The 72,089-nt window shown below is 36.0% G+C and overlaps 4 protein-coding genes and 2 non-coding genes across 9 annotated transcripts in view; 2 read left to right on the forward strand and 4 right to left on the reverse strand.

The window, feature by feature from the left end:
- Positions 1-8,406: 8,406 nt before the first annotated feature.
- On the reverse strand, positions 8,407-8,513 carry LOC131183597 (small nucleolar RNA R71). The gene has a single exon (XR_009151640.1). It is a non-coding gene; the product is annotated as a small nucleolar RNA R71 (small nucleolar RNA).
- Positions 8,514-18,268: 9,755 nt separating this feature from the next.
- On the reverse strand, positions 18,269-21,481 carry LOC110654751 (cucumisin-like). Its single transcript, XM_021810856.2, has 10 exons — positions 21,398-21,481; positions 21,206-21,294; positions 21,013-21,110; positions 20,794-20,934; positions 20,596-20,698; positions 20,001-20,514; positions 19,583-19,905; positions 19,374-19,485; positions 19,041-19,254; positions 18,269-18,953 (listed from the first exon to the last, which is right to left on the reverse strand). Exons 1-10 carry the CDS (start codon positions 21,479-21,481, stop codon positions 18,316-18,318), a joined length of 2,316 nt encoding a protein of 771 aa, XP_021666548.1. The 3' UTR covers positions 18,269-18,315.
- Positions 21,482-29,331: 7,850 nt separating this feature from the next.
- LOC131183740 (small nucleolar RNA R71) lies at positions 29,332-29,438 on the reverse strand. The gene has a single exon (XR_009151765.1). It is a non-coding gene; the product is annotated as a small nucleolar RNA R71 (small nucleolar RNA).
- A 914-nt stretch (positions 29,439-30,352) lies between these two features.
- On the forward strand, positions 30,353-31,236 carry LOC110646289 (uncharacterized). The gene is made up of 2 exons (XM_058152201.1): positions 30,353-30,394; positions 30,694-31,236. The coding sequence occupies exons 1-2, from the start codon at positions 30,353-30,355 to the stop codon at positions 31,234-31,236; spliced, it is 585 nt and encodes a 194-aa protein (XP_058008184.1).
- Positions 31,237-32,570: 1,334 nt separating this feature from the next.
- On the forward strand, positions 32,571-33,473 carry LOC131182857 (vegetative cell wall protein gp1-like). The gene is made up of 2 exons (XM_058152202.1): positions 32,571-33,032; positions 33,378-33,473. The coding sequence occupies exons 1-2, from the start codon at positions 32,571-32,573 to the stop codon at positions 33,471-33,473; spliced, it is 558 nt and encodes a 185-aa protein (XP_058008185.1).
- A 37,155-nt stretch (positions 33,474-70,628) lies between these two features.
- The window catches only part of LOC110654799 (transcription factor TCP9), a 3,003-nt gene continuing 1,542 nt past the window's right edge, over positions 70,629-72,089 (reverse strand). The window contains exons 1-2 of one of the 4 annotated variants that reach the window (XM_021810905.2): positions 71,163-72,089; positions 70,629-70,947 (exon numbers count right to left, since the gene is read on the reverse strand). The exon at positions 71,163-72,089 is cut by the window's right edge and continues 1,542 nt beyond it. In XM_021810905.2, coding sequence (XP_021666597.2) covers positions 70,883-70,947; positions 71,163-72,089 — 992 coding nt within the window. In that variant the 3' untranslated portion in view covers positions 70,629-70,882. Of the gene's footprint in view, positions 70,951-71,138 lie in introns of all 4 variants that reach the window. The other 3 variants (XM_021810904.2, XM_021810903.2, XM_058153640.1) reach the window with 3 other exon arrangements.

Consider the following 72,089-nt stretch of genomic DNA (forward strand, 5'->3'; position numbering starts at 1 on the left):
TCAAAAATCCTTACAAAAACACCGTGAAAAACAATACAAATACATCCACATAGGTTTAGTCCAAGTTGGAATTAAACCGCTTACAAAAGAAGGACTGAACACCTCAATCCTAGCAGTTCTTAGAGATAATAGGTTCATAAACTTACAGGACTCCTTGCTTAGTTTAGCCGAGTCTAGTTTGTTCAGTGGACCAATATCTTTTGATTACTATCCAAATCTTACTGTTTTGTTAAACGACAGTAATATTACAAAATCCCTTGTTTTACAAATCAAAACTCACAATTACAAAATGCTAGAAGGATCTATTCCTCTTGCACTGATTTACAAAATCTATTACAAAGCTATGGTTTCTGCTTTTGCTACAAAACATAAGTTTCAAAGTAAAAGAGGAGAAACTTTGCTTTTACAAACTGATCTTACAAAATCCAACACTGTAATCCCTAGATCTATCCAATGGAAGAACATAACCCTACGAGAAGAATAGATCTTAGAAGGTGCAGTAAAATCAGAATCTTCAAAAATAGTTGAGCCAAACGTTCAACTGAGGCAAATAACCCAGTATGACGATGGAAGAGTCAGCCTTAGCTTTAACAGAAGCCTTAGGTTTTCAGATGATTCCTTAACATCCAGTACTGTTGACATAGGAAGAGTGTATTGTATACCTTCTATCATTAGTTTGCCTGTTACAAAACCAATTGGAATACAAAATACTCAGCCTAGGTATTCTACCTCAGACTTACCTAGCTCTTCTAGGTTTTCTACTTCAGAAATACCTAGATCCACTTTGCAAAATGTAGATTCCTCTACAAATGTTCCACATCCAGTTTATACAAATGTACAAAACGAGTCTGTTCAGGTTGAAACCCAAACAGAGTCAAAACCTACTTCTCCTACCTTTTCAGCCATTACAGAAAATGTAAACCATGAACTTAATGTGCTTGAAAAAGAATTTGAAGTAGACAAACAATATTTGCATGATGATTTTTATTCTCCTAAAAATCATAAAAAGTAAATGTGGTTTTTTAAAAATTTCAATGATCAAAGGAAAGAAATTCAAAAGGAATATTATGACTTTATATACCACACAAAGTTCATATTCTTTTCTTTGATTAGTTTGAGATGTATGCTAAACAGCATAATATTTTGTGTCCGTTTTCCAAAACTCCAAAAACTTTCAAAAAATCATATTCAGTCTCAAAACCTTCTCAAATTTCATAACCTAAACAACAAGAGGTAGAAGATAATCAATCAAAGTTCATTGCAGCACTAAAAGCTCTTCAAAAGAAAATAGAGGAAAAACTGTTTGTTAATCCTGTTACTGTTAGAAATAAAGTTCCTGAATGGGAAATTTCAAATGGTAGAAAAATACAATCTAAACATTCTCCTCTTAGGAAGGTAAAAATTCCCCACTTAGAACAAACAGTAGAAGCAGCCCGTTACAAAATTCCAAATGAAAATGATTCTATGAATATAAAAAATATTGTTCTACAGAATAATTTTTTAAATGCCCATTTGCATACCATAGGTGAGCAATTACAAAAAATAGAACAAAACCAACAGGTTACAGTTTCCCAAATTGAAACTAAACCGGATACAAAATTGAAAAACCCAATCTTCAAACCATTCTAAGTTTCCAAAAACAGTCAAAAAGATTTACAAAACAACAGCAATTCTGAATTTATCCAAGCTTTGAGAGACATGAAAACTAGGCTAGAAGCTTCAACTTCTACTCCAGTAGCACCTGAAACACTTCAAACTTCCCAAAGGAATGTCAATATAATTGAGAAAGATTCAGATTCAGATGTCCAAAGCCAAGAAAACTGGCCCATCCAAGCTTAAGAAATTCAGTCTTCAAAACCTTTACAAATCAATAGACTTTATTAGCTGCGGGTAGCAACACCCCTCCCAATAATAGCTCCAGACTTAGGCATAGAAAATAGATTTGAAATTCTGACCCAGTCTAAATTCAATGCCTCTACTGTCTATGAATGAAACATAGATGGTATGTCTGAATGCAACATCATGAATTTGCTCCAGCAAATGACCATGGCAGCAAATGCTTACAAAACCCAAACTGGAACCCTAGACAGAGCTATTATTGAACTCCTCATTGCAGGATTCTCAGGACATCTCAAAGGATGGTGGGATTATCATCTCACGAAGCTACAAAAATCTAAGATTCTAGAATCCATACAAACTCAAGAAGATGGCGTGCCAATCCTTGATGAGTTGGGCCAACCAATCCCAGATGCAGTAGCCACCTTGATAGTAACAATCTCCTTACATTTCGTAGGTGACCCATCTCATCTTAAGGATAAGAATGCCGAACTCCTTTCAAACCTTAGATGCAAAAAACTGAGTGATTTTCAATAATACAAAAACACTTTTCTTACTAGAGTAATGCTTAGAGAAGATTCTAATCAGTCCTTTTGGAAAGAAAAATTCCTTGCTGGACTTCCTACCCTTTTAGGAGAAAAATTTAGGAATAAAATCAAGAAAGCATTTGAAAATCAAATCCCGTATGATAAATTAACCTATGGTGAACTAGTCAGTCTCACTCAAAAAGAAGGTTTAAAAATTTGTCAGGATTTGAAATTACAAAAACATCTGAAATGGGAAATGAGAAAAACTCGCCATGAGTTAGAATCTTTCTGCAAACAATTTGAAATAGGAACCAAGAATCCTACTCCAGATTGTGGAGGAAGTTGTAGCAAAAAACCTTACAAAAAAATCATCCCAAAAATACAAAAACTCTTCAAAATCAGAAAAAGATTCCTATTACAAAAAACTTTCAAAAAAGACTAGTAAACCTAGTCCTCAATCCAAAACAAAAATAAAAAATTTAACTTGCTACAAATGTGTTAACAAAGGCCACATTACAAATTTTTGTAAGTTAAACAAAAAACTTCATGAGTTGCAATTACAAGAAGAAGTTATTGATAAGATAACTGCTCTTTTAGTTGAAAATGAAGGTGAGTCCAGTGATTAAATCGATGAATTAATCACAAGTTCATCATCCGGTTTTGATTCTAAAAAGAAAATGAACTGTTTATAAAACCAAAATTGAAAATCAATGTTCTTTCAAAAGACCAGAAGTTACTCTTAGAAATCCTTACACATGTTGAAGATTCTCAACCATAAAAGGAATTTTTAGGAAAACTTTTAAAAACCTTTGAAGAACAACCAATACAAAGCCTTCTATTCTGCCCTCTATTGCAAAAAACACATATGACCTTATGGCCATATTGGGCAAAAAGAAGACTTCAAAACAATCAACTGTTTCAGTCCAAAACCTCCAGGAAGAAATAAAAGCTATTAACATTGAGCTAAATGAGCTCAAAGAAAAACAAGCACAGGACTCAGAAACAATTCAAAAATTACTTTCAAAATAAATCAATGAAGAACTCGAAGAAGAAGACGAAGAAAATACTTTAGAAATTTAAAATCTTGAAAAACCAACAAAGGATTTTCTCTTCATTCTTAATGAGATTTCTTCCAGAAAATATTTGATTAGAATTTCGATAGTTTTTTCAAAAGATTTCAAGATCGATACAATTGCCTTATTTGTTATAGGTGCAGATTTAAATTGTATTAAAGAAGGCATTGTTCCATAAAAATTTCAAGAAAAAACTACTGAAAAACTTTCAGCTGCAAACAATTCCAAAATCAAAGTTAATTACAAAACAGAGGCTTCAATAGCCAATTCAAATCTTCTTCTAAAAACTTCATTTATTTTAATAAAAGATATCAGTCATAGTGTCATTTTAGGGACGTCGTTCATTAATTTAATTACTCCCTACAGAGTCAACTATGATAGTATTTCTTTTAAAACAAAAAATCAAAACCTTGTTTTTCCTTTTGTTGAAAAACCCAAAACAAAGAATTTGAATATCATAAAGGCTTATTCTATTTTTGATAATCAAATAAATGTTTTGGAACAGGAAACAAAGACAACATTTACAAAAAGAAATTTCTTTAAATGAGCTTGTTTTCAAAAATAAATTTTTTTATTACTGCTTATTACAAACTAACCCTTGTGAGTTTTTACAGATGGCAGAATCATCCAACGATGGTGATTTAGTCCACTTTGGACCAATAGTCCTCTCCAAAACTCTTGCTCAAAAATTCAGAATTAATGTAGCCAGAACTGCATATGTTCCCACAGAAAGGCACCAATGTTTATTAGACAATCATTGGACTTTAACACAAAATAAAAGGTTGGAAGTAACAGCTCTTAATCCACTTTGTATTGAGTTTGAGGAAACTAATAAATATGTGGCTGACCTCCTTAGTAGAATTAAATATCATGAGGATCATATCATGGTAGCTCAATCATTCATTGAGTTTTTACAAAACCAAATTTTATACAAATCCATTACATCCAGAATTATTCCATCAGATCCATCTACTTCTAACCAAAATGATCACCTTGAATTACAAAAACAGGAATTTGAAGGCCTAGGATCCCCACTGGATTCTAGTGTAAAATCACCATTGGCCCTACTAGTCAATATGAAAAATTATCACCATAGTGAAGTCCTTTTTGCTTCACTTGGTGCCAATAGGTCCCTAGAACATTTCCAAACCCGTTGTCTTTCGAAGAAATTCAGGCAACAAGTTCTCAACGGTCTTCCTTAAGAGATTCGCGAGCAAATTCTACAAAACATCATCCAGTCCAAAACCAAAGAACAGCTGGATGTTCTCCAAAAATGTCTCAATTTTACAAAAAGTAATCAGTAAGGTCACAATGGATGGTCATGGGAATGGGAGTACCATTCAAAACCCCGTTTTCATTGCACTCAGGAACATCCTAACCGATATCCTCTGTGCTATCCAGACTGTGAACACAGCTTAGATTTCAGCATCCCCCGCTTAAAAACCACTCAGATGTCTGGAACTCGATATCTAAATGCCAGAGAACTATTCAAATGGAGTATGTTAGCTGGAGTCCGAGTCACAAGATCTGATTATGAAATGACAAGGTTTTTGGGAAATAGAGTCCTTCAAGAAGTCAAAAGACTATTATTCTGCCAAAAACCAGTCAACATACAAATCATTTCAACACCTCCAGAAGTATTAGCAAATGGAGAGCTACAACAAGCGATCCATTACTTCTACCTGGATACAAAACTTCCTCCTCTCTATCATCTTCCGGATTGGCCATGCAATCATGAAGACCATTTCGTCCAACTCAACAAATGGATAGCAAAGACAGTCGTCGAAAACTGGCAAAAACACTGATATCCAGAATATGCGCTAGTCCATACGGGTACATATTCTCGGATATATGTCCACTATGAACATTTGCCAAGTCCAAAACTCTTTCATATTGAAATGCAGTATGAAAATTACATGGTTCAATATGAAAGTCACTACGAGTTATCTTCTGTCTCGTCGGATGACGAAACGACTAACGATGAGGAGACATGGCACAACTTACAAAACATGATGGAAGGATAAAAGAATGGTCCCAGCTCCACTCCATTAAAAAAAAAAGAAAGAAAGAAAGAAAAAGAAAAGAAAAAGAAAAAAGAAAAAATTTAAGACCGCAAAAGAAATTTATGGCAGCAAAATTATCCATTTTGCTTTTCATTCTCTTTATTTTCCATTTTGCTTTTATTTTTACTCTTGTAATTTTACACTTTTACTTTTCTTTCTTACAAAAAATCTGACAGGATACTGCTCACCTATCACTATTCGCATGTGAAGACAACAGGAAGAACTGTTCAAGCACTGTTTGAGCACTGTTCACCCTACAGGAAGAACTGTTCAGGAACTGTTTAAGTACTGTTCACACGTGAAAAAGTAAGTGGCAGATACTGTTCAAGATTCTAAAAAATTACAAAACTGCCCCTGGTCACTTCTATATAAGGAGGCACCTATCCAAGGCATTTCAAGCTACTTCAAACCATTCTTCAAGCTTCTTTAGTCCAAGCTTCTCCCTTTCAAGCTTCTTAAGCCGAGAGAAACAAAAGAAGGTAGGTGAAGAAAGGAGCAAGAAGGTTACTTCCCATCCTGTCCTACCTCTACCTCACATACAAACCCTGTAACTTCCTTGTAGTAGATTTTAGGAAGCTCATGTGTTGAGCAACTGATGCATGCATTTTAGATCATCATTTAGGAGTAATTTTTGCACATAATTTACCCTTATTCATAGCTATATTAGTATATATTTAGTCAATTTTACAATTTTCACATTTCTTAGTTTAATTTTTGGAATTTATTTGTTTTGTAGGATAAATTTGGAGAAATTTGATGAATTTTGATTAGAGTAGCCATTTGGAGGAGATTAAAGTCGAATTGCAAAAATTTTGAAGTTGAGTAAAAAAATGGCCGAGAGCGACACAACCTGCAGCACAACCAAATTAGCTTATGTCGCAGGTTGTGTCGATCGTCAGATATTCACGCCGAGAGCGACACAACCCGCGACACAACTGACTCGGCTTATGTCGTTTTTACTGGAAAATAATTGACGTGGCATTTCCGTTACTCCAGCTTTTTACCTCACTTTCTCTGGATCCTTCCCCCTTTTACCCATTCTAGAACAGTCCCTTAGCCTATATAAAGCCTCATTTTATCATTATCTTGATATAGAGAGCAAGGGAGGCATTTTTGGCAAGATTAGAAAGAGAGAAGGGAGCACTTTCTGCATTTCTTTTTCCAGCAGCTGCAGATCACGTTTTCTGCACTTTTGTGCAGCAGAATCTGCTGCAAATTTGCTGGGTTTTTCTACCCCTTTTAGCTTACATTTCCATTATTTCTTCATTTCTTCATTTGGGTTTGTCTTTAAACAATGATTTGTGAGTAGTTGATTGAGATTCTAGAGATGGGTTTGTAAATATTGATTTGTTTTGTGGTTTTGAACTGATTTAGCCATTTAAATGGGATTTGTTATATTTTGATTTATTGCTTGTGTGCTTATTGCCTTGCTTGATGAATGGGCCCTCATTAAGTTAAGTTTTAATCCTTAATAGATGGACTGAAAAGTGAATATTGGGGATGGATAATCTTGCAATAAACTTTATTTTCTTGGTGTTAGAAATAAGCTAAGAAGATTAAGGGGAATTTTCCAAAAATCAATTTTATGCATTAGTTGGGTTTTTGTTAGATTTGAAATATCGTGAAAAACAGGTTTGATTTAATGAAAACCAATTTTGAGATGCTTGAAAAAGGTTTCAAAAATTTAAGAATTGATTTCCCTCAAAATTGCAATTCTCATGTGTTTGGCTAAATTAATGATAAACCACATGCAAACAATATTGAAAATCCAATCTCTAGAATCAATTTAATTTTCATTGAATTTAGATTTAAATCCTCCAAATCTCATAAATAGCAATTTCAATTTAAATCCAATATCTAGAATTACTTTATTTTTTTTTAGATTTAATTCTTCTTAATTTCATAAATAGAAATTTCAAATTAATTTTTGGTAATCTAGTCTAATTAATTTTAGTTAATTGTTTGATTTAGCATTAATTCCTTAAATACCAATTTTAATTCCAAATTTCATTTTATATCTTTAATTTTTGTCTTAATTTTAATTTTTAGATTTTATTTTTAATATCTTTTAATTTTTGTCATTCTAATTAGCTTATACTTTTATTTCCAATTTAAGCACAATTCCCTGTGGGATCGATATCAATTTTTAAAACTATACTACTGTGACCCGTGCACTTGCGGACACACCGTATCAAGTTTTTGGCGCCGTTGCCGGGGAATTGTTTGTTTTTAAATTGGATTTTAATTGTTTTAAGCTAATTAGAATTTTTATTTTCTTTTATTTTCACTATTGTTCCTTGTGTTTTTCAGGTACTTTTCTTGTTTATGAGACGATCGAAAAGCACAAGTGACACTGAATTGTTGTTCAATTCTGAAATTGAAAAATTCTGTCGAGCCAACAAAAAGGAATACAAAAGAAGAAAAGAAGCAGAAAAAGAAGAACAACAAATATTTGAGCAAGAGGAGACAATAGAAAATATGGAGAATCAAAATAGAGCTATTGGTGGAGATAATGGAGGAAACGAGCAAAACGGGCAAAATGCTAATCAAAATGATCCTCAAAGAAGATCCATGTTAGATTATGCTTTTCCTAGATGTACTGATGTGAGAGATAACAGACCTATTATTGGAGCTAATCAATTTGAATTAAAAACTGGTCTTATTCAAATGGTTCAGAATTCATAATTTGGAGGTAGTCCACTTGAAAATCCTCATTCTCATTTGAAGAAATTTTTGATGATATGTGGTACACAAAGACAACCTGGAGTTTCAGATGAAGTTATTCGGCTCACTTTATTTCCATTCTCTCTTCGGGATTCAGCATTGGAGTGGTATGACTCACTCCCACAAGCTATTATAGCTACTTGGGAGCAGCTATCTCAATTTTTCCCACCTGGGAAAACCACTCATTTGAGGAATTTGATGGTAGCTTTTAAACCAAGAGATGATGAAACTTTGTATGAATCTTGGATGAGATTTAAGGAGCTTGAAAGGCAATGTCCTCATCATGAAATACCGAAATGGATGATTGTTCAGAATTTCTACACTGAGTTACTCGACCATAAGAAACACAATTGATTCACAAGCAGGAGGAGATTTCATGAGAATGACAAGTGAAGAATGCTATGATCTATTAGAGAAGATTGCTCATAATACCCATTTATGGGGAAATCCTAGAGCACTTGAGCCAAAGAAAGCTGGGATCTATGAACTAGACTCAGTTAGCTACATGAATGCAAGATTTGACCAGTTAACTCAGCTTCTTAGTGATTTTTGCACAAAGGCAACAACCTCAACTCCTACAACTATGCAACAAGTTGCCTTCACAGATGGAACTCAAAGTTGTGGAGTTGATTACTCTTCTTATGGTGATGATTATTTGCAAGAACAAGCTGCTTATGCAGGAGGTTATCAACAGAAACCTATGGGAAATGCTTATTCTAATGTGAACAACTCAACATGGAGACCACAAGCAACTTTTGCTCAACAAGGCCAAAGCTCAAATCATGCTCATAACCAGCAGTTTATGCAGCAGAACAAGCCTCAATTTCAGCCTCAATTTCAGCCCACAAGGCAGCCACAACCAGGATATCAAGCAAGAGCACAACAATCCCTTCCATCCCATGAACCGAAGCCAACCTTGGAGAGCATGATGGAGAAATTTTTTGCTGAACAAAGCAAGATGAATAGCAAATTGGAGGAAGAAATGCAACACATGAGACAAACCATGGATCAATTACAAGTCCACAACCGCATGTTGGAGACTCAATTGGCGCAACAAGCAAGCTCATCAGGAAGCAATTCCTATGGGAAACTACCTAGCCAACCACAAAACCCTCATGAACAATGTAAGGCTGTAACCTTGAGAAGTGGTAAAAAAGTTGGTCAAGAGAGTGAAAACAAGAGAGAAGAAAAAGAGAGCACAAAAGAAGAAAATTCAGTCGAGAGCAAGAAAAATGAAAAAGAAGAAGAAAGCAAAAGTGAGCAAGATGAAGGAGAGAAACCATACATCCCACAGACCTTACAAACCCACCCTTCCCTACCCTCAAAGATTCATCAAGCATAAACTAGACAAACAATTTGGCAAATTCCTTGAAGTGCTAAAGAAGTTGTATATCAATGTGCCATTCACTGAGGCACTATCCCAAATGCCAAGTTATGCCAAATTTTTAAAGGAGATTCTTTCCAACAAGAGAAGGCTAGAAGATTATGACACCATCAACTTGGGAGAGCAATGCAGCGCTATAATTCAGAAGAAGTTACCTCCCAAACTCAAAGATCCGGGTGTGTTTTCCATTCCTTGTCATATTGGTGATAATTGTGTGGCAAATGCCTTATGTGACCTTGGAGCTAGCGTCAGCCTAATGCCTCTTTCAATATATGAGAAGTTGAATATGGGAGAATTGAAGCCCACAAACATGTATCTATCATTGGCTGACCGTTCAATTAAGTATCCGGAAGGCATTCTTGAAAATGTGCCTATCAAGGTTGGGAAATTTTACATTCCGGTGGACTTTGTCATTTTGGATATGGAAGAAGACACGAAAGTTCCTATCTTATTGGGAAGACCCTTTTTGGCAACAGCTGGTGCATTAATTGATGTGAAGGGTGAGAAATTGACACTTAGAGTGGGAGATGATCAAATGATATTCAACATCAATCCTGCCATGAAAAGGAAACATGAAGAAGTTGAGTCTTGTTTGCGGGTAGACATTATTGATGAGATTGTTCAAGAGCATTTCAGACAAAGCTATCCACAAGACCCTCTTGAAAATTGCTTAGTCCATGGTGGGAGCATTGATGATGACAATCACAACATAGCTGCTTTTGCACAACACTTGGAGAGCTCTCCACCACATCCTGAAGCCACAATTTTTCAACTTGAAGGAGTGCAAACTTTGGAGATCAAACCACCATCATTAGAGGTAGAGGATGCCCCAAAGGTAGATCTTAAACCTCTTCCTTCCAACCTCAGGTATGCTTTTCTTGGACCCAATGAAACATATCCTGTTATAATTAATGCATGTTTGACTGATATTGAGATTGACAAATTGTTGAGAGTTTTGAGAAAATATAGGAGAGTTTTGGGTTATGCAATTGATGATATAAAGGGAATTAGTCCAACAGTTTGTATGCATAGGATTTTCCTTGAGCCAAATAGTAAACCTTCCATTGAACACCAAAGAAGATTGAATCCTACAATGAAGGATGTTGTGAAAAAGGAAATCCTAAAATTACTATTTGTTGGAATTATTTACCCCATTTACGATAAAGTGGGTTAGTCCTGTGCATGTTGTACCAAAAAAAGGTGGGGTGACAGTTGTTAAAAATGAGAATAATGAATTAATACCCACTAGAACTGTTACAGGTTGGAGAATGTGCATAGACTATAGGACGTTGAACAATGCCACAAGAAAAGACCACTTTCCCCTTCCTTTTATGGATCAAATGTTAGAGAGATTAGCCAAGCATTCATTCTTTTGTTACTTAGATGGATATTCTGGTTTCTTTCAAATTCCAATACATCCTGATGACCAAGAAAAAACTACCTTTACCTGTCCCTATGGCACTTTTGCATATCGAAGGATGCCATTCGGATTGTGTAATGCGCCTGGCACATTTCAAAGGTGCATGATGGCCATTTTTTCTGATTTTATTGAAGAAATTATGGAGGTCTTCATGGATGACTTTTCAGTATATGGCACTAATTTTGATTCATGCTTGACTAATTTGTCTAAAATTTTGCAGAGATGTGCTGATAATGATCAGTGTTGAATCGAGAAATGCCACTTTATGGTCCAAGAGGGGATCGTTTTAGGGCATTTGATCTCCAATAGGGGAATTGAAGTGGATAGAGCTAAAATAGAAAATATTGAAAAAATGCCCCCTCCAACCACTGTCAAAGGAGTGAGGAGTTTTCTTGGACATGCCGGGTTTTACTGGCGATTTATTCAGGATTTTTCTAAACTTGCTAAACCCTTAACAAATCTTTTGAATCATGATGTTAAATTTGATTTTAATCAAGATTGTATGGTTGCTTTTTGCAGGTTAAAGACAGCATTAACAACGACTCTATCATGCAACCCCAGTTGGACTTTGCCATTCGAAATCATGTGTGATGCAAGCGAGTTTCTTTGTTGGAGTATCCTTGGCCAATAAAAGATAGAAAACCTTATGCCATTTACTATGCAAGCCGAACTCTTGATGAAGCCCAAGTCAATTACGCTACAACTGAAAAGGAGTTCCTTGCGGTAGTATTTGCACTCAATAAATTTCGTTCTTATTTGGTCAACTCAAAGGTAATTGTTTTCACTGATCATGCAGCAATAAAGTACTTAATGAGCAAGAAAGAAGCTAAATCTAGGTTGATTAGATGGATTTTATTACTTCAAGAATTTGATTTGGAAATAAGAGATAAAAAAGGCGTTGAGAATGTGGTGGCTGATCACCTTTCTAGGATAAAAACTGAAAATAAAGATGATGAAATTGTGCCAATTGATGAGTTTTTCATGAATGAGCAGTTGTATGTGTTGAAATCTGCACTTCCATGGTTTGCTGATATTGTGAATTTCTTGTCTTGTGGTGTCTTGCCACCTGATTTATCTTGGCAGCAAAAGAAGAGATTCTTGCATGATGTTAAATTTTATTCTTGGGAAGAACCTCTTTTGTTTAGGAGATGCAATGATGGAATAATTAGAAGATGTATACCGGAGGAAGAAATGCATGATGTTATTTACCATTGTCATTCCTCTGAATATGGTGGTCATTTTAGTGTCTCAAAAACTGTTGAAAAGATCTTAACATCATGTTTCTATTGGCCTAATATGTTTAAACATGTGAGAGACTTTGTAAGCAGGTGTGATAGGTGTCAAAGAGTAGGCAACATTTCCAAGAGAGATGAGATGCCCCAACAGTCCATATTAGAAGTTGAACTATTTGATGTGTGGGGAATTGATTTCATGGGGCCATTTCCATCTTCTTATGGGAATAAATATATCTTGGTAGGGGTGGACTATGTATCTAAATGGGTAGAAGCTATTGCTACACCTACCAATGATGCAAAAGTTGTGGTGAAATTTCTGAAAAAATTTGTTTTGACCAGGTTTGGTGCCCCACGTGCCATAATTAGTGATGGTGGTAGCCATTTTTGCAACCACCAATTTGAAAAATTGATGAGAAAATATGGGGTAAAACATAGGATTGCCACACCATATCACCCTCAAACAAATGGCCAAGTAGAAATCACAAATAGAGAAATCAAGCAAATCTTGGAGAAAACTGTCAATAAGTCCAGAAAAGATTGGTCCCTTAAATTAGATGACACTCTTTGGGCATATAGAACAGCATTTAAAACCCCCATAGGAACTACACCTTATAGGTTAGTTTTTGGGAAATCATGCCATTTGCCCGTAGAATTAGAACATAAAGCTTATTGTGCCATTAGAGCAATCAATTTTGATTTACAAGCTGCTGGACATAAAAGACTTTTGCAACTTGATGAATTAGAAGAATTGAGACTTGATGCTTATGAAAATGCTAGGATCTATAAAGAAAGAACAAAAAAATGGCATGATAAGCATATCAAGAAAAAGGACTTTAAAGAAGGAGATTTGGTTCTCTTATTCAATTCAAGGTTAAAATTTTTTCCAGGAAAATTAAAATCAAGGTGGTCAGGCCCATTTAAAATTGTGAAAGTTCTCCCCCATGGTGCTGTTGAAATTTTTGGTGAAAAATCGGGTAATTTCAAGGTAAATGGGCAAAGGTTGAGGCACTATTCAGTTGGTGAGCCAATTGAGAAGATAGCAACTTGCTATCTTTCTCATTCTCCATGAAATTTTGAGTAAGTATGGTCAAGCTAAAGACCTAAACTTAGCATTTTTGTGCATAATTCCCAATTTTTCTTTCATTTGTTTTAAGTTTTTTATATATACTCCTTATTCAGAGTTTAACATTGTTCTAACTTCCTTGTGCAGATGGGATGCAATGCATTGCAAGCAAATGAGCATAAAAAAAAAAATCATGTCTTTAATTTCGTTGCTTAATTAATTAGTATTTTGAACTTGTTTAGTTAATATTTTGCTTGTGTTGTTTTTATTTTACTTGAACCATTTACTTATTCAGTTTTTTTTAGTTCCTCATACAATACATTTTTCTTTTATGTTGCTCACTTGCTTTTATGTGCTACTTCGAATTTCCACTTGATGGTTACATTTTTGAGCTTAACTTCCTATTTTAACTTTTTGAGTTTAATTGATTTAATGGATTCCATTGCACTATTTCTTTTGCAATGAGTGCAGCAGCTGTCCAAATTTTATCTAATTAAATTGGCTGCACTTCAATGAGGTAACAATTCTCCTCTCAGCTTGTGTCACTGTCAACACAAGTTGTGCTATCGCTTATGCAACAGGGTAATAATTCTTTATGCACATATGATCTACCCATTTTTTTTGCACATTATCCCATTCCATGCACTCTTCTAACATTGAGGACAATGTTCATTCTGAGTATGGGGGAGAGGGTAAATTTTTTGCAAAAATTATTTTTCCTTTTTCATTTGCATATAGTGACACAGTCATTACTACGTATATACACTTGCATATAGCCTCATATACTTAGTTACGCATACTTAGTTGCAATTAGGTTGACTATACATTTACACTCATGCAGTTCATTCATTCATTTAAAATTTTTGGATTTTTAAACCAGTCTCTGAATTCCATAAGCCACTTATTCAAGCAATCCAACTTGCCTTTAGATGGTTAGTGGAATGAAAGTTCCAGCTGGGTACAAAGTTTTAAGCATTATTCTTTCTCTTACTTAAATGCTGAAAATTAATATGTCTATCTAGGTATGCAGATTCTGATTAGTTATTTTGAGTTTTGAGTGTCTGAATAAGCCTTTAAGGAAGAAAATGGTCATTGTCGTCTCACCATTCCTAGAACAGGCATCTTAGATCTTTCAAAGCAAAATTTTTAACTTGCATTTGATAAGAATATGATTTAGGCATTTCTTCATATTTTAAACCTCACATTTAGCCTTAACCTACCTTAATCTCATTTTAACCCTTGCAAACCCCCTTGAACCTTAATTCCCTAATTTCTTTGGAACCCAAATCATTTACCTAGCCGTTAAACCTAAACACTACCACCTATTTATGAGAATAATATTTTAGCAATTAAGTGCATAAAAAAAAAAAACTTGGAGGATTGAAACATCTTGAAAAGTGCTAGAGTAATTGTGAAAAGTTGATAAAAAAAATATAGTCACAAAAATATCCCAAAGGTAATTTTGGGTGTGACGTGAAATAGGGACACATACAAAATAAAAAATATATTATAAAAGTAGTCCCTTTATTGTGTTAGCACTTAAGATTCATTGCGAATTTCTTTCCTCTTAAAAAAAAAAAAAAAAAAAAAAAAAATTGGATGCACTTTGAGTTTCATGATTAATATTATTCTTATATTTTGTTTACCTTATTCCCTTTCTTTGTTAACCACAATCTTACCCTATTTGACCCCATTACAACCCTTAAAAAGACCTAATGATTCTTTGAAAAATGCTTGTTACATTAGTAGAGTTAGATCTTTTATGCTTGCATATGGGTTTGGCAATATAATCTTTCATACATTACTCACCATCTATTTGAGACACATTGGCTATCTATTTCATTTAGGTTTGTTTTGGCACAATTGACTCTTGTAGCTGGTTGGTATTTGTTGCTTGGGTTGATTGGTTAATTCTTAGCTATTCTGTAATAGTTGAGAGTGCTTGCTTCATTCTTTGTGCTTTTGCTGGTGGAATTTGGAATGTTGGTGGCTAGAGGTAAGTTGGTAGTTTGGATTAGTGAATTTTGTGTTTTCAAAGACTGATTCTATTCCCTTCCAAATGAGTTTCAATGAAATTTTGCTTGAGGACAAGCAAGAGTTTGAGTATGGGGGAATTTAATGCATGCATTTTAGATCATCATTTAGGAGTAATTTTTGCACATAATTTACCCTTATTCATAGCTATATTAGTATATATTTAGTCAATTTTATAATTTTCACATTTCTTAGTTTAATTTTTGGAATTTATTTGTTTTGTAGGATAAATTTGGAGAAATTTGATGAATTTTGATTAGAGTAGCCATTTGGAGGAGATTAAAGTCGAATTGCAAAAATTTTGAAGTTGAGTAAAAAAATGGCCGAGAGCGACACAACCTGCAGCACAACCGAATTAGCTTATGTCGCAGGTTGTGTCGATCGTCAGATATTCACGCCGAGAGCGACACAACCCGCGACACAACTGACTCGGCTTATGTCGTTTTTACTGGAAAATAATTGACGTGGCATTTCCGTTACTCCAGCTTTTTACCTCACTTTCTCTGGATCCTTCCCCCTTTTACCCATTCTAGAACAGTCCCTTAGCCTATATAAAGCCTCATTTTATCATTATCTTGATATAGAGAGCAAGGGAGGCATTTTTGGCAAGATTAGAAAGAGAGAAGGGAGCACTTTCTGCATTTCTTTTTCCAAAGAATGCAGATCACGTTTAGCACTTTTGTGCAGCAGAATCTGCTGCAAATTTGCTGGGTTTTTCTACCCCTTTTAGCTTACATTTCCATTATTTCTTCATTTCTTCATTTGGGTTTGTCTTTAAACAATGATTTGTGAGTAGTTGATTGAGATTCTAGAGATGGGTTTGTAAATATTGATTTGTTTTGTGGTTTTGAACTGATTTAGCCATTTAAATGGGATTTGTTATATTTTGATTTATTGCTTGTGTGCTTATTGCCTTGCTTGATGAATGGGCCCTCATTAAGTTAAGTTTTAATCCTTAATAGATGGACTGAAAAGTGAATATTGGGGATGGATAATCTTGCAATAAACTTTATTTTCTTGGTGTTAGAAATAAGCTAAGAAGATTAAGGGGAATTTTCTAAAAATCAATTTTATGCATTAGTTGGGTTTTTGTTAGATTTGAAATACCGTGAAAACAGGGTTTGATTTAATGAAAACCAATTTTGAGATGCTTGAAAAAGGTTTCAAAAATTTAAGAATTGATTTCCCTCAAAATTGCAATTCTCATGTGTTTGGCTAAATTAATGATAAACCACATGCAAACAATATTGAAAATCCAATCTCTAGAATCAATTTAATTTTCATTGAATTTAGATTTAAATCCTCCAAATCTCATAAATAGCAATTTCAATTTAAATCCAATATCTAGAATTACTTTATTTTTTTTTTTTAGATTTAATTCTTCTTAATTTCATAAATAGAAATTTCAAATTAATTTTTGGTAATCTAGTCTAATTAATTTTAGTTAATTGTTTGATTTAGCATTAATTCCTTAAATACCAATTTTAATTCCAAATTTCATTTTACATCTTTAATTTTTGTCTTAATTTTAATTTTTAGATTTTATTTTTAATATCTTTTAATTTTTGTCATTCTAATTAGCTTATACTTTTATTTCCAATTTAAGCACAATTCCCTGTGGGATCGATATCAATTTTTAAAACTATACTACTGTGACCCGTGCACTTGCGGACACACCGTATCAGCAACCTTTGTAAGTCCTACCCGGAATTACATCTCCAAAACCTTTGCACAAATCTTACAAAATTTATAAGATTTTGAAGTAAGTTTTCTTCAATTTCTTTTACAAAAATTTAAATTTATTTTGCATGCATATGGTCGGTTCAACTGCCTGATCTGCATAAATATACGTATATATATATTCATAACGGACTGGCTCTGCCGCCTATTGAATATATACATGTATATTCATATTTAAATTTCAAGTTTAATTTTATTTTTATTAAGTATATATATTCTTAACGGACTGGCTCTGCCACCTATAGAATATATATATATTTAATCTTTAATTTACAAATTTAATTTTTATTTCTGAAGATTTTCCTTTCTTGTGCATTTTATTTATTTATTTATTTGTTTATATATTGTTCAAGATCTAGATTTTGTTTCTTCCCTGTTAGCTCATCTCCCTTTCGATCCCGGTGCATCCTTGGTATATATATATTTGATAAACATCATGTATGGATTAATAATCTATAAACCAACAACCGAAGGTTACAGGATACTTTATGTTATTTAAATTAAAGATCAGAGATCTTATATCACAAATTAAAATTCTGATACCTTATTGTTACATATACTTAAATTGAGATTCCATTTATATAATTTATTTTGGTAAGCTCTAATTCACATGCTGGATTGCCCATTTACAGTACTACATACAATTCAATTCCCTTTGGATGAATTATTGGCTCCTCATGAATTTAGCCATCTGCATATTTAAGATAATTATAGATTTAATTTTAAAATTAGTCATCTAATTACAATTCTATCTACAAAATCTTATTCAGTCTGAGATGAAATTAGTGGCTTAATTTTATTTCTGTTTGAAAACCACAAAGACACCAATTTTAATTGAAGGCAAATTAGCTGCCTTATTTTACTTTTATTACTAGTAAATGCGTGAAATTTTAAAAGGATTTTTTAAAAATTCATTTTACCACTTTAAAATCATTAATGAACAAAAAATATTTTGTACTGCTTTTGTTGGTAAACACACTGATATAATTAGTTGACTGCCATGCAAATCCATTTCATGTCAAAACCCAATTTTTGAACAAGAAAATCGCTACTGAGAAAAATTAATTAGCAAAAAAATATTTGAAATGGACAATCTCTCCCTCTAGCAGCTGAGAGATTGCTTCTTATTTTTGTTTTATTTCAACCTTACAGTGGCAGGGTGAGGGCAGTACAAAATTCGAGATGGCATTTGAAATACAAACATGGTGTTTTTTAACTAGTCATGTCCGAGGATGCCATTCTTGTGATACACCGAAGAACCTTCGAATTTAGGTGTTTTCTGTGGCTTGGTCATGGAGTAGGGAGAAGAATAAGTAGCACCGGGTAAAATGTTGTATACAACTAGTGGGCTTCTCACCACATAAGTCCCATCGTTCCACCAGATTGCGCCTGACATGATTGGCTGCTGTGCAAGCTTTGGGCCATACACTTTCACTGTGAATGTTTTTGTCTCTCCAATGGCAGAGAATGATAGGACAGACGGCTCCACGGTCACACTAACACTGCTTGGCATGTAGACACCCACACTGTAGGTTGAATTTGGTTTCCCAACATTTTTAACTGTCCTTGTAAACACTCCCTGAATTGGCTGCCCATCTTCAATGGCAAGGGCAAAAGTCGGGTAATTAAGATCCCAGGCTCTTCCAGGCACCGTGCTGCTGCAAACGCTGCTATTGTCCCCAGTGATCAGTCTGAGAGTGGTAGTGTTGTAACCTTGTTTGCACAAGAAGTTAATGTAATCTGCTTCAGATGCATCATAAACAAGTCCAGGGTCTGTTGCGTCCAGTGGATTGATGTGGCCAGACCCGTAAGCAAATTCAAGATCTGGGTGCTTCCTTGAGTCCATTATATAAGCTATTCAAAGGAAACAAACAACTACTTAGTGAGGGTGTTGATTAAATCGAATTCATTTTTAGCCATTTCAGTTTAAAAAGGCAGTACCTGTTGTCATGAGGGCGGATTTAATGGCAGCAGGAGACCAGTCAGGGTGGGCGGCCTTTACATAAGCTGCAGCACCACTAGCATGCGGGCAAGACATAGATGTACCGGAGATTATGTTGAAGTTTACACTCCTGGTGTCCCTCCAGTAGATGGAAGGTGGTGACACTGGAGACCAGGAAGCAAGAATATCCACACCAGGGGCTGTGAGATCAGGCTGTGCATCAATCATGTAATATATTTCAATACAAGTCCTCAAACAAAGTCACAATAGTAATCAATGCTGTGAATAATTATAGCTTTATATTATTGTACGTCATGATAAGTGATGAGTACCTTGAGAATGTCTGGGCTGATAGGGTTGGGTCCTCTGGAAGAGAATGATACAACGGAAGGTGCCATGATATCCTTCCACGTCTCACCAACCAGAATAGTTGCAATTGGATTCCTGAAGAAATATATATATATACTTTCAGAGATTTATCCTAGCGAATTGAGTGACTAATAAGCTACAGGGAAAAAAAATTTAAAAAAATGACAATTACTGTGTGGATCTTATGTAATCCAAAATTTGCTGGCCATCTTCTGTGGTGATTACTGTTGCCGGCAAGGGGTAACTGAAAGCAAAATCTTTGCTGTACTCAGAATCGGCCATTATGGTGCCCACACCATTAGCAAGTAAGATGCCAGAACCATCCCAGACGGTTTCACAGAATACAATCTTTCCTTGTACTATGTATGAATTCAAGGCACCGGAAAAGCAATATTTTGCAATGTCAGGGTCAGCACCAGCAGAGTAGTTTGCTGCATCTCCTCCCCAAAGCAATGGATATGTCCCGTTAAGCATAAAGTTATTAATGGATAGTCCCTAAATCATAAAATAGAAATATGAAAAAAAAAATCAGTAGAAAGAAAAAACATTAATTAAGAGAATCCAGCGTTTAACCGCAGTGGTAAACTTACAGTGAATACTTTTCCATTTCCAAGCACAACACTGGCAATGAATTTCCTATCAATGGTGCTGGCAGCAACAGTCAGTGTCCAGGGTGCAAAATTGGCGACTGAATACGGATAGGGTCCAGAATTGCCAGCAGAATTTGAAGTCAGTATACCATATCTCATGGCATGGAAGGATCCAATAGCAATTGGGTCCTCCATATATGGGAATGGCCAGGGAGCACCAAGGGACACTGATAAAATGTCAACACCATCAGCTATGGCATCATCAAATGCTGCCAGGATATCTGCAGTAGCACATCCAAATGACCAGCAGACTTTGTACACTGCAATCCTTGCATGTGGAACTCCGCCTCTTGCAACTCCTTCAGCCAAACCAAAGTAGCTTGCTCCTTGCACCTTCTGCCCTGCTGCAGTTGAAGCAGTATGGGTTCCGTGTCCCTCAGAGTCTCTAGGGGATTTGAAGTCTGTCTCAAAATACCAGTTCTCACTGTTGTAGTACCGAGCTCCAATGATCTTGCTACAATTTCAAATAATTATTTGCTGACCTGAAGTGAAGCATTGCAATTGAATTATGTACTATAGGATACAGAAAGCTCACTTGTTGCAGGTGAAGTTGCCTTCACCTTGACATGTTCCTTTCCATTTGGATGGTGGAGGACCCATTCCTGTATCGATGAAGCTCTCAGATTCTGGCCAGACCCCTAGAATATAAAGACATTGCAAAGCTTCAAATTAGCATATCATCTAGAATTTTTTTTCTCAGATTGACGTGAGAAAATACTACAAAAGAAAAAACCTGTGTCCAGAAGACCAATAATGACATTTCCTTCCTGAGACCCAGAAAGTTTGCCTTCGGCGAAACCCATGAAGTCCCATGACCTCGTTGTGTGAATCTTCAGTATGTGGTTTGGAATCACGGAGATGACACCATCCATTTCTAAAGCCAATTTCAGGAATTATATTTAGTACAGAACAAATCAGTTATCTTGTAAAACTACTTGCTTGAAACTCTGACCTGAGAGTCTTCCGACTTCTTCATCTGATAACTTAGCTGCAAATCCATTGAAACTCCTCCCATAACTATAGATTAATGATTCTTTGGCTGATAAAGTACTGCAATATTGCAAAACAAACAAATAAATTTCCCTTTTCTTTTGTTCGTAGTGTCAGGGTTAAGAAAGATTTAATAATAGCAGTAAAGCGTTAACCTTCCAAGTACACTCTCTAGCATGGAATGGTGAGCGGATTCGGCAGAAAAATCTCCTCGAGGCAAGTCTCCCATGTATACTATGTGAACCTGTATATACGTGAAGCAAACTCTTAAATGCATTAAAGAATAGATGCTTCAAAACTTGCAAAAATTGAAACTATACATGTGATTGGAGAACAATTCTATATACCTTCTTGTCTTGGCCATAGCCATGCATAAACAATGCAGCTAGCAGCAGTGGATAGAGAAGAGAAAGCAGCCTCGACTTGGCCATCAAAAACCAAATTAATTTTGATTTAACAAACAGGTTTTTGATTGATGTGTTTCGAAGTTCAGTGAGTTAATATGGTATTTATACAAGTAAAATTAACTCTTGTTATTAACGTACTGTCTCTTCTTGACGATCGGCAGCTGGCCGGGTCCCTTGTGGTTTTCGCCAAATTCAAATTAATGTTGAATCGTGATTAACAAAACCCCCATCAATAATTAATTGTCTTACTGCAATTTTTTTATTTCTACCATAATTACGTTGTCTTATATATATTACACTTCTTTTTGGATAGTTCTTCATTTCAATGTTAATTAATTTGCTAAGTTATTGTTATAGCCTGGTGAACAAGTTCTAATGCATATTTGGGTTAATAGTTGAAGGTAGGACTGTGCGCGATTCTCGGAGTCTTGAACCGATCTGAAAAATTATATCAAATCGATAAAAATCATACTGAATCAAATTATTATGATATTTTAGTTCGATTATTATTCTTTACTAAGAACAGAATCAAAATCGTATCAAATCTAAAATCGAATTTATACATATGTTTTTTTATAATTTTTTAAATGCATTTATATACTTTTAATATAATTATATATATTTATATATTTATATATAATTATAAACTAAATATAACTTAATATTATATTTCATTTCTCTATTTTTTTTAATAATTTTAGTTATAAATATATTAAATTACTTTATAATTCTTAATTATAAATACACTATTATACTATGTATATGTTAATTCATAATTATGTTTATATCTTATAGTGAAATATTACATAATAAATAATTAAAATGTATATTATATGATATACTATTATATTATATAATATATTTAATCCCAAATTATATATATACTTTATAGTTAAAAATTATATAATTTAAAAATAACTAAAAGATATATTATATGATATGTTATTTATTAATAATTCAATTTAAAACTTAAATATTAATTAAGTATAACTTTTTAAGAAAATAATTACATAAAATTATTTTAAAAATCAAAAATTAAATCGAAATTATATCGATCAAGCCAGAATTAAAGAATTAAGAATCATACTGAATCGAAATTAAAATAGTGAAAAATCAAATTGAAATTATATAGAAATTTTAATTTAATTCTAATTTCTAGGTAGATTTCAAACCGAGCCAGAACTACACACTCTAATTGAAGGATATTGCTTAAAATTGCAAGAGGTAATTCAAAATTTGACAATTAAGGAAATATATTTTTTTGACGATCAAAATATTATAAATTCTCTTCAATATAGTATGAAGCCCAATAAATTAATTAACCTCTAATAATATATAATTAAAAGAAAAGGTTAAGTTATTAGTTGACCTATGAGAATATAATGAGAAAATTAAAGATGATAGGGCAAAGGCTCAAGTCAAATACTTACTGAAAATATTTTTTTCTTACCTTCAGTTATCCATGTAATGACAAAATTATTTTCTCCAACTTAGCTCCATTTCTTATGTTAAAATTGCATATTTTACTTGTCCACCACGGCCAGCAATTCTCCACTTAGATAGCTTGATGATAGCAATGCGTCCTCATAACCTGCCTCAGACGAGCTGTAAACTATTAAAAAATCAGAACCCAATTACCAAAGAATATCATGCATTTGCATGGAAATTATTGGATGAGGTGATAACAATCCATTTCTCAAATCTTAGGCCTCACCATTATTTGGTTGCCTTTGCATTCCTTTTTTTTTTCTTTTTAAATCAATCTTAATATATCAATTATCAAAGGAAAAAAAATTATTTTTTAGTTCACTAAATTATAATTGGAGTTCAAATTTTCTGTACCTATTGATTTTGATTTTTATTATCTTTAAGATGGAAAAAATAATAATAAATTCTAAATATATAATTTAATTTCCCTTTGTCTCATTTCAAGTGATGTTTTAGAATATATATATATATATATATATATATATATATATATATATATATATATATATATATATATATATATATATATATATTCTGCTTTATTTGCCATTTTAGAATATTAAAGAATTATTAATTTATTTTCAACTTTCCCTTATTTATTATTATTCTCAATACATTTATCTTTTCTTATCATTATTTTACATTTCGAAAGTATTTTAGTCAATTATTATTATTATTATTTTATAAAAATAAAGTTATCCAATTATTTTTTAATTTTAATGCAAAGATTTTAAAAAACATTTGAAATAGGATGGATAGAGTAATTATTATTTAATTTATTAAATCTTAAAAAAATGGAATTTGAATTAATATCTCATGAAAATGATTTTAATATTATTAAATTATTAGTAAAACAATTGACTATTGATTAATGTAAAATAATAGAATGGGTGCAGCTAAGGGAAGTTTAAACTCAAATGAAAATGTGCTTAATAACTATTAAATTAAATATTTATATATAAATTAGTACATTCATATATATATTTTAATTAATTTAACATAAATTTTAATACAAATATTTGATTTAATAGTCATCAAACCCATTCTCATATAATTGTGGTGTGTTGCCCCGAATTTCTGGACTTGTTGCGTGCACATGACGGGCTTGTAATTAACCTTCAAATAAGTAAACTTTTTTTCATTTCTTTTCTCTAAATTAATATTGAGAAGGGTATAATTTCTTATAGAAATATATGAAAAAATATAATTGCATTATAATTTTATGGACAAAATTAATAAATTAACTGAAATTGATTAATAAATTAAAAAATAAAAATATGTTCATGTATAGAAGGATATTAACAAATTATAATTAATTTACATTTATACTAACTATATCCAAAAAAAAATTAAAATATCGTATCATTACATGTAAAATGTATTTTTTTTAATGTAAAAATGATATTAATCATCATAAATATTATTGGATATATTAATGTTAAATATGAAAGAAATAGGAAAATTAATCTATCATAACCTATATAAACATCATTAAATTTGCAAGGATATCAATTGATATTGATAATAATAACAAAATTCTAACCATCATATTCATGTGTAACTACTTTTATAAAAATGATACTTATAATATATAAAAATTAAAAAATTTTAAAAACTTACAAATAGATTTTGCCCATTCAAAAAATATACACACACAAAATGTAGTGAAGAGAAAAAAAAATAAAATTATATGTCAAAATTAATTAGGTTTAGTCCTATTATACAAAAATAGAGTTTTTTAAATGCAAAAAAACTTATTCGTTACTAATACCTTTAAAAAAAAAGGTATAAAATTATAATAAATAAAATATTTGCCATGAAATAAGATTAGAATTTCATATTTATTTATATGAATAAAATTTTTTATTTAATTAAATACTTAATTTTTAATAATAATAATTATATAATTATGTTAATTAAATGCTTATTTTTTATTAATAATTTTAGAATTTAATATTATAAGTTTATAAATATTTAAAATAATTTAAAAAATAAATTAGTGTAAGTGAAATTTGATGTTTAAGATTTTCCATTAATTTTATTATAATAAATTAAATAATTTTTAATAAATTAATAATATTTATATAATTAAAAATATATAATTATAATATAACTTTTGATATTAGTAGAATTACTATAAAAATAATTTTAAAATTTTAATTTATATTAATTATAGTAACATTAACCATTAATTTATAACTCCATTATTTTTGCATTTTATCTTTTCTTCAATCCTAATTTTGCTGACATTGATGAGTTGCACAATTTTTTTTGAGCCGCATATGTTTCACATCATTTGGAGGTAACAGCTTACCCTTTTACTATTTATGCTTATGGTATGTTGCCAATGCTTATGCTTTCGCTTTACCCTACGCAACAGGTTAAACAACATCTTAAGCAGTGTAAATTCATACATTTGTGATACTTTTTCACATTTTTCTCTCTAAAGCTTCTTTGTTAATATCATTTTGAGCTAATTTTGAAATACTTGAGCTTACATTGATTTAATCCCCAATTGTATATATTTCATTAATTGATTAGTTCACACAATTTTGCCCATCTTTGCGTTCATTTTAAACATTGAGGATAATGTTTCATTTGAATTTGGGGGTGAGGGCAAAATTTTTGCAAAATTTTTAAAAAATTTTCTTTCATTCATTTATTGCATTTCATTCATCCATATATAGATAATCCATACACTCATACATATACCACACACATGTCTATACTTATATACATACATTTGCATATAGTTTTCATATAGATTACACTTAGTTTTAATTTGATTTATGCATTCATTTTAGGATCATGCATATCATAAAAATAATTTTTTACCTTGTCCTTAGAGGATTGAGAATTGCTTTGAAGAGTAATTGAGCTTACTTTTAGAAGGGTTTGATGGATTGAAAGTTCTAGATAGGTGCAAAGTTATTAGATTCTTGCTTTAGTTTATATCTTCTTAGCCAAGGGCCACCCAATCAATTGCATTGACTTTGAGTGCTTAGAGAAAACTCTAGAGTGAGAAGTAGCTAATTGATGTCTCACCAATCCTAGAACAATCTTTCTAAACCTTTCAAGGCGAAATCATAGCATACACTTGAAAAAGAAATGATCTAGGCATTCTTTGAATTTTAAACCCATATTTTAGCCTTAGCCAACCTCACTTCAAAATTTCCCTTTGGAACCAATTTGAGCCTACATTTATCCCTCTTATTTCTTTGGAACCCACATTAATGCCTAGCCATAAACTCAAACACTTACCTACCCTCAATGAGAATAATTCTTTAAGTGATAGATACACATAAAAAAAAATATATATATATATATATATATATATATATATATATATATATATATATATATATATATATGTATAACAATTAGTTGGGAGAAGTAACTAAAATAAAAAGACTAGCAAATTCAATTATGGTATGTAAAGTAATTCACCACCCAAGTACACAAAGAAATGAGTTTGGGGGTGAATTGAAAGGGACAATTATAATTCAAAGTCAATGTTATTTATGTAGTCCCTCTAAAAGCTTCAAAATTATAAGCTAGTATTGGTAAAAAGTTGTAAAGTTCCTTCCCCCAATTGGTTCAAAAAAAAAAAATTTGTGTCTTGATCTTTTAATAATTTGATTATTCTCATATTTTGTTACCTCTATCCTTTTCTTGTTAGCCACATTATCACCCCTTTAGCCCCATTACAACCCTTGAAAGTCCTTTTGATCTTTTGATGGTGTTTTGCTACATTAGTGGAGATTGAAATAGGAGAATTGCCTATGGGATTGTGATATCATTAATCCATTCATTTACTTCCATTATTATTTGAGACACTTTAGTTTGTGGATTACCCTATAGTCTATTTAGGCACGATTATTCCTTGTGATTGATTGGTTTGGGCTTGATGATATGGATAATTGACCCAAGACTAAGCGGTGATAACTTTGGTAAGGATTGAATTCTTTGTACCTTGAAAGTGGGTATATGGTTTGTTGGTGGCTAAAGGTAAGCTTGAGAGTTTGGATAAGTAATTTTCATAAATTTAAGGTAAGGTACCCCAAATTGCATTAATTGTTTTTAATTTGCTTGAGGACAAGCAAAGGTTTGAGTTTGAGAGAATTTGTTACACTCACTTCATATAGGCATTTTAGGGTAGTTTTGCATCCATTTTGCCCTTTAAATTTTAGTATACTTTATGTTTTTAGCTCTATTTTAGCTTATTTGTTAATTTTAGATACTTTATATTTGATTTTTATAATTTTGTTGTTTTTGATAGGATTTTGTGGCAAATCGAGGATCAATGAGTGCATTAGGAGGTGATTTGAAGAAATTTGGAGTTCTTTAAGCATAGAGGAAAGTTGAAGAAATCAAGTCTTGAAAGAGCAAGTTAGCTGAAATTTGCTTGAGACTTTGCTTAAGATCCTGCTTAGGGTAAAGCGGCAGTGCTTAAGGTGCAGCACAAGTCAAGCATGAGCAGAAAAGTCTATTTTACTCTAAGTCTGCCGAGATTTGCTAAGGGTCTGCTTAACCTTAAGCAGATAGTGCAACCAAAGGCTGAAATTTTCTAAGAAGCTGCTTAGGGTTAAGCCGAACCCTAAGCAGACTGCCCAGAACGTGAATAATGCTGCTGACTTGGACAATTTTACACCTCATTTCCTAACCACTCCTTGGCTCTTATTTACTTTTAGGGCAACTTTTTGGGATGATATAAATTCATCATTTTCTAGTTTTTGCCACAAGAGGAAAGGAAGGAAAAACAAAAAGGAAAGAAAATTTAATAGAGGAAGAGGAGGAGACGCCATTTTCTTTTGGGGAGGAGCTGCTGCGCCAGTTCTGGAGCTCCAAAAATCAGAGATTTTGGTTCTTCTACCTGGGTTTTTTTCTATTTTAGTCATCTTATCATGTTTTTCTTTACTTTTCCATCAATCGTTCTTATAAATACCATTATGAGTGAGTAAACTCTTTAGATTTCAGAGTTGGGAAATATGTTTTAGATTAATTTGTGGATTTGAACTGGGTATTTCCTTATTTTACATAAATATGAGTTTTTATTCTTTCCTTGTGTGCTTGATTTACTTGCCTAATGTTGGTACCCATTGGATATTATGTTAATCTTTGATTGAAGGACCGAAAGGTAAAAGTCATTGATAGATAATCAAGGATTGGAACTTAAAATCACCTAGATTTAGAAATAAACTTGGGTTTTAAGAGAAATTAATGATTGGTTACAAAACTTAATGGGTTTTAAATTAATCAATATCGTACGAAAGTAGGTTTGGTTATTTTAGAACACACTTTGGTTTGCTTGAAAAAGAAATCAAAGGAATTTAGAATTAATCATCTTCAAACTCTATTTTTCCCTAAAAATTGGAATGCCCAAGACAAATCCCAATTAATTTATGCATAAATCCCCAACTTTGGAATCACTTTTAACATAATTAGACTTTGATTTGAATTACCCATTGTTAATTTAGTTTAATTGCAAAATAGATCTAGACATCATTTGTTTGCTCTTTACCCATTTCAATTAGATTAATTAATTTGCCTTGCTCATTTACATTTACCATTTATTCATTAATCGTTAGCCCAAATAATCACTTCATCCATAGTTTGGTACTCAAATAGCCAATCCTCGTGGGAACGATACTTGATTCATCACTTTATTACTTGAGACGACTCGTATACTTGCGGATTCGCCACATGAAGTTTTTAGCTCCGTTGCCGGGGATTTGAGTTTTGTTTGATATTGTTTGTTTGGTTAATTTGGGCATTTTATTTTATTTTCTTTTTACCATTTTACTTTGAGAATTTGTTTATTTTGTTTTTCAAGTACTTTATTTTATGAGAAGGATAAAAAGTGAAGAAATCAATTTATTCTTTCATCCAGAAATAGAAAAGACAGCAAAAGCTTTAAGAGCAGAATCTAAAAGGGCAAAAGCTGAAATTAAAGCTCAACAACAACAAGAAAGAGCACAAGAGCAAGAGCATTACAAGAAGAAATGGCCAACAACAATAACAACTGCTCTGTGAAGGATCATGCCTATCCTAACATTGGGGATTTCATGCCAAGTATCACAAGACCAAGAGTAGAAGCTAATAATTTTGAACTGAAGCCTGCACTCTGTCAGATAGTACAACAATCACAATTTGGAGGAAATCTAAGTGAAAGTCCACATGTGCATCTAGCACACTTTCTTGAGATCAGTGATATGTTGAAGATAAATGGAGTTTCTGATGATGCAATTCGACTCAGATTATTTCCTTTTTCTCTGAAGGACCGAGCTAGAGAATGGTTACATTCTTTGCGTCCGGGTTCTATCACAACATGGGATGAACTTTCTCAAGCATTTTTAGCTTAATATTTTCCACCAAGCAAGATAGCTAAGCTGAGAAATGAGCTGACTTCTTTCAAACCTAGAGATGATGAGAGCTTGTATGAAGCATGGGAGAGGTACAAGGATTTGCAAAGGAGATGTCCACATCATGGGATTCCTAAGTGGATGCTTGTTCAACACTTTTACAATGGAGTTTCACTAGCTATTAGAAGTACAATTGCTGCATCTTCTGGAGGTGATCTTATGGAAAAATCTGAAGATGAAGCTTTTTCTACTCTTGATAAAATTGCTTATAACAACTACCAATGGAGTTGTGAGAGGAATGAGATCAAGAAACCAGCTGGTATGTTTGAGCTTGATGCCATGAATATGATTAATGCTAAGTTTGATGCTTTGACAAGGAAGATGGACAAGCTAAGCATGAAAGTAGATTCTTCAGCTAGAGGTTCTAGTAATTCAGTAGAAGTTGGAGCTGCAAATATCAACTGTGCAGCAGATTTTTCTGCACTTAATGAAGATTTTTCAAGTGAGCAAGTGGATTATGTGGGGAACTACAATCAAAGACCAGGTGGTAACTCATTTTCTGCAACTTATGATCCAGCATGGAGAAACCACCCCAATTTCTCTTGGGGAGGTAGACAAGGACAAAATTAGAACTTTCAGCAACCTTCTGGGTATCAACAACATTAGAATTTTCAGCAGAATAGAGGTCCTCCTCCTGGAATTTCTAAACCTCAAAATGCACCTGCTCCACCTCTACCACAACAAGCACAACCAGACAAGACAGCTAGATTGGAAGCTATGATTGAGACTCTACTTGTGAGCCATCAAAGTCAACAAGAAATGATTTCTCAATTAGCATCTAAAGTGGATCAAATGGCAACACACAACAAGATGTTAGAGAATCAAATAGCTCAACAAGCTAGCTCTTCAAGTAACAAAGCATTTGGGAAGCTCCCTAGCCAGCCAGAAAATTCAAGGGAGCATTGTAAAGCTATTACATTGAGGAGTGAAAAAATATTGGAGAATGGAGATAAAAAGATTGAAGAAAAAATTGAAGAAAAGAAAAATGAGTGTGAGAGTGAATCCACTTCAACTAAAGCTAAAGCTAGTAAGGAAGCAAATAAAGAGAAAGAAGATAAAAAGAAAATAGAAGAGAAATATGTGCCTCCTCCACCGTACAAGCCACCATTTCCCTTTCCTCAGAGGTTTCATAAAGCACAATTAGATAAGCAGTTTGGGAAATTCCTTGAAGTTTTGAAGAAGTTGTATATCAACATTCCATTCACTGATGTCATTTCTCAAATGCCTTCTTATGCTAAGTTTTTGAGGGAGATTTTATCAAATAAAAGAAGGTTGGAAGATTATGAAACTGTTGCACTTACTGAGGAGTGCAGTGCTATATTGCAGAATAAGCTCCCACCTACGCTGAAAGATCCTGGAAGTTTTTCTATACCATGTCACATTGGAGAAACAAGTATTGAGAGAGCATTATGTGACTTGGGGGCTAGTGTTAGCTTGATGCTACTTTCCATATGTGAAAAGTTAAAGGTTGGAGATCTAAAGCCCATAACTATTTATTTGCAGTTAGCTGACAGATCTATAAAGTATCCAGTTGGGATTTTAGAGAATGTACCATTAAAAGTTGGAAAGTTTTTCATTACAGTGGATTTTATTATACTAGAGATGGAAGAGGATGTAAGAACACCCATTATACTTGGAAGGCCATTTTTAGCCACTGTAGGAGCTAATATAGATGTAAAGAATGGGAAATTGAAGTTGACAGTGGGGGAGGAGGAAATAGAGTTTAATTTATTCCAACATTCCAAGGAACCAGCTGTGATGAATTCTTGTTATAGGGTAGATGTTATAGAGCATGATGCTGAAACTGAAGTTACTAAACTAGAGGAAAATCAAGCTATTCCAATGCAATGCAATCAGCATAAAGTGTGAAAGAAAAAGTCAGCTTCACCATCTCATTTGATTAACAATGAAGTTTCAAAAGTTAAGCTCAAGCCTCCATCAAAATCACTCAAAAGAGGAGATTCATCTAAAGTTTGTAAGAATATTCTTCAAGATACACCATGAGCTTTGAAAAGAAGGTCAAGCTTAAGACCTTAAACAAGCGCTTCTTGGGAGGCAACCCAAGCGTATTCTTTTATAGTTTATTGATCTTCTATTTCAGTTCATTTTCAGCTTTTACCCTCATTAAACTCAAAAGTGACATTTGATTATCTTTTGTAGGTCATTCATGAAGATTGGGCAAATTGACACTTGTAGCAAAAACAAAGAATTGAAAGAGAGCAAGCATAAAGCTAAATACTGCAGTTTATCCAATACCTGTGAACAGTAACACTTTTAAACTTGTGCTAAATTACTAATATTGCAATCTACTTGATAGCACATGTTTGATTTTGTGCTTTGTGTAAATTCTGTGAAATACAACTTGAATGAGGATCAATTTTGATATTTAGGACTGATGTGAGCTTTATTGAGGTGCAAAAATAGTGTTTGTTAAGTTTTACCTTTTAGTGTATAAATAATTTTGTAATCTGTTAGGAATTTACATATTTTTGTTTGAATTGCTGCTAGTTTTTGCAATCTGTAAATTTTTATTACTGTTCATGCTGCTTAAAAGGTCAATTTCTATGTCTTTTCTACAATTTTTGAATGTCTGAAACTTGTCTCAAATGCTGCTGAAAATGTGCTTTTGGTATAAGTTTAGAAAGGAGACCATTTCATTAAGTGTGCAAAAAGGTAATCACAATTGGTGTCTAATTTGAACCATGATTGCAAAAAGCTAAATGAACATGTACAATGCTTACTAAGTTTATGAGAGATGATGAGCTTAAATTCTTCAATTTGATGGTATTAATGTGTATTTGGTAATTGCTGAGGGTCATGATAGCATTCTATAGCATTTGGACTGTTTTTGGTAAGTAAAACCACAATTTTTCCCAAAACCTGCCGAAACTTGCTGATGATGTTGCTTACTAAGCAGAGTTCTATGCAAATTCTGCTGAACCCTATGCTTAAGCCCAAGCATGGCCCAAATTACCAGATGTCTGCCCCACATTTTAAAAAGCCCAAAACTTTCGCCACTTTTATGAAGCTCTCCCGATAAACCACAACTTTCATTCTGCCGACTCCCTTCCCGCACCATTTTTTCCGGCAAATTTTTAAGGGAAGCTGAAAAGTCTCTTTCTCTTCATTAAATGGTAAGAACCAAAATGTGGTCCACCCACAAACCCAAACCCAGAAGATTTCGACACTCTGTCAAATCGAAAATGGGTATTCCATCATCTCTACCCACAAAACCTAACCCCAGCCCCAGTCCACCGCTACCTCAATTGCCACTACCTCAATCACCACCACTACCCCCAAGACAAACACCAACTCTCATTCTGCCGACTCCCCTCTCGCCACAAACTGTGCCGCACAATGAGACACCCGTTTTCGAAACTCAGTTCCCAGAACCAATGCCTGAACCTGCGCCTACTCAAACGAAAACCAAAGGTAAAACTAAAAAGGCTGCAGGTAGACCCAAGAAGGCTCCTATCGGAAAACGAAAAAGAGCGCCCTCTGTTCCTTTCGACCTAAACTCTCCACCTCAACCTTCCTCTGAACCAGTCAGCAAAAGGACTAGGTCCTCCTCGCAAATTCCACCACCAGCGATCCAAACCCCTGTATCTCAGTCACCCTTAAACTCTCCAGCAGCACCTACGTCATCTGCCAATGATATAGAGGAGGTACTTTCTCTATTACCCTGGGCTTTTAGAGACATGGATATGAAAAATGCTTATGACAGTTTAGTTTCTAAACCTATTTTGGCAAACAAATATATGGATGAGCAGATTTTAAAAGAATTAGGCATTTATGACTCTGTATTTGCCTACTTAGATGCTGTTAACTTGACTAAATTTGCTAGGATTAGGGAACCAGTGTACAAGGATTTGACCTTGGAATTTTTGAGTTCCTTAAGGCTGAATTTCAAACCAGCAGCACCTGAGCATAAGGATGTGATATATTTTCGATGTGCTGGAATTTATAAGGAGTTAGACATGGATGCTATGAATGCAATTTTTGGTTTTTAGGGTTCGGGCTATAAAAATATTGAGTGGCAACAAACTATTTATGACCCTGTTCAATTCTGGAAAGACATTGCACCTTTTGGGGGTTATTATAAATAGAGGACTGTAAAAGCCTCTAGGATAGTTAATCATGTGTTAAAATACCTCCATAGGTTCATTTCTTACACTGTTTTAGGAAGGGGACATAGTAACAGCATTGTGGGTACTGGAGATTTATTTTTCTTGTGGTGCATGAAGGAGAGAAAACAAGTAAGCACAGCCCATTTCCTAGCCACTCATTGGCACCAAATTGTCACAAAGCATACCAAAGGTAGTATAGTTTTTGGAGGATATATAACTGCTATAGCAAACTCCTTTAGCTTTGATGCTAGTCTATATAAGCTGCTGCCAATTTCTGGTGAATCATATATAGACAGCACAATGTTGCTACACATGGATGTTTGTGAGAAAGTAGGACATACCTATGCTTTGTTACAGCAGCATCCTAAAGTCAGTGGTACTGCAGACCCCACTACCTTTGCACCAGCAGAACCCCAACCAACCACTGCCCCGCAGTTTTTAGCAAACATTTTGTCCCTCTTAAGATCCTTGGAATCCAAAATAGCAAGTTTCACTATCCAACCATCTGTTGCCTCACCTGACACCATAGATATCCTTGCTACCTTGAAGAACTTAGAAGTCAAAATTGATACCATGGGTCAGCAGCAGGTCAACCAAAAGAAGAAGCTAGAAAAGAAACTTAAAAAGAGATTTTCATCTCTTAAAAAGAAACAGAAGCAGCAACAAATTCAAATGCTGGAGCTCTACAACAAATTGACCCAATCTTACAACAATTTATATCATTGGGGCCAAGATATGCTTCAAGAAATGAAAGACCTCACAGAAAATTTGGAAACTGCTTCTGAAGCTTCAGATCATAATGAACCTACTGCAGAACTTGAAGCAGACCCTAATGCAACAACAAAGCCTTGACAGCAGAGCTTGAACAGTAGCAGCAATTTAGTATTAGTTTTAGTACAGTAGTAGTAGCAGTAACAGTACTAGTTTTTCAATTCAGTTTCTGTTTTAGGTTTATTTTGTAATCTGTTTATTTTAATCTTCAAAATTTAGTAATAGTTGTAATACTTTGGTAATTAGTTTTTATGATTATACTTGCATTTCTTTCCTTTAGTTTACTTTATTTTATTTTATCTTCTGCTATGGACATAGTTATTCTGTGAATGCTTTTTGATTTAATTCTTGATTTAACTATTAGATTTTATTTCTTTACACTTTTTCATCTTCTTGCACATTATTTTTGCATTTTATCTTTTCTTCAATCCTAATTTTGCTGACATTGATGAGTTGCACAATTTTCTTTGAGCCGCATATGTTTCACATCATTTGGAGGTAACAGCTTACCCTTTTACTATTTATGCTTATGGTATGTTACCAATGCTTATGCTTTCGCTTTACCCTACGCAACAGGTTAAGCAATGTAAATTCATACATTTGGGATACTTTTTCACATTTTTCTCTCTAAAGCTTCATTGTTAATATCATTTTGAGCTAAGTTTGAAATACTTGAGCTTACATTGATTTAATCCCCAATTATATATATTTCATTAATTGATTAGTTCACACAATTTTGCCCATCTTTGCATATATTTTAAACATTGAGGACAATGTTTCATTTGAGTTTGGGGGTGAGGGAAAAATTTTTACAAAATTTTTAAAAAATTTTCTTTCATTCATTTATTGCATTTCATTCATCCATATATAGATAATCCATACACTCATACATATACCACACACATGTCTATACTTATATACATACATTTGCATATAGTTTTCATATAGATTACACTTAGTTTTAATTTGATTTATGCATTCATTTTAGGATCATGCATATCATAAAAATAATTTTTTACCTTGTCCTTAAAGGATTGAGAATTGCTTTGAAGAGCAATTGAGCTTACTTTTAGAAGGGTTTGATGGATTGAAAGTTCTAGATAGGTGCAAAGTTATTAGATTCTTGCTTTAGTTTATATCTTCTTAGCCAAGGGCCACCCAATCAATTGCATTGACTTTGAGTGCTTAGAGAAAACTCTAGAGTGAGAAGTAGCTAATTGATGTCTCACCAATCCTAGAACAATCTTTCTAAACCTTTCAATGCGAAATCATAGCATACACTTGAAAAAGAAATGATCTAGGCATTCTTTGAATTTTAAACCCATATTTTAGCCTTAGCCAACCTCACTTCAAAATTTCCCTTTGGAACCAATTTGAGCCTACATTTATCCCTCTTATTTCTTTGGAACCCACATTAATGCCTAGCCATAAACTCAAACACTTACCTACCCTCCATGAGAATAATTCTTTAAGTGATAGATACACATAAAAAAAAAAGAAAAAAAATATATGTATAACAATTAGTTGGGAAAAGTGACTAAAATAAAAAGGCTAGCAAATTCAATTATGGTATGTAAAGTAATTCACCACCCAAGTACACAAAGAAATGAGTTTGGGGGTGAATTGAAAGGGACATTTATAATTCAAAGTCAATGTTATTTATGTAGTCCCTCTAAAAGCTTCAAAATTATAAGCTAGTATTGGTAAAAAGTTATAAAGTTCCTTCCCCCAATTGATTCAAAAAAAAAAAATATTGTGTGTCTTGATCTTTTAATAATTTGATTATTCTCATATTTTGTTACCTCTATCCTTTTCTTGTTAGCCACGTTATCACCCCCTTAGCCCCATTACAACCCTTGAAAGTCCTTTTGATCTTTTGATAGTGTTTTGCTACATTAGTGGAGATTGGAATAGGAGAATTGCCTATGGAATTATGATATCATTAATCCATTCATTTACTTCCATCATTATTTGAGACACTTTAGTTTGTGGATTACCCTACAGTCTATTTAGGTACGATTATTCCTTGTGATTGATTGGTTTGGACTTGATGATAGGATAATTGACCCAAGGCTAAGCGATGATAACTTTGGTAAGGATTGAATTCTTTGTACCTTGAAAGTGGGTATATGGTTTGTTGGTGGCTAAAGGTAAGCTTGAGAGTTTGGATAAGTAATTTTCATAAATTTAAGGTAAGGTACCCCAAATTGCATTAATTGTTTTTAATTTGCTTGAGGACAAGCAAAGGTTTAAGTTTGGGGGAATTTGTTACACTCACTTCATATAGGCATTTTAGGATAGTTTTACATCCATTTTGCCCTTATGTTTTAGTATATTTTATGTTTTTAGCTCTATTTTAGCTTATTTGTTAATTTTAGATACTTTATATTTGATTTTTGTAATTTTGTTGTTTTTGATAGGATTTTGTGGCAAATCTAGGATCAATGAGTGCATTAGGAAGTGATTTGAAGAAATTTGGAGTTCTTTAAGCATAGAGGAAAGTTGAAGAAATCAAGTCTTGAAAGAGCAAGTTAGCCGAAATTTGCTTGAGACTTTATTTAAGATCCTGCTTAGGGTAAAGCGACAGTGCTTAAGGTGCAGCACAAGTCAAGCATGAGCAAAAAAGTCTATTTTACTCTAAGTCTGCCAAGATTTGCTGAGGGTCTGCTTAACCTTAAGCAGACAGTACAACCAGAGGCTGAAATTTTCTAAGAAGCTGCTTAGGGTTAAGCCGAACCCTAAGCAGACTGCCCAAAAAGTTAATAATGCTGCTGACTTGGACAATTTTACACCTCATTTCCTAACCACTCCTTGGCTCTTATTTACTTTTAGGGCAACTTTTTGGGACGATATAAATTCATCATTTTCTAGTTTTTGCCACAAGAGGAAAGGAAGGAAAAATAAAAAGGAAAGAAAATTTAATAGAGGAAGAGGAGGAGACGCCATTTTCTTTTGGGGAGGAGCTGCTGCACCAGTTCTGGAGCTCCAAAAACCAGAGATTTTGGTTCTTCTATCTGGGTTTTTTCTATTTTAGTCATCTTATCATGTTTTTCTTTACTTTTCAATCAATCGTTCTTGTAAATACCATTATGAGTGAGTAAACTCTTTAGATTTCAGAGTTGGGAAATATGTTTTAGATTAATTTGTGGATTTGAACTGGGTATTTCCTTATTTTACATAAATATGAGTTTTGATTCTTTCCTTGTGTGCTTGATTTACTTGCCTAATGTTGGTACCCATTGGGTATTGTGTTAATCTTTGATTGAAGGACCGAAAGGTGAAAGTCATTGATAGATAATCAAGGATTGGAACTTAAATCACCTAGATTTAGAAATAAACTTGGGTTTTAAGAGGAATTAATGATTGGTTACAAAACTTAATGGGTTTTAAATTAATCAAATATCGTACGAAAGTAGGTTTGGTTATTTTAGAACACACTTTAGTTTGCTTGAAAAAGAAATCAAAGGAATTTAGAATTAATCACCTTCAAACTCTATTTTTCCCTAAAAATTGGAATGCCCAAGACAAATCCCAATTAATTTATGCATAAACCCCCAACTCTGGAATCACTTTTAACATAATTAGACTTTGATTTGAATTACCCATTGTTAATTTAGTTTAATTGCAAAATAGATCTAGAAATCATTTGTTTGCTCTTTACCCATTTCAATTAGATTAATTAATTTGCTTTACTCATTTACATTTACCATTTATTCATTAATAGTTAGCCCAAATAATCGCTTCATCCATAGTTTGGTACTCAAACAGCAAATCCTCGTGGGAACGATACTTGATTCATCACTTTATTACTTGAGACAACCCGTATACTTGCGGATTCGCCACATCATGGAACAGGGATACAAAAGACACACATGATTCACAAAGGAATCACTTTTACAAAAGTAAAGTTCACAGCATATTAGTCTAGTACAGACACTACACATGATAAACATTGTATGTCCAATTATTCGGTACATAAATAGTGACACTTTAAATAAAGGCACACTGTGACACCCCTTTCCCATGTACAGTATACCCGAGTAAGCAATGTCACACGGTGTACCGGCACACTCTAATATACCTTAATTAATTTTTATCATGCTTTTGAATATGACTTGTGAAATATAATGTATTTGAGCCATTTATCGAAATTATAAATTATTTGAGGTTCCGAAAATTTTAAAGAAAATCCGGTAGAGTACCGGCTAAAAATGGAGAAAATAGTTCTTCGGAACCTGTTAAAAACACTTCCAATATTCATATCTCATCACTCTCAAACTCCAATATCAAAATCTCAACATTTTTCAATTTCATTTCTCAATCATTCATCTCATGTAATAATCAAGTATAAATCACAAATAAACATTCTCTTTTCCATTTATAAACACAATTCTCATTATTTACATGATCATCAAAATACACTTCATAAGTTCAACTACATATGAGAAAATGAAAATTTAATTACAAAATACCAAAATGACACCTAGTGTCCTACCAATGCACTGTAGAAGTTGAGGTGACCCGAACACTGTGCAGAGCTGCAGGATGGACTCACCCAGTCTGCGGTCTACTGGGCTCACAATCTGTATCTCCAGAATCTACCCGTGGCAAAAGCAACGCGCTAAGCAATAATGCTTAGTGGTGCAACAATAAAATAAAAGAAAATAGCAGAAAATAAATATGTATTTAATGTATATGTCTTATTTGTTTAGTATTTGTATATCCATTTATTTCATTAACTTTGTCCATTTTCATTCATTTGGTTGCCCAAGTAACCTATACTGAATGACTGGGCTGGATAAACGGGTAAACTGGCACTGGGTATATAGTACCTTGGGCCGTCATGCCATCAGTCACACATGCATCTCCCGGTGTGCAACAGAACAGCTAACAAGCTGTAAATAATATTAGGCACGAGGCCAAGTCTCAACACAATATCAAAATGGCTAAAAGCCATAAAATCACAGAATGGCATAATGCCATGTGCGATCGCTAATCGAACCCTATTGGCATGCCAAACTATCCAAACCAATCTTGTTAGGTATACTAGGGCATTTGATACTTTTGAATTCTTCAATTTTTGAATTTCAAGTTTTGGTGTCACTATTCACCTCATTGGTCAACAAAAATGTTGACTTTTAGGTAGGAAATAGGTACATTGGTTTTGGCACTCCCAACATACCACATTTTGCATTCAAAACTTGTTGGCATTAAGCATTAATACCATTTCTAAGCTTAAACCAAGTGAGCAGAATTTTTCAGTTTTTGTACCTAAATTTCACTGTTCCATTAATGACTGTTACAGTGGGAATTTCAAGAAATAGTAAACATGAAAGTTATTCCTTATTTTGTCTAGTTGAATTTCCTTTTTTGAATCACTCCATTTGGAGTTTTGTAGCTCCAGATATGGTCCAAAAACCACAGCTGGCCGGATTTCAAATATGCAGAATTTACCAAATCTACAGTACCATAAACAGTGACTGTGACTGCCATTTTGGTTAGGTTATGGTCATAATTTAGGGTAGGTTTTTTCATGAAAGTTGTTTTTCTATGTCTTAACTTGTTGATGTAAAAATTTCAGGTCAATTGACCATTTCTACAGTGAGTTATGGCCAAATGAATAGTTATACTGTTCATTTGGTCATTCTACAAAATTGGCTTGCAGGATACCCGGGTTGGGGCCAACTTTTGGTCCTCTTGCTTTGGTCTTTTGGGCATGGTTTCTTCAGAAAAATTGTGCCATTATAAGTCTAGTTTCATGTCCAATTAGCCAAACACCAATTGAAACTACACAGCCAAAGATATGGCAGTCCAAACAGGCTGGACTCATAGCCTCCCTACTGCTGTCACTAGGCAGCCTGCCCATTTCACTTTGCCATGCAATAGTTCACTCCTAATTATGGTCAACTTACCTCAAATGGTCACTAATTGACCATTAGAATGTTCTTTAACAATTTCATAAGCAAAGTCAAATTTTCACTCCCAAACCCTAGCTCAAATTCATGGTTTTGTACTAGTTAACTAACTAAATCAATATCCTTATGTTTATATACTTTAAACATGATTTCTAGTTCACTCCAAGTCCATCAAAAATACTCAATCCTATTCCTTCCTTAGGGCAGCCGAAATTCATAGAGTACATATACATGAGTTTAGTTCATTTAATCTACCATTTCATAACAATTTCAAGTTCCTAACATGAAATAAAAGAAATACTTATATAAATAAGCACTAACCTCGCTTGAGAGCTTTTCAAGAGCTCAAATTCTTCACTTTCTTTCCTTTTCTAGGCTGCCAATCACTTTCCCAAGATGAGTGGACAAGTTTTAATGAAGAGACCTAAGGGTTTTAGGGTAAGAAATCAAAGATTGGAAGGTATAAAAAAAAATAAAAGCTATGGAGGAAGAGGAATGGATTTTCGGCTGGTTGAAGATGAAGAAGGAGACCAGAAATTTTTGGTCTATTTTTTACTCTTTTAAGTGTTTTAAGAATGCTTGTTAACTTGTGATTGGTTGGGAGTAAGTGAGTGACATCATGTGATGTCATTATCTTTAATTTTCTTTATTTTATTTTCTTTTCTTTTCTACTAACTTCAAATTAATTTTTCATCAACATTAATTCATATTTTATGTTATAATAATTATTTACTCAACTGGACAAGTCGGCCAAAAATCGTCTCTGAAGGCGAAATGACCAAAATGCCCTCCGTTTGGCTTAACGGGTCAAAATTGTCTGTACCAATTGAAAAATTTTTCTAAATATTTTCTTGGCATTCTAATGCCATAGGAACCTCAATGACCCTTCTCTGGAGTCCCAAAAATTATTTTATGAATTTTTCCCCGGGTCTAGGGCTCCTCGTTGTGAGAACCGCAACTTCCCTCTGGTTACCCATCGCTTGGGCACCGACTCGTTTAACTTGGTTGTATTTTATTTCTAAAATTTTTTCTAAATTTTTCTTATTAATATTTGAGTTAATTATGGTTCCTGACTTTAGTTTAAATATTTTTCTGGAAATTCTAGCTTTCCGAACCGACACCGGTCACCGGAACAGTAGAATGTACGGAGTTGCTACCGGGAGGGTGTTACACACACAGAAGAGCATCGGATGGTTTTGCTATCAGCTCTTTTTATAATAGTATTTTACTTTATAATAAGCTCATGACTGAGGCTCATGTTGATATCATCTAGGTCCTTAAACATAGGAACGTCTGTCTAGTTTTCAAAGCTTTCTAGAGCATATGGGTCTTAGGAATCTTACCACGTAATATCATAATCAGGAACCATTTCGGGCTTTGCTTTTGAGCTTACAAAAGTGGTGTCTGTCATTTGAGCCTTAGGCTAGTAAGTGTTAAGCTCACACAAGTATGCAGAGACTTGTTTCCTAAATGATGAGTTAATGAGCTTAGACTTAACAGTCTATGAATAACTCCTCCATTCATACACTGAATTCTAAGTCCATAGCATTCCTTTTAAATTTCTGAAGAAAGGCCGATGAAGAATGAACATGGAATAGACATCCATTGCTTGTTGGAGTGTTCTCTGCTGGAGACAGTGATCATTCATGATTTTCTTTTTTTTGAGATCTTGATGCCATTGAGATAGGGGTTGGAACCATTTAAGGAAGTTCTAGATAAGAGTCCTTTAATTGTTTTTATCTTTTAGGAAATTGTGCATTGCTACTACAGAAATTTCAATGGCAGTGGCATATAGAGTGACCATTCACCAAAGAAACCATTTTTCTTCAAAGAGTATGTACTCCTTAGGATCCAAGCAGAAATTTGTAAGGAAAGGGGTATCAAGTTGGAAATGGGTGTAATTGTCCCTTTTTTGCCAAAGAACATTGGAAAAATTTTGGAAATGAAAGAGGTGATTTTTGGCATAAGCCACAATTTGTGATAAGGTCATGGAAGGAGTGCATCCTAGAGGTAAAGTCTCAAGTCCAGAAATAAAAAACTGAGGAAGTTGGAAACGCAATGGTTTGGAGGAGCTTACCATGAGAATAAGTGGAATGGAGAGATTGTGAAAAATTATGTGACAAGTTTGGGGTCTAGTGAGGAGATCAGGAATAAGGTTTTAGTCTCCTTTTATATGCTGGATAGTGTAGTCATACTTGTCGAACCAACTCTTTAGTCTTAAAAGTTGTGGTTCTGGTAAAGCCTTGTTTTTAAATTCAAGCACCTTTGAAAATGACAAATTATCCATTATAATCAAAAAGCAGTGACCAATAAGGTGAAATTCAAATTTTTTTTATTCCATTTTTGATGGCCAAAATCTCCTGTAGATTGTGTGATAGTGCTTTTCAGACTCTTTGAATTGTCCAATCGCATGTCTGCAGATGTGCTTCTTGCCATCTAGATCTTCTATCAACACTGCACCCTAAAATTCATCACTAGCATCTGTCTGCAGAATCTTTTTTTCTGTACTGGGAATCTTAAGTGGTGGAGGATCCTGAGCAATTTGCTTTAAGGTCTTAACAACTGTCGTTTATGCATTACCCCAAGTAGGGGCCTACTTTTTTAGCATCTTGGATAGCTGACTGCGTACTTGGACACGTATGGGATAAAGTCTCTCAGGTAATTAATGATGCCTAGGAATTGTTGGATCTTCTTAACAATAAGATTCTCATCAAGAAACCTGAACAGTTCTTGAGCAATGTGTGGACTAGGTTGGTACTTTTGATCCTTGAATTGCATTCCAAGAAATTCAATTACAGACTGTCCCAAATGGCTTTTCTTTTTTGGAAGCATTATTCTATATTGTCAAACTAAGGAATGAAATTGAGCTAACAATTGCTTATGGGCTTTAGCATCTTTTGAAAAAAGGAGAATGTCATCTATGTAGATTAGGGCCGAACGTAGAATAGGCTCAAAGATTCAGACCATGGCCTTTTGGAATAGTGATGGAGTGACTTTGAGGTCGAAAGGCCATGGTCCGAATCTTTGAGTCTATTCTACATTTAACCCCAATCTACGTAGATGACATTCTCCTTTTTTTCAAAAGATGCTGAAGCCTATAAGTAATTATTAGCCCAATTTCATTCCTTGGTTTGAGCCACCCTACACCATTAGATAATCTACAGGCTACAAGATCATACTGTTGATCTCTCTCAGCCTGGTGTTTCCAATGAAGCCTTACTTATACTAGCAAATATAGATACCACTCCAACCATTATCCAGATTCCTCGATAAATCCCTAAAGATGAATTTGAGAGAATCATCCTAAGGGTGTGGCTTACAAAATTATGAGAGACTTCACAATAATTCTCTTCCCATCCATTCATCTGAGCCTACTTTCCAAAAACAGGCAGATGGCACTGTCCGAACCATTTTTAATCCTCCCAAAAATTCTACCAATACTCATCCCATTTTCCAAACCATGATGATTTCACTAGTAATAGGGCCTCGTGAGAAGATCCCTATTGTTGCTTTCAATAATGAAGGAATACCTGTCTATACATATAAGATCAATGGGCAGTTTATCTAGGATGCCCCCGAATTTAGAATGTGTGATTCTGGATGTGATTGTCATCTGGCAGAATATGACGAAGATGATTATCCTCGTGGACACTGACAAAGGGAAAAGAAGCATTCTTCTTGCAAAATACAAAAGCCTAGGAGAGATTATTCTCCAGAATATGGTCACTAGATTGGCATCAGTAAAGAAACTCAAAAAAGGAATCCTTTGTCAATCTATGAGATAGCTTTAGAGATCTTAAAAAAGGAAAAAGAAAAAGAGTATAGACAAGCTCAGTCTCTTTCAATTATTCCTCCTCCAACCGTTCCTCTTGTCCAACCTTACATGATACTTTCTCAAGCTTTTGAGAACCAATATGATGAAGACTTTCCTCCTTTAAGACATAACGTTGATCAAATAAAGAATATGTCTTCCAGGCCATTTATCCAGCCTCTGGCAGTTAAACTTGATAGCCAACCTAAAACCCCCATTTAGGCAGAAGAAGTTCTTAATTAGCATACTCTAAATGCTCAATCTTAGAATTCTATTCTGAGAAATATTGATAGAAAGGTTGATGTTATAAAACATAGCAGACAAAGTCCAAAATCAATACCCTTGAAAAGTAGTAGAATAGAATTTATACCAACCTTCAGCTTAAAATTGAGCAACTTGACAAACATCTCCATGAATTAATTCAACAAAAGAATTTTAGTCAAGAATTTGTTCAAAAGGATACAGAGCTGAAAAGATTAAAAGCTAAAGTTGCTAGAATAGAAGTTGATCTTTGCAATACTACTCGACAAACAGATACTAGAGGATCATTCCATTTTACTCTAGGTAAAAGACTAAGTCAGCCTCTTTCCAGGCTCGAAGCACCAAGCACCAAAATTATTGTTCATTTCTTCCTTATAATCTAAAAGGTCAGATAAGCGGCCTATGGAAGACTATGAGCCTTCTCCTCAAATGGCTATCTAGCCAATACAAGGAGAATCTTCAAAATTCTCTTCTAACACTGACACCTCTGGCTCAGATTCAGAAGCCGATTTAGTAGATATCATAAATCTGCTTATGATGGATGCCACAAAAACTGCTTAGTTTAGGTCAACTCAAGCTTCTAATTCTAGTCAACCATCTTCTTTAGGCACATCCCAGCCTACCGTAATAACAGAGACAAAAGAACCTACTACCAAAGTTGAAATTATCCACCGAACTCATAGAGGACCCTAGTTTACCCTTGATGATGTTCCTCCTTCACAATGGAGAGAGAGGATATATCAGTTTGGCACCTAGATTAACACGTAATAAATAAAAGAGGGAATGACCATGCCTTTAATTCTCAAAGAATTTGTGGCATGATTCGAAGGAACTCTTCGTGCTTGGTTTACATCTTTGAGTGACTACTTGAAAGCTAGTTTTCTTTCACATACAACAACCCAAGAAGTCCTTAGTGTTCTCCACATGGAATTTCTTGGAGATGCAAGCAACATTTTGACTGACTACAAAAGAGATTTTCATGAAAGAAAATGTTGTTCTTTAAAACAGAAAGACATTGAATGGCATTATCAAAGGATGGCTTATCTCATCCAAATGCTTTGTGGCAGAGAAGATACCAACCTCAAAACAACTTACATTTCTTCTCTACCAAAAGAGTTGATCCCTAAAATCAATGAGAAAACAAAGGGATGAGGTTTTACTCAAGTTACTCTTGGAGAAATTCATCGGTTCTCCTTAGCTGCACTGGGAAAACTTTGTGATCAAAAGCAGAACTAGGAAATGTTTATGACCAATTCAAAGAAGCTTGGAAAGATCTGTGACGAATCTCATTTGTAGATAAAATGCAAAGAAAAGAATTGTGTTTGCAAGAATAAGAAGCAGCTTCATCATAAGAAATATAAGTATGGTGAAAGCAGCAAAAAGAAGAAAGGGAAATATCAATTTTTTAAAAGAAAATTCAAAATAAACAAATCATCCAAATCGAATTGATGCTACATCTATAGAAAGAAAGGACATTTTATAAAAAATTGCCCTCAGAATCCTAAGAAGGCTACCAAATTAATCCAGCAGATATGTCAAAGCTCTCACATTGACCTAGAAGATGCTGATATTAAATCATTATTTTTAGTACAAAGTGAAACAGACCAGGACATAGTCTTTGCTTTAGAAGATTTTCCCTCAACAAATGATGTTAGCTCTAATTCATCTAGCACAGATGAGAAAGATGAACTCCACTTTTTCAGTATCAATGCCTTGTAATTATTCTTTTCAACTTAGTTTGCAATCCCAAGTCCTCTTGTTTAGCTGCATATTTTACTATCAAAATATGAAAGACCAGTCTCAATAATTGGCTTCATTGATACTGGAGCACATCGCAGTATGATGAATCCATTCATTCTTCCTGAAGAAGATTGGATCCCTCATCCTGAATATTTAGAACTGCAGATGGAAAAGTCTTCTGAACTAATCTGATTACCAGATGACCTATTGGAATTCAATTTTTTCCAAATTGTATTATCTGGACAAAAGTTATTAGCACTAATTTGCATGGCAAAGACCTCCTGATTGGTTTCAATGCTTATCAATAAGCTCAGAAGTTACAAATTCTCCCAACTAGTCTAAAATTCAAGAGATTATTCAAACCCTATACAACCATTCCAAAGTTATTTTCTGTGTCAGAGGCTCTTGAAGATTTTCAAAAATACAAAACCTTCTTATGCCATCGTGTACTGATTCACATGCAGATTTTTAGCACCCTAAGCTATTAGGGAAAAATCAAGATTTTTTTAAGCTTCCCTTTAAGCTTAATGAAGATATCAATACTATAAAGGCCACCCATCCAGGCATGACTCCTTCACACCTCCACCTGGCATAGTATGAATGCCAACAACTTCTCCAATAAGGTCTCATTGAGCCTATTAATTCTGAATGGGCTTGCCAAGTCTTCTATGTAGAAAAGGGATCAGAAAGAATCCATGTCAGTAAGAGGCTCGTAATTGACTATAAGCCTTTAAATCACTTCTTGAGAGATGATAAATTTCCTTTGTTGATGATTGGTTCTCTGTTCACCCGTCTCCAAAAAGCCCACATCTTCTCAAAGTTCGATCTAAAAGCAAAATTTTAGCAATTGGGTATTAATATAGCAGATCGATATAAAACAACATTTTGTATTCCAAATGCCTAATATTAGTGGACTGTTATGCCTTTCAGCCTCATAATCATTCCATCACTATTCCAAAAAGCCATGGTCTGAATCTTTGAGCCTATTCTACATTTGGCCCTAATCTACATAGATGACATTCTCCTTTTTTCAAGAGATGCTAAAGCCCATAAGCAATTGTTAGCCCAATTTCATTCCTTGGTCCCACAATATGGAACAATGCTCTCAGAAAAGAAGAGCCATTTGGGACAATCTAATATTGAATTTCTTGGAATGCAATTCAAGGATGGAAAGTACCAACCAGTCCACACATTGCTTAAGAACTACTCAGGTTTCCTGATGAGAATATTACTGTTAAGTAGATCTAATAATTCCTAGGCATCATCAATTACCTAAGAGATTTTAGCCCACATATATCCAAATACACTATTTAGCTATCCAAGATGCTAAAAAGGTAGGCCTCTACTTGGGGTAATGCATAAACAACAATTGTCAAGACCTTAAAGCAAATCGCTCAGGATCCTCTACCACTCAAGATTCCTAGTACAAAAAAAAAAAAAGGGATTTTGCAGACAGATGCTAGTGATAAATTTTGGGGTGCAATGTTGATAGAAGACTTAGATGGCAAGAAGTACATCTGAGAATATATAAGTGGACAATTCAAAGAGTTTAAAAAGCACTTGTCCTTGCCAAAGTTGCTTGAATTCAAAAACAAGGCTCTACTAGAACCATAACTTTTAAGACTAAAGAGTTTATTCAACAATTATGACTATATTGTTCAGCATATAAAAGGATACCAAAACCTTATTCCTGATCTCCTCACTAGACCCCAAACTTGTCACTTAATTTTTCATATCTCTCCATTCCACTTATTCTCATGGTTGTTCCTTCAAACCATCAAGTTCCCAACTTCCTCAATTTTTTATTCCTGAACTTGAGACTTTTCCTCTAGGATGCACTCCTTCCATGATCTTATCACAAATTATGGCTTATGCCAAAAATTACCTCTTTTATTTTCAAAATCTTTCCAATGTTCTTCAATAAAAAAAAGGGACAATTACACCCATTTCTAGCCTGATACCCCTTTCCTTATAATTTTCTGCCTGGATCCTAAGGAAGACATACTCCTTGAAAAAAAATGGTTTCTTTGGTGAATGGTTACTCTATATGCCACTGTCATTAAAATTCTTATAGTGGCAATGCACAATTTCCTAGAAGATAAAAACAACCAAAGACTCTTATTTGAAACTTCCTTGAATGGTTCCAACCCCTGTCTCAATGGCATCAAAATCTCAAAAAAATCATGAATGACTACTGTTTCCAGCAGAGAACACTCCAACAAGCAATGGATGTCTATTCCATATTCATTTTTCATTGGTTTTTTTGTTCAGAAATTCAGAAGGAATGCTATGGACTCATAATTCTATGTATGAATGGAGGAGTTATTCATAGATTGTTAAGTCCAAGCCCATTAAGTCATCATTTAAGAAACAGGTCTCTGCATACTTGTGTGAGCTTAACACTTTCTAGCCCAAGGCTCAAATGACAGACACCACTTCTGTCGGCCCAAAAGTGAAGCCCAAAATGGTTCCTGATTATTATATCACGTGACAAGATTCCCAAAACCCATAAGCTCTAGAAAGCTTTTGTAACACCCCTAATTTTTAAATTTATTATTTTTGAGTAAATATTGATATTTAATTTTATTTCAATTTTAGGAAAGTAATTTGAAATTTTTCAGATTTTAGAAATCGGGTTCGATTTTTCGAAAACAAAAACTTTGATGATTTTTAAAAATTAATTTAAAGACCACGTGGCAAAACTAAAAATATATTTGGAGTCTATGAAATTTTCTGAGTTTTCTAGAATTTTTTCGAAATTTTTGGGCCTCGTTTTCGGTCCCAAAGCAAAGTAAAAATTCAAAATTTTGTATCCTGAATCGAACCGATCGAATCAAACCAGACCGGATCTGACCGGCCGAATCGGGCTGGCTCCTTTTCTTCTTCTCCTCTTCCCGCGTGCGTTCTCCTCCCTCTCTCTCTCTCTCCCGTTTTCTCTCTCCTCTCACCTCCCCTCACCGGCCAGCCACCTCCCCAGCCTCCCCACCTCGCCAGTGCGCCTCCCCAGCCAACCCAGCTCGCCGGCCACCTCCTGAAACGCCGACAAGCATCGCACGAAGCGACGCGACGCGCAGCGCAGTGCGTTACCCTTCGACTTCCCAGCCGAAATTCGGTGAATCCGGCCACCGATTGGGCCGGGTCTTGTGTCTAAACCCATCTACTCGTCGAGAGCTTTCATAGACACCAAGAACACCGAAATCCATTGAGTGGTTTGTCCAATTTTTGCCCTGGAAGTTTTAGCCCATTTTGACTTTTAGGCTAGATTTCTCGCAAACCGTGAACTCCACGAGAAAACTGAGAGTACCAGAGCGCTCCACTCGTCGAGAGCTTCGCGGCGATGTAAATTTCAAATTTTTCCAACATCATTTTTCGGTGGGTCCCACGAAACTTCGTAGTGTTTTTCCGAGCATTAAATGAACTTAGAAAATTCCATAAAATTTATGTACTAACCCCCGTGTTGTGGGCTTCGTTTAGGTATCTTCAATCCGCGGAAATTCGATAGTTGTCTGGGTCTGTGAATTTTCAGCTAGACAGATCGATTACCGAAAAAGTCTCCGAATTGGATCGAGATTTTGGCTACCCTACCATTGTCAAACGTCCCGAGTGCATCCCCGAAGTCGGAATCGGCATAGGTAAACCTGAACTTTACTTTTTCGTAATTTTCTAGTGCTTAAATGAGATTAAAAATCTATAAAATATTCGTGGTAGCTCAAAAAATTATAATTCTTTTTGCAATAGCCTAGTACTATTGCTAAGGACCGCGGGGCAAAGTTTTAGAATTTTTAGAGCTTATTTGGGCAGTTTTCGCAAAAATAATCAATTATAAGGACTAAACTATAAATTTACATATTGTGATTGAGGACTGTTTGGATAGGCCCAGGAGGGGCTGTGTGATGTGATTGAGTTGTGAATGTATGATTTGTGAATATAGAAGTGCATTTTGAACCCTTTTGCAGGTTGGGTAGGTCCTAGGTATAGGGGAGACTCTGTCGGATTTTCGGCACGACTTAGGACGTATTTGGTCTTTTCTTACTTTGTATTGAGTCAAATTTACTAAATGATTATAATAAAATTGTCAGGTGAGCCGAGACAATCTTCTTCCTTCGCCCAGCCTCCTCAGTGACCGCTGTCAAGTCTGTGAGTAAAATATTAATTTTAATTGTAATTTCACTATTATTATATGCTCAAGCATGCCCATGCATCAATTATATGTATATATCTATGTAGTTAAACTCTCGGCACGTTTTATGTTGCATTCACAACTGTTAAAGTGCCATGGATGTTATTGTGGTAATTTGGAGCAGTGTGTGTGCGTTGGCGTGCGTGTGATGTGGTGTTGGCTATGGATAGGACGGGTAGTCATGGCTTGAGATCTTCGCTGGGACCCAGTCCTTTGGGGGTAGTCACGGCTTGAGTTCTTCGCTGGGACCCCGATTTGGTTTATTAAGCGAAAGTCTGGCTTGAGTTCTTCGCTGGCACAAGTTGGATTTAAGAGAGCTGTACAGGGGATCAGCTCCCATATATTATGATTGATATTACTGGGTATGTGAGTACTTCAAATTACATTTTTGCTATTATGATGTGAAAATATTGCTGATGTTGCATTTCACTCTACAGGGTGCATTAGTTTTAGATAGTTATAGAGATTATGGTTAAAATTGATATTTTACTCTCTGAGTCGAATGCTCACTCCTGTTCAATATTTTTCCAGGCCACAGAAGGATATTTTTGAGGTTAACCTGCTTTTCTCCCTTGCAGGTCGTTTATTAATGTTTGTATAAACCTGTTAACTCTTAGAATTTCCGCATGTGTTAGAAATATTTATTTGAATTGGGTCTGTAATATAAATTGTCAATTTAGACCTGTAAACTTATAATTTTATGCATGTGTGTTGGGCTGGATGAGGAAGCTGAGCTCCCATTTATTTTATGTTGTTATGAGTATGTGGAGGGTGAGCTGAGCTCCCCAATTGATATATATTGTGCTTACAGGTCGGGTGAGTCAAAAACTCCCCGTTGAAAGGTCCATTTTATGGCCGAACTCTGTCTGGTTGAATTCTTGAAATTAGGCCCAAATGGGCCTTAGAATTAGGTTAAGGAATAGTTAGGCTTACTACGGGCCTCAGGGGCTTTAGGCTGGCCCAGGTCCTAGTGCCGGTCTGGCCTATAGGTTGGTTCTTGACAAATGTGGTATCAGAGCTTAGGCTCCAAATTCATAGGGAATAATTGTCTAAAGTGTTGGGAAGAGTCTACTAGGAGTCACATGCGGAAAATAGGGTCCACATTCGTCTTGCATTGTCATCTTTGCTTCTAGTCTCTGCTTTATATATTGTGTGTAAATATGAGTCTATAGAGCTGTGTAATATGCAGTTTTGAATTTTGTGGGCTAATGCTGCTGAATTTCAGGAAAATGCGTAGAAGCAGGAGAGCTGCCACTGCACTAGAACCAGATGTGCCTGACGAGGTGTCAGCACAGGATGAGGCGCCTGCCCCGAGGAGGCGAGGTAGGAGGCCTAGAGCTACTCAAGTAGAAGAGCAGCTGCCACCAGTTCAGGATCAGTCTTTTATGGCACAGGGTCCCATGGACCCAATGGCAGCTACTCTAGCTGGGTTGCAGAGAACCATCGACATGATGGCGCAGTATATGGTCCACCCTCCACAGCAGCAGCAGTCTACCACACCAAGAGAGGAGCCTTACAAACAGATAATCAATTTCAAGAAGTTGGTGCCTGGTACTTATGATATGTCAGACAATGCATATCGGTTTTTGGATTCCTACAGACAGGCAGGAGCAGAATTGCAGTTGACTAATAGAAGACTTATAGAGTGTATGCAGCATGTCATAGGGCCTATGCCTAGACAATGGATGAATGACTACATATTACGTCGGATGGAGGGTTTGTCGTGGACTCAATTTGTGGAACTGTTTATCAACCAGTTTGTACCAGAAAGTTTCAGAGATCAAAAGCAGTGGGCCTTTGAGGCCTTAAGATAGAATGGCAGGTCTGTAGATGAATATGCTACAGAATTTCTGGAATTGAGCAGGTATGCCCCTACAGCAGCAGCTACAGAAACTATGAAGGTGAAGAGGTTCCTAAAGGGGCTTGACAGGAGGTATGCAAACCTGGCCATGATGTCTGATCAGTCTTTTGATGTGATGGTTGATCGAGCCAGACAGATTGAGATTAGCTATGCTGTGGATGACAGTGGAAGAGCAAAGAAAAATAGAGCAGAGGGTTCTTCAGGTGTTCCCCACATGGGTGCTCCGGATAGTGGTGGCCAGAGTAGTTACAGAGGAAGAAGTGGGAACAAGAAGAGTGGCTTTAGACACAAACCTCGAGGGTCTTGACCAGTGGATCTGATCTAGCAGTTGGTTTTAGGTACAGCAGCCTGGTCCAGTTCAGATCCTCCTTGGCACCTTGCGCATGCAGTGGGAGAGGACATTCAGGACCTTGTATGATGGGTTCAGAGTATGCTTGAGATGTGGCCAACGTGTTACTTTGCTAGGGAATGCCCCGTGTTCATGAGCCACGGATGGGGTCACAGGTTCATTGCAAATGTTCCTCTGATTGTATCCTGGTGCTTCCAAAGATGGCAGCGATTCGATGGCAAACAGGCCGAGGACAAGGGGGACAGGGAGTTGGAGGCGGTCGAGAGGTAGAAGTCGATGTCGTGGTTCTGCCGCTCAGGGTAGGGGTCAAGCTCGGGTTTTCACTCTAACCCACCAGGATGCTCAGGCTTCCAATGCAGTTGTGGCAGGTATTCTTCTAGTCTGTTACTATGAGGCTCGTGTTTTGATAGATCTGGGTGCTACGCACTCATTTGTCTCCCCTGTGTTTTCCATGAGATTGGGTAGGAACCCTACAACTTTAGAATGTCCTTTATCTGTAGCTACCCCGCTTAGTGACAACATAGATGTAGATATGGTTTTTCCGGGTAGCCCAGTAGTAGTGGATGGAAAGATCCTCCCAGCAGACTTGGTTCCTCTACCAGTAATGGATTTTGATGTAACCTTGGGAATGGATTGGTTGGCAACTCATTATGCCACTTTAGACTGCAGGAACAAAAAGGTGTATTTCCACCTACTTGGTGTGGAAGAATTTAGTTTTAATAGTGACAGGAGCGTGGCTCCATACAATTTGGTGTGAGTAATTAGTGCTAGAAAAATGTTGAGGCGTGAATGTCAAGGGTATTTGGCATTGGTAAGAGATACATCTGTAGAAGATGTCAACATGAAAAATGTTCCTGTTGTTAGAGAATTCATGGATGTCTTCCCTGAGGAGCTTCCAGGGCTGCCACCAGGAAGGGAAATAGAGTTTTGCATTGATGTTGTGCCGGGTACGAACCCCATATCAATGCCGCCTTACAGGATGGCACCAGCAAAATTGAAAGAGTTAAAGGAGCAACTACAGGAGCTTTTGGACAAGGGTTTCATACGTCCGAGCACTTCACTCTGGGGTGCTCCTGTTCTATTTGTGAGAAAGAAGGATGGGTCATTAAGATTGTGTATTGACTATAGACAGCTGAACAAGGTGACTGTGAAGAACAAGTATTCACTTTCTCGGATCAATGATCTGTTTGATCAGCTCCAAGGGGCTAGATTCTTTTCCAAGATAGATCTGTGATCAGGCTACCATCAGTTGAGAATCAGGAATGAAGATGTGTCCAAAACAGCATTTAGGACAAGATATAGTCATTATGAGTTCTTGGTGATGTCTTTTGGACTCACTAATGCACCAGCAGCCTTCATGGACTTGATGAACAGGGTGTTCAGGCCATTCCTGGACCGTTTTGTCATCGTATTCATAGATGACATTTTGGTATACTCTCGGACCAAGGAAGAACACATGTGGCACTTGAGGATGGTGTTACAGACTTTGAGGAACACTAGCTATATGCCAAATTTTCAAAATGTGAATTTTGGCTAAAAAGCATCTCATTCTTGGGACATGAGGTTTCTAGTGAAGGCATTCAAGTAAATCTCAAGAAAATTGAAGCTGTAACTGATTGGCTTAGGCCTACAACAGTCACTGAGGTGCGAAGTTTTCTGGGTCTAGCTGGTTACTATAGGCGTTTTGTACAGGATTTTTCTAGGATAGCGGTTCCCCTAACTAAGTTAACTCGGAAGAATGTTTCATTCATTTAGACAGATGACTGTGAGGAGAGTTTCCAGAAGCTTAAGAAGTGTCTAACCACAGCCCCGGTGTTGACACTACCGATGAGTGGCGAAGGATATACCGTGTATTGTGACGCCTCCAGAGTTGGCTTAAGGTGTGTTTTGATACAAAATGGAAAAGTAGTGGCTTATGTTTCAAGGCAGTTGAAGAGGCATGAGCAGAACTACCCCACCTATGATTTGAAAATGGCGGCTATAGTTTTTGCACTAAAAATCTGGAGACACTACCTGTATGGTGAAGTGTGCGAGATATACACCGAACATAAGAGTTTGAAGTACATTTTCCAACAGAGAGATTTAAACTTGAGACAGAGGAGATGGATGGAGCTTCTGAAGGACTATGATTGCACCATCCAGTACCACCCTGGGAAGGCCAATGTAGTAGCAGATGCTTTGAGCAAAAAATCTTCTGGCAGTTTGGTGCACATTTCAGCAGAGAAGAGACCGTTGATTCAGGAAGTATATGAGTTAATGGATCAAGGTTTAATCCTAGATCTTTCAGATGAGGGGGTATTATTGGCTCATTTTTCAGTGAGGCCAGACTTGCAAGACAGAGTTAGAGTTTCCCAGCACAGAGACCAACAATTAATGAAGATCATAGAAAGAGTACAGCAGGGTGAGGGTGGTGAGTTTGGATTTGCCAATGACGGTGCCCTTATGCAAGGTTCTAGGATATATGTGCCCGATGTGGACAATCTCAGAAATGAAATCATGCGAGAGACACACTATACACTGTACAGTGTCCACCCAGGTTCCACCAAGATGCACCATGATGTGAAAGATAGCTATTGGTGGAATGGCATGAAGAGAGACATAGCAGATTTTGTGTCCAAGTGCTTGACTTGTCAGAAGGTAAAGTTTGAATACCAGAGACCGTCAGGGAAGCTGCAAGAGCTCCCTATCCCAGAATGGAAGTGGGAAATGATTACCATGGATTTTGTGACTGGGTTGCCTCGTACCACGCGAGGATATGATTCGACATGGGTAATTGTAGACTACCTAAATAAATCAGCTCATTTCTTGCCTGTAAAGACTATATATTCTGTTGCACAGTACGCTTGGCTTTACATTCGAGAAATAGTCAGATTGCATGGAGTTCCTGCTACCATAATATCTGACAGAGGGCCCCAGTTCACTTCTCAATTTTGGAGAAAGTTACAGGAGGCACTTGGCACACAGTTAAACTTTAGTACTGCTTTTCACCCTCAGACAGACGGACAGTGTCACACCTTACCCCTCCGTAAGGCATAACATGATCCCGTAGAATACTTAATGAACTACCGAACTTCACCTACCGATAACCCATTAAGTACCCTACAAGGGATTTTAAAACGATTTTCTTACATTTTGGAAGTGGTGAGCATTTTAGTGAGAATTAAAAACCATTTATTCAAAGCTTAAATACTAGTAAAAATTTTGTCCATTTTAAATTTTGCCGCAAATTTATAAAAATTTTGATAGAGTTCCGTTTGTTTTTGGAGAAAACCGTTCTTCAAATACCTGAGAAAAACACTCCCAAAAATGTTTCACAACTCCCAATCTCCAATAATTCAGAATTCAACTCAAATCAATTTATTCCAAAACAGTTCCACAATCCAAATCAAATTTGTCAACTCAGAATATTTAATAATTCCATTCACAAAACATAAAGCAGGAAATTCATATGTACAAATATTAAATTTACAGAAGAAAATCCAAAATAATATTATTACAATTTATTTACAACTGCTTCGACTTTATATTGATACATACAACATTTCCATATTTACATCAAAATTTATCTACAAGGGCATAAAATAATACCCGTACAAAAGATCAATGTAATCCTCGATTTAATCGCAGCTCACTCTGCTGCTTTTTCCTTGCTCTTATCTGCGACAGCAAAATAAGCCATCGCTGAGTATAAAAATACTTAGTGGTGCACAATAAAAATTTAAAATACAATAAATAAATCATTCATTGCCAAACACAATTCAAATATTTCTCAATCACATTTCAATAATGATCAAAATTCATAATAACACCATTTTGTCAAATAATCTATTAAACACAGTTTAGTCAAACAATTTCATAAACACAGTGTTGCCAAAGTCATACACAACTTAAGCCATGACACAAAATTTTCTATCAATGCCGCGTTGTACACCACGACAAAGCAATCTCAACCCCATTAATCGAAACCAATGAGGGAGGTGGCTAGCTAGCTAATGAGTACTCATCCGATCTACAACCTCAACTGGCAAGCCAGAGAGGGAGGAAAATAAACGATCTCAACCCCATAAATGGAGGAGGAATAATAAGTAACTGTCATGCTAAGTGTGAATCAAAAATCCATTTCAAACATTTCATTCAAATATTGCATACAAAAATCAAATCAATTTCCAAAGTTACAATTTGATCACAAGGTGGCAACACCAAAGTTCATAAATTCATAATGCGTGCTAAATCAATTTTTCAAGGGTAAAATGCTTAAATAAGGTTTATTGTGCACAAACTTGACTGGAGTCGCCTCTAGGCCTTGACTCAGTCTCTCCGAGCTTCCAAGTCTTTTTCAGCTCACTTAAAGCTTCAAATCACTATCTTTAACTCCTCTTTCTTCTTGAAATCCTCTTCTCAAGTTGAGATCACAAGTTCTAGTGAGGTATTTAAATGAGTTATTAAGGTTGGGTAAGGAAAAATTAAGCTTAGTGTAAGCTTAAAGAAAAAGCTCTCATGGAGGACTTATGGAGAAAAGTGGGGCGGCACAATGAAGGGAGAAGATGAAGAATTTTTTTCTAATTTTTTTTCTTTTATTTCCTTTTATTTATTTTGCTTTGGAAGACCATAAATTCCAATTTAATAATTCACTTAATTAATTTGTTTATGACATCATTCATGATGTTATCAACTTTGACTTTTCCATCTTTTTCTCTTTTTTTTCTATTTATTTTTTTCTATTAGTGCTTTAATTTAATTTTCGATTCCGAAATTTTCTTTTCTCCGATTTTATTGGACAGTTAGGTTAGGAGTCAGCTCTCGGGGTCAATTGACCAAATTGCCCTTCGCCGGTTCATCCCGGTTTGCAAATAATCCAATATTTCTTCTGGCTCCCTGACCTAATTATTTGACTGGCTTAACAGTTCTTTTTCATGATTTTCTCTTTTCCACTGTGTCTATAAGGGTCTTAAGGACTACAGCATCACTTTTTACGGTTCAAAATTTGAGTTTAAAATGACTTCGCAGTCGTTCCCGAGGAGGTCACTCATCACTGTGACTCTCGGCTTGTTTAACCTCTTATGTTCTGTTTTTCTTATTTATAGTTAACTAATTAAACATTACTAATTATTTGTGTTTATGGCTTCTCAAATTGTCTTAAGTGTGGCCCTAATCCCATTAATTGTCCGAACCGACACCGGTCACCGGAACAGTGAAATATACCAGGCTATGCAACGGGGGTGTTACAATTCTCCTCCCCTTAAATAAATTTCGTCTCGAAATTTTTACCTGGTATCAATCTCTGAACAGCTGTGGGTGTTGTCTCCTCATGTCCTCCTCTCATTCCCAAGTAGCCTCTTGGCCCGAATGATGGTTCCACAGCACTTTTACCAACAGTATCTGCTTATTCCATAGCTACTTCAACTCATAAGCCATAATCTTTATGGGTTCTTCTTCATATGTGAGGTCTGGATTCACTTCTATTTCTTCTACTGGTAGTACATGAGATGGGTCTGATCGGTACCTCCTCAACATAGACACATGGAAGATATTATGTATCTTCTCCATCTCTAAAGGTAGTGCCAATCGATATGCTAAAGGACCCACTCTTTCCAGAACCTCATATGGCCCGATAAAATGAGGACTTAGTTTCCCCTTTTTGCCAAATCTCATAATCCTCTTCCAAGGAGAAACCTTGAGGAAAACTTTCTCACCCACTGCATACTCAATATCCCTTCTTTTCAAATCAACATAGGACTTTTGACGGTCTGATGCAGTTTTAAGTCGGTCTCTGATTACCCTGATTTTCTCTTCAGTCTGTTGAACAATTTTAGGTCCAATCATTTTTCTTTCACCCAAGTCATCCCAACACAACGGGGTTCTACATTTCCTGCCATACAAAGCTTCATATGGAGGCATCCCAATGCTTGATTGGTAGCTATTGTTGTAAGCAAACTCAATCAAAGGCAAGTGTGTATCCCAACTACCCTCAAACTCAATCACACAAGCTCGTAGCATGTCCTCCAAGATCTGAATTACCCTCTCAGACTGGCCATCTGTCTGTGGGTGGAATTCGATCGAAGTTCAATCTAGTTCCTAGGGCTCTCTGAAGACTACCCCAGAATCTAGAAGTGAACTTAGGATCTCTGTCTGATACAATGGATACTGGCACTCCATGCAGTCTCACAATCTCATCGATGTACAATCTGGCCAATCTGTCCAAACTGTAGTCCATTCGGACTGGCAGAAAATGAGCAGACTTAGTTAGTCTGTCAACAATAACCCATACTGCATCATGACTCTTCTGTGTCCTCGGAAGTCCCATTACAAAATCCATCGTTATTCTCTCCCATTTCCATTCTGGCACTGGTAGTGGATGTAACAACCCAGTTGGTACTTGATGCTCTGCCTTTACTTGCTGACAAGTTAGGCATTTTGACACAAACTCTGCCACATCTCTCTTCATACCCATCCACCAGTAATGCTCCTTTAGCCCTCTATACATTTTTGTACCACCAGGGTGCATAGCAAAAGGAGACTCATATGCTTCCTTCAAAATGATCTGCCTCAATTCAACATCATTAGGAACATACATTCTGCCTTAGTGTAGCAGTAAACCATCATCTCTGATTGAGAACTCTGGTTTCTTGCCCTGCCGGACTTCTTCCAACAGCTTATGATACCTTTCATCATTCTGAGCAGCCATTCTGATATGATCAATCAACACTGGCTGTACATGCCATGCAACTGCTGCCTGCCCATCATCATTAATCTCTAAGCTGATATGTAATAACCTCAACTCATGTACCAAAGACAAAGGAGTAACCCGTAGACTTGACATAGTCTTGCGACTTAGGGCGTCAGCCACAACATTAGTTTTCCCTGGCTGATAGTCTATTAGACAATCATAGTCTTTTATCAACTCTAACCATCTCCTCTGTCTCAAATTCAACTCTTTCTGGGTGCCCAAATACTTCAAACTCTTATGATCTGTGTAGATGTAACATTTCTCCCCATACAAATAATGTCTCCAGATCTTAAGAGCAAACACAATGGCTGCAAGCTCCAAATCATGTGTCGGATAGTTCCTCTCATGCGGTTTTAGCTGGCGTGATACATAGGCAATGACATTTCGATCTTGCATCAACACACAACCTAACCCGTTGTGAGAAGCATCGCTGTAAACTGTATATTCTTTACCCGGTGTGGGTAAAGTCAGGACTGGAGCCTCTGTCAAACATCTTTTCAATTCATCAAAACTTTGCTGGCATTTGTCCATCCACTGAAATTTCACATCCTTTCTAAGTAGCTTAGTCAATGGAGATGCCAACATGGAGAATCCCTTCACAAATCGACGGTAGTATCCATTAACCCTAACTGCGAATCTCTGTGACATTTCTGGGTGGCTTCCAATTAAGGACAGTTTCAATCTTGCTAGGATCTACCTTAATACCCTTTGATGATACTATGTGCCCCAAAAAGGATATCTCCTTCAGCCAAAATTCACATTTCGACAATTTGGCGTATAGCTGTTTCTCCCTCAAAGTCTGCAGTACAATCCGCAGATGTCTATCATGCTCTTCTGCATTCCTCGAATAAACCAATATATCATCGATAAATACCACAACAAACTGGTCGAGGTATGGTCTGAAGATAGTGTTCATTAGATCCATAAAAGCAGCCGGAGCATTAGTTAACCCGAATGGCATGACTAAGAACTCATAATGGCCATAGCGGATTCTGAAGGCAGTTTTAGAAATACTCTGCTCTTGTATCCTCAACTGATAATAGCCTGACCTCAGGTCAATTTTAGAGAATACAGCTGCACCTCTCAACTGGTCAAATAAGTCATCGATGCGAGGCAATGGGTATCTGTTCTTTATTGTCACCTTATTCAACTGCCGATAATCAATATACAAACGGAGAGTGCCATCTTTCTTCTTTACAAACAACACTGGCGCTCCCCAAGGTGACACACTAGGGCGGATGTAGCCCTTATCAAGCAACTCTTGCAACTGCACTTTCAATTCTTTTAGTTCTGCTAGTGCCATTCTGTATGGTGTTATGGAGACTGGGTCCACACCAGGCATAACATCAATCTCAAACTGCACCTCTCTTTCTGGAGGTAATCCTGGAAATTCATCAGGAAACACATTCAGAAAGTCACATACAGCAGGGATGTCCCTTAGTGCTGGACTCCCCACTTGGGTGTCTATCACATGTGCCAAATACATCTCACACCCTTTCCTAATCATTTTTCTGGCCAGTGCAGCTGAAATGATGTTTGATGGCAATAAATGCCTCTCCCCGTGTATTACCACATCACCGTATAAAGGGAGACCAAAAGTGACTGTCTTCAGTCTACAGTCAATCATGGCATTATGCCTGGCTAACCAATCCATGCCCAAGATAATGTCATAATCTCTGAAGGGCATTTCAATTAAATCAGATAGAAAAGTATGTCCTTGGATCACCAAAGGACAGTCCCTATATAGCCTATTTACCCTGACCTCCTGGCCTAATGGACTAGTTACTAGCACATCATAGTCCATTGGTACACACTGAATAGCAGTAGAGCACATCACACTAGCACTAACATATGAATGTGTGGAGCCAGGATCAAATAACACATACACATCTTGGTCAAGGATGGAGAAAATACCAGCTACAACATCTGATGTTTCAGCCTCTTCCCTCTGACGCATGGTATACACTCTGACTGGTGCGCCACTAGGTACTGGCTGGTTAACAGTGCTTTGACTTCCAGGGGTGTTACCAGGACCCCTACCTCTGCCTCTGCCTCTAGCAGCTGACTGTGACCCTCTGGGTGCAGAGATTTGAGTTGATTCTTCAGGTGTGGCAAAAGATCCAGACCGGCGTGGACTAGTGCAATCCTTAGCGAAATGTCCGCTTCCTCCACAATTAAAGCATACACCAGTAGCCTTGAAACAAACCCCACCATGAGTTCTACCACACGTTTCACACTGCCGGACCGATAGAGATCCTCGAGAAGCTTGTTGGGTCGGCTGACCAGACCGAGGTGGTCTTTGGCCAGAAAATCTGCCTCTGCCTCTACGGAAGCTAGATCCCCCAAACTGTTTCCTCTTCCCAGAACCACTTCCAGATTATTGTTCAGTAGTCTTTTCAGTTTTCTCTTTCTCTTGTGAACCCTTCTTCACTGCCCCTTCGGATTCTATCCTTTCTAATTCCAAGGCTTGTGAGATCAATTCAGCAAAATTCTGATGTCTGAAACCCACAACTTGCATCCTCAGACTCTGCTTTAGCCCGAACTCAAACCTCTTGCATCTGTCTCTGGGGGTGGAGACTAAGCTTCCAGCATAGTGGCTTAGCCTTGAAAAATCTCTCTCATATTCTGCTACAGTTCGGTTCCCTTGTTTCAAACTCAAAAATTCTTGCAACTTCATATCCACATATGCATCGGGAACCCATTTCTGTCGGAACTCCCTCAAAAAGTCTGTCCATGTCAGCACAGGTGGCTCAACCAGGCTGTGGGGGATGGTCTTCCACCATTCAAACGCATCCCCTTGCAACAAGGAAACAGAATACTCAAACTTCAATTCCTCTGTACACTGTAGCTTCCTGAAAACTTGTTCCATTCTTTCCAACCACTGTTCTGCCTTCAGTGGATCCACAGTGCCTTTAAACTCAGTGGCCCCAAATTTCATCAATTTTTCATACTGCCGAGCTGAGGGCTGTGGTTGGGCTACAGGTATTGGCATCTGAGCTTGGGGTGGCACATTACCCACCATTTGCTGGAAGAAGGCAGCCATCTGCTGCATAAATTGAGCAGGAAACTGCGGTACTGGAGTGGCTGACCCACTCACGTTTTGGAGTGCTGGGGCTTCCTCTTGAACCTCAGCCTCAACAGATTGTTCTTCGGAATGATCTCCTCCTTCCATTCCGTTTTCTCAAATTTTCTCCTTCCTGAGATTAAACACAAGGAGGTTGACCTCCGTTAGTGCATATTCATGATGTAAATATGTCATATGTATCAATTAAAGACACTTGAGCAGTTGTACTTATCAAAAAAATATTCACATACGTAGTCAAAATTTATTGCAAAACCATGCTCTGATACCACTAAAATATGTCACACCTTACCCCTCCGTAAGGCATAACATGATCCCGTAGAATACTTAATGAACTACCGAACTTCACCTATCGATAACCCATTAAGTACCCTACAAGGGATTTTAAAACAATTTTCTTACATTTTGGAAGTGGTGAGCATTTTAGTGAGAATTAAAAACCATTTATTCAAAGCTTAAATACTAGTAAAAATTTTATCCTTTTTAAATTTTGCCACAAATTTATAAAAATTTTGACAGAGTTCCGTTTATTTTTGGAGAAAATCGTTCTTCAAATACCTGAGAAAAACACTGCCAAAAATGTTTCACAACTCCCAACCTCCAATAATTCACAATTCAACTCAAATCAATTTATTCCAAAACAGTTCCACAATCCAAATCAAATTTGTCAACTCAGAATATTTAATAATTTCATTCACAAAACATAAAGCAGGAAATTCATATGTACAAATATTAAATTTACAGAAGAAAATCCAAAATAATATTATTACAATTTATTTACAACTGCTCGACTTTATATTGATACATACAACATTTCCATATTTACATCAAAATTTATCTACAAGGGCATAAAATAATACCCGTACAAAAGATCAATGTAATCCTCGATTTAATCGCAGCTCACTCTGCTGCTTTTTCCTTGCTCTTATCTGCGACAGCAAAATAAGCCATCGCTGAGTATAAAAATACTCAGTGGTGCACAATAAAAATTTAAAATGCAATAAATAAATCATTCATTGCCAAACACAATTCAAATGTTTCTCAATCACATTTCAATAATGATCAAAATTCATAATAACACTATTTTGTCAAATAATCTATTAAATACAGTTTAGTCAAATAATTTCATAAACACAGTGTTGCCAAAGTCATACACAATTTAAGCCATGACACAAAATTTTCGATCAATGCCGCGTTGTACACCACGACAAAGCAATCTCAACCCCATTAATCGAAACCAATGAGGGAGGTGGCTAGCTAGCTAATGAGTACTCATCCGATCTACAACCTCAACTGGCAAGCCAGAGAGGGAGGAAAATAAACGATCTCAACCCCATAAATGGAGGAGGAATAATAAGTAACCGTCATGCTAAGTGTGAATCAAAAATCCATTTCAAACATTTCATTCAAATATTGCATACAAAAATCAAATCAATTTCCAAAGTTACAATTTGATCACAAGGTGGCAACACCAAAGTTCATAAATTCATAATGCGTGCTAAATCAATTTTTCAAGGGTAAAATGCTTAAATAAGGTTTATTGTGCACAAACCTGACTGGAGTCGCCTCTAGGCCTTGACTCAGTCTCTCCGAGCTTCCAAGTCTTTTTCAGCTCACTTAAAGCTTCAAATCACTATCTTTAACTCCTCTTTCTTCTTGAAATCCTCTTCTCAAGTTGAGATCACAAGTTCTAGTGAGGTATTTAAATGAGTTATTAAGGTTGGGTAAGGAAAAATTAAGCTTAGTGTAAGCTTAAAGAAAAAGCTCTCATGGAGGACTTATGGAGGAAAGTGGGGCGGCACAATGAAGGGAGAAGATGAAGAATTTTTTTCTAATTTTTTTTCTTTTATTTCCTTTTATTTATTTTGCTTTGGAAGACCATAAATTCCAATTTAATAATTCACTTAATTAATTTGTTTATGACATCATTCATGATGTCATCAACTTTGACTTTTTCATCTTTTTCTCTTTTTTTCTATTTATTTTTTTCTATTAGTTCTTTAATTTAATTCCCGATTCTGAAATTTTCTTTTCTCCGATTTTATTGGACAGTTAGGTCAGGAGTCAGCTCTCGGGGTCAATTGACCAAATTGCCCTTCGTCGGTTCATCCCGGTTTGTAAATAATCCAATATTTTTTCTGGCTCCCTGACCTAATTATTTGACTGGCTTAACAGTTCTTTTTCTTGATTTTCTCTTTTCCACTGTGTCTATAAGGGTCTTAAGGACCGCAGCGTCACTTTTTACGGTTCGAAATTTGAGTTTAAAATGACTTCATTGCTCGTTCAGGAGGTCACTCATCACCGTGACTCTCGCTGCTTAACCTCTTATGTTCTATTTTTCTTATTTATAGTTAACTAATTAAACATTACTAATTATTTGTGTTTATGGCTTCTCAAATTGTCTTAAGTGTGGCCCTAATCCCATTAATTGTCCGGACTGACACCGGTCACCGGAACAGTGAAATATACCAGGCTATGCAACGGGGGTGTTACAGACAGTCCGAAATGACAATCCAAACACTGGAAGACATGTTTCGCATGAGTGTTTTGGATTTTGGAGGTCAATGGGATGATCAGCTAGCTTTAGTAGAGTTTGCCTACAACAACAGTTACCATTCCAGCATAGAGATGGCACCCTATGAGGCACTATATGGAAGAAAGTGTATGTCTCTTCTGTGTTAGACGGAAATGGAAGAAGTGAAGGTGCATGATGTAGACCTAATGCAGTACACTTCAGAGATAGTTCCTTTAATCAGGAAACGATTGAAAACAGCTTTCAGTAGGCAGAAGAGTTATGCAGACCCCAGACAGAGGGATGTAGAGTTTGTAGTAGGCGACTATGTATTCCTAAAGGTTTCTCCGATGAAGGGAGTCATGAGATTTGGAAAGAAGGGCAAGTTGGCACCTCGGTATATAGGACTTTTTGAGGTTATTGATAGAGTTGGAGCAGTTGCCTACTGATTGGAGCTACCACCCAACCTTTCTCACGTTCATCCTGTGTTTCACATCTCCATGCTCAGGAAATACATTCCTGATCCTTCTCATGTGCTACAACCGGATGTAATAGAGCTAAAAGAAAACTTGACGTTTGAGGAGCAATCTGTAGCCATAGTGGACTACCAAGTGAGGCAGCTAAGATCAAAACAGATTTCTATGGTTAAGGTTTTGTGGAGGAGCCAGTCAGTGGAAGAGTGCACCTGGAAGTCAGAACGGGACATGCGTAGCAAGTACCCTTATCTGTTTAATGTGTAATCCTGTACTTTATTCTGGCTTGTGTGAAATTTGAGGACGAATTTTCTGTAAGGGGGGGGAGAATGTAACACCCCTAATTTTTAAATTTATTATTTTTGAGTAAATATTGATATTTTATTTTATTTGAATTTTAGGAAAGTTATTTGAAATTTTTTGGATTTTAGAAATCGGGTTCAATTTTTCGAAAATAAAAACTTTGATGATTTTTAAAAATTAATTTAAAGACCACGTGGCAAAATTAAAAATATATTTGGAGTCTATGAATTTTTCTGAGTTTTCTAGAATTTTTTCGGAATTGTTGGGCCTCATTTTTGATCCCAAGGCAGAGTAAAAATTCAAAATTTTGTATCCTGAATCGAACCGACAAAATCAAACCGGACCGGATCGGACCGGTCGAATCGGGCCGGCTCCTTTTTCTTCTTCTCCTCTTCCTGCGCGCGTTCTCCTCCCTCTCTCTCTCTCCCGTTTTCTCTCTCCTCTCACCTCCCCTCGCCGGCCAGCCACCTCCCCAGCCTCCCTACCTCGCCGACGCGCCTCCCTAGCCACCCCAGCTCGCTGGCCGCCGCCTGAAACGCCGGCAAGCGTCGCACGAAGTGACGCGATGCGCAACGCGCTACCCTTCGTCTTCCCGGCTAAAATCTAACCGATTCGGCCACCGATTGGGCCGGGTCTTATGTCTAAACCCATCTACTCGTCGAGAGCTTTCCATAGACACCAAGAACACCGAAATCCATCGAGCTATTTGTCCAATTTTTGCCCGGGAAGTTTTAGCCCATTTTGATTTTTGGGCTAAATTTCTCGCAAACCTTGAACCCCACGAGAAAACCAAGAGTACCAGAGCGCTCCACTTGTCGAGAGCTTCGCAGCGATATAAATTTCAAATTTTTCCAATACCATTTTTCAGTGGGTCACACGGAACTTCGTAGTGTTTTTCTGAGCATTAAATGAGCTTAGAAAATTCCGTAAAATTTATGTACTAACCCCCGTGTTGTTGGCTTCGTGTAGGTATCTTCAATTCGCGAAAATTCGATAGTTGTCCAGGTCTGTGAATTTCTGGCCAGACAGACCGATTACCGAAAAAATCTCTGAATTGGATCGAGATTTTAGCTACCTCACCATTATCAGATGTTCCAAGCGCGTCCCAGAAGTCGGAATCGGCATAGGTAAACCTGAACTTTACTTTTTCGTAATTTTCTAGCGCTTAAATAAGATTAAAAATCCATAAAATATTCGTGGTAGCTCAGAAAATTATGATTCTTTTTGCAATAGCCTAGTACTATTGCTAAGGACCGCGGGGCAAAGTTTTAAAATTTTTAGAGTTTATTTGAGCAGTTTTTGCAAAAATGATCAATTATAAGGACTAAACTGTAAATTTACATATTGTGAATGAGGACTGTTTGGATGGGCCCAGGAGGGGCTGTGTGATGTGATTGAGTTGTGAATGTATGATTTGTGAATATAGAAGTGCGTTTTGAGCCCTTTTGCAGGTTGGGTAGGTCCTATGTATAGGGGAGACTCTGCCGGATTTTCGGCACGACTTAGGAAGTATTTGGTCTTTTCTTAGTTTGTATTGAGTCAAATTTACTAAATGATTGTAATAAAATTGTCAGGTGATCCGGGAAAGTCTTCTTCCTCCGTCCAGCCTCCTCAGTGACCGTTGTCAAGTCTGTGAGTAAAATATTAATTTTAATTGTAATTTCACTATTATTATATGTTCAAGCATGCCCATGCATCACTTATATGTATATATCTATGTAGTTAAACTCTAGGCATGTTTTATGTTGCATTCACAACTGTTAAAGTGCCATGGATGTTATTGTGGTAATTTGGAGCAGTGTGCGTGTGTTGGCGTGCGTGTGATGTGGTGTTGGCTATGGATAGGACAAGTAGTCACAGCTTGAGATCTTCGCTAGGACCCAGTCCTTCGGGGGTAGTCACGGCTTGAGTTCTTCGCTGGGACCCCAATTTGGTTTATTAAGCGAAAGTCCGGCTTGAGTTCTTCGCTGGCACAGGTTGGATTTAAGAGAGCTGTCTAGGGGATTAGCTCCTATATATTATGATTGATATTACTGGGTGTGTGAGTGCTCCAAATTACCTTTTTGCTGTTATGATGTGAAAATATTACTGATGTTGCATTTCATTCTACAGGATGCATTAGTTTTAGATAGTTATAGAGATTATGGTTAAAATTGATATTTTACTCTTTGAGTCGAACGCTCACTCCTGTTCAATATTTTTCCAGGCCACAGGAGGATATTTTTGAGGTTAACCTGCTTTTCTCCCTCGTAGGTCGTTTATTAATGTTTGTATAAACCTATTAACTCTTAGAATTTTCGCATGTATTAGAAATATTTATTTGAATTGGGTCTGTAATATAAATTGTCAATTTGGACCTATAAACTTATTATTTTATGCATGTGTGTTGGGCTGAATGAGAGCTGAGCTCCCATTTATTTTATGTTGTTATGAGTATATGGAGGGTGAGCTGAGCTCCCCAATTGATATATATTGTGCTTACAGGTCGGGTGAGTCAAAAACTCCCCGTTGAAAGGTCCATTTTATGGCCGGACTCTGTCGGTTGAATTCTTGAAATTGAGCCCAAATGGGCCTTAGAATTGGGTTAAGGAATAGTTAGGCTTACTACGGGCTTCGGGGGCTTTAGGCTGGCCCAGGTCCTAGTGCCGGTCCGGCCCATAGGTTGGGTCATGACAGCTTTGAAAACCTAACAAATGTTCTTGTGTTTGAGGACTTAAATGATATCAACATGAGCACCAGTCATGAGCCTATTATAAAGTAAAATACTATTCTAAGAAGAGCTAATAGCAAGAGCATCCAATGCTCTTCTGTGTGTCTTTATTTAAAGTGCCACTATTTATGCACTGAATAATTGGACATCCAATGTTCATCATGTATAGTGTTTGTACTAAACTAATATGTTGTCAACTTTACTTTTGTAAAAGTGATTCCTTTGTGAATCATGTGTGTCCTTTGTATCCCTGCTCCACCTCTATATAAGGAGCTAGTTTGTAATGTTTGAAGCAGAACTCAATAAATTATCAGCCCTTCATATATCTCTATGGCTTTCTAAAAACCTTTTTTTTTCCTAAAAATCATGGTTTATATCATGTTCAGATAATCTTTTACTAAGACATGAGTATGCTCTGCACTTGCCTCTTACAGAGGATCCTGTGCTTCAGAAAATATTAAGTTCAAAGATCCATTATTCTATGATCCTCTTAATTTAATTTTAATATCACAATGCAAAAGGGCACCGCCTAAGGTCTATTGTTAGCCATGAATGGCGTTGTGTGACCTTGGCACTGCATAAACATTGCAGTATTAAAGTTAGATTAAGGGGCTCCCAACCAGTCATAACAATTTGGGTTCATATTCATAATTTTTTTTTGTAACAATATAATAATAAATGAAATATTATAAATTAATATATATATATATATAATTATTTATTTATTATTAAAATAATAATGACATAATAGAATTTTACAAAATTATAACTTATTTATAAATAGTTATAATTTAAGGATCAATTTATAAAATATATGAATGATTTTGTAATTAACTAAAATTTTTAAGGATCATAAAGTAATTAATCTATATTTTAATAATTTAAATTTAAAATTTTTGAATTTTATTAGATTTGTAAATTAATAATAAAGGGACTAAATTATTAATAAAATAAAATTTTAAAGACTAAATTATTAAAAAAATAAATTTCAGAGACAAAATTATTTTTAATTTAAAAATAAAGATATTTTAGTTTTTTTTTAAATTAAAAATAATTTAATAAAATTTTAATAGTAGAGACAAAGTTATAAATTTTATCCAATTTTAAAAATTAAATTATTTAATTTTAAATATATAAAAATTAAATTATAAATTTTATCAAAATTCAATAATTAAATTATAACTTACGGAAAAAAAAAAAAAAAAAGAAAAGAATAAACGTTGCAAGGATTCTCCCTGTGCCAAAGCCTACTGGTGCTACCTACAGTCAAGCGAGTGACAATTATATTTTAATCATTCGTTGTGATGAGATTCCAATGAAATTCATAATAGTTAGTTACACTAATAAATATTCTACAATTTTACTTAATTAATTAGTCAAAATCAGAATATTTTGCCCTGTGAGCTTTTTTATATTTTGTATAATAAAGTGAAATATATTAAAAATATTTTATTCTACAGAATATTACGTACCACACCTTCAAAGTAATTATTTTAGGAGGCACAGAATATGAGAAATTCGATTATATCATTTTTTTGAAAAAAATAAAATCAATTATGTTGAAATACAAATAAGGAAGGGAAGATATTCCAGCTTCCTGGTTTAGGCACGTGGGAGCATATTCCATTCCACCATTTTATTTATCCAATTTTTTTTATTTGATAATTGAGGATAGCATGAATAATAATTCAGTATGGCAAGCAGAGAAATTCACCCAGCAGGACAACCGAACAATTTGTGGGTCCTTTTCTTACGTGTGTTGGGCCGAGTTGTCCCAATCCCATAAGAGAGACATGAGGTGGGCTCCTGCTGCCTGGAAATGAGGAAAAAACGGTGTCTGGGACCAGAAAAAAATATATCAACAGCCGTCCATTGCAGAGTGCAGGGGCCCTCAGATAAGGGGTGGGATAGAGGTCCATCCTTGGCCCTGGGAGTGGCCCTGGGAGAGAGGTCCACCCTTGGCCCTCGCAGTTTCAAAGGCAAGGAGAGAGGGAAAAGAAAAGGAACCCTGTTGGGGCCCACGTGCTTTGGAGCATGCACGCCTCTGCTTCCCCACCAGGACTTGCCAGCTTCGATTGTAGACCCCAAGGTTCCAGGATCACAATTTCCACGCACTCACCCTCCCACGCCGTCCATGTGCCTTCTCACACACTGTCCAAGGAAAGGCCAAAGCGACGGAGGATTTTATTCAACAAAGGGCTTTATTATATAATTTTTCCTTATCAAGAGTGTGGAGATTGGAGAGGGTGATTCTCTCGACCAACCTCTCACCAGTTTTTGCTTGTTGACCCACCAGTTATAGCTGTAGGTGGTGGAGCACACCACGAAACGAAGACCACACGTGGGTATCTTTGGTCACGTGCGTAGCGTTCAAGTCTAAACTTTTTTGCTTAGTTAACCTACTCCCGAACTACCTATACGGTTGTAGATGTAGCTTAATTAAAAAGGCTAATTCTCCAATACAATATATATTACCAACGTCCATAATAGCATTTTACATGTATGAATAATTAAAATTATACAAGGATATAAAATTATCCTGTCTCTATATATTATAACATTGGCATGCATGCATGCAATCAAACCAACTTTGTTACCCTAAAACCACATTAATATGCATTTTTATTTATAAATACCTCCCAATAAAATTTTCCCTATATTAATGAAGTAAAGGATATATGACATAAAGTAGGCTATACGGTCAAGTCAATCATGGCTATTTTGTACCTAGTTCGTTGGAGCTGCAGATGCCAATTAGCTTCTTGCCATGGAAAGTAATGGTAAAAGCACAAGCACATGAACAAGAAACAAGAAGTTTCAAGGTGAGATGTGTATAGTACTGCAAGGACAATTAAATTCTACGACACTAAAAACACAAGCAACAAAGAAAAAGAAAAAGGCCTAAACTTAAAAATTGTTCTATTTATGCATGTAATTATATTTTTGAACCTTGGGGAAGGGGTTGCTGTTTACCAGGACGACCCATCAACTGCAACTCTTGCTTATCGTATATCTCCAAAGAAAAGTCCTTCAGCAGTTGAGCTTTTCCTCCACTGCTAACGCTCCCACCGCTAGAACTAGCACTTGGAGCCATCGTCGACTTCTTCGCCTCCTTCGCCCCAACCGATGTGCTACTCACCACTGCTGACGCTGCCCTAACCTCCACGCCACTCGGTATATTCACCACGCTCCCTATAGATGACTGATTATTACTAGTATTCGTTGCCCCCACAAACGTTGATATGGGCCTCGCTGCTGCCACGTTGAATACCGACGTTATTGACGGTGATAATGCCCATATTTGTGGCTGCTGCGTCTGGGTCGGCTGCCCAACCAGGCCAGCTGCCGCCACAAATGCAGGAGTACCCGACAGCGTGGCGGCTTGCGGGATCATCCAAAAAGCATTTGCGGGTACCATCATCCCTGCGCTACCCACAGCCCACATGGGCACCAATCCTTGAGGGGTCGCAGTCGCAGCAAATGGAGTCGTCGGCGTCACCGGAGCAAGCCCAGAGCTCTGTGAAACGGAAACAGTTGCTTCGCTTATATCGCAGAACTCAGAATTTGAGGGCCGTTTCCGTTTCTTTGTTGTTTCGGTTAATGAATTGTTGGTATCGTTGGTGGTTGCGGGGATTTTGAGGGTTCCACCAACGGAAACGGCGATGGCGGGGACGGTCCCAGTGCCTGTAGCTTGAATAATGGCTTGTTCGGCGTGCTCCAGAAGCCATCTAACGGTTTCGCCGTCTGATTTGTGGCCTAGTTCTCTGGTAAGTTGGAATATCCGGGCGGCGCATGTGGCGGGTATTCGGATCCTACGACCACGGCCCTCGACTTTGGTGTGGCGGTCCTTGGTGGATGACCTTCTACTCGCTGTAACCGGCATGGGCAGAGGGATTGACA

Source organism: Hevea brasiliensis, chromosome 9 (genome assembly GCF_030052815.1).
Source record: "Hevea brasiliensis isolate MT/VB/25A 57/8 chromosome 9, ASM3005281v1, whole genome shotgun sequence".
Classification (NCBI taxonomy): domain Eukaryota; kingdom Viridiplantae; phylum Streptophyta; class Magnoliopsida; order Malpighiales; family Euphorbiaceae; genus Hevea; species Hevea brasiliensis.

Bases quoted from the DNA above. Each gene is read 5' to 3' on its own strand.
- LOC110654751 (XM_021810856.2), bottom strand. From the start codon at position 21,481: ATGGCCAAGTCGAGGCTGCTTTCTCTTCTCTATCCACTGCTGCTAGCT. The intron at 19,486-19,582 runs GTAATTGTCATT...ATATTTCTTCAG, and splicing joins GATTACATAAGATCCACACA to GAATCCAATTGCAACTATTC. The intron at 19,255-19,373 runs GTACTCATCACT...ATTGATGCACAG, and splicing joins TCAGCCCAGACATTCTCAAG to CCTGATCTCACAGCCCCTGG.
- LOC110646289 (XM_058152201.1), top strand. From the start codon at position 30,353: ATGAGTGTGAGAGTGAATCCACTTCAACTAAAGCTAAAGCTA. The intron at 30,395-30,693 runs GTAAGGAAGCAA...GCTATATTGCAG, and splicing joins TTCAACTAAAGCTAAAGCTA to AATAAGCTCCCACCTACGCT.
- LOC131182857 (XM_058152202.1), top strand. From the start codon at position 32,571: ATGGGTATTCCATCATCTCTACCCACAAAACCTAACCCCAGCCCCAGT. The intron at 33,033-33,377 runs GTACTTTCTCTA...TTTGGTTTTTAG, and splicing joins CTGCCAATGATATAGAGGAG to GGTTCGGGCTATAAAAATAT.